At 48.4% G+C, this 68,715-nt stretch overlaps 6 protein-coding genes across 12 annotated transcripts; 4 read left to right on the top strand and 2 right to left on the bottom strand.

Annotated features, from left to right (window-relative positions):
* The first annotated feature begins 13,718 nt into the window (after positions 1-13,718).
* METTL17 (methyltransferase like 17) lies at positions 13,719-20,347 on the top strand. Its single transcript, XM_079905727.1, has 14 exons — positions 13,719-14,197; positions 14,350-14,503; positions 14,592-14,726; positions 15,610-15,688; positions 15,923-16,004; positions 16,297-16,370; positions 16,833-16,927; positions 17,291-17,361; positions 17,552-17,659; positions 17,930-17,998; positions 18,694-18,744; positions 19,001-19,093; positions 19,318-19,502; positions 19,578-20,347. The coding sequence occupies exons 1-14, from the start codon at positions 14,117-14,119 to the stop codon at positions 19,681-19,683; spliced, it is 1,383 nt and encodes a 460-aa protein (XP_079761853.1). The 5' UTR covers positions 13,719-14,116; the 3' UTR covers positions 19,684-20,347.
* A 174-nt stretch (positions 20,348-20,521) lies between these two features.
* Positions 20,522-23,689, top strand: SLC39A2 (solute carrier family 39 member 2). 2 transcript variants are annotated; one of them, XM_079905741.1, is made up of 4 exons: positions 20,522-21,702; positions 21,892-22,022; positions 22,277-22,324; positions 22,773-23,689. In XM_079905741.1, exons 1-4 carry the CDS (start codon positions 21,594-21,596, stop codon positions 23,403-23,405), a joined length of 921 nt encoding a protein of 306 aa, XP_079761867.1. In that variant the 5' UTR covers positions 20,522-21,593; the 3' UTR covers positions 23,406-23,689. The 2 variants fall into 2 exon arrangements, with proteins under 2 accessions (XP_079761867.1, XP_079761866.1); XM_079905740.1 differs by having other exon boundaries at positions 21,678-22,022; positions 22,773-22,899; positions 23,014-23,689.
* Positions 23,690-30,110: 6,421 nt separating this feature from the next.
* On the bottom strand, positions 30,111-38,872 carry NDRG2 (NDRG family member 2). 6 transcript variants are annotated; one of them, XM_079913493.1, is made up of 17 exons: positions 38,803-38,872; positions 37,091-37,157; positions 36,283-36,363; positions 35,900-35,941; positions 35,403-35,508; positions 35,053-35,173; positions 34,808-34,870; positions 33,793-33,853; positions 33,505-33,591; positions 33,255-33,311; positions 32,976-33,079; positions 32,469-32,513; positions 32,119-32,170; positions 31,831-31,878; positions 31,543-31,578; positions 31,338-31,389; positions 30,111-31,095 (listed from the first exon to the last, which is right to left on the bottom strand). In XM_079913493.1, exons 3-17 carry the CDS (start codon positions 36,355-36,357, stop codon positions 30,929-30,931), a joined length of 1,116 nt encoding a protein of 371 aa, XP_079769619.1. In that variant the 5' UTR covers positions 36,358-36,363; positions 37,091-37,157; positions 38,803-38,872; the 3' UTR covers positions 30,111-30,928. The 6 variants fall into 6 exon arrangements, with proteins under 6 accessions (XP_079769619.1, XP_079769618.1, XP_079769620.1 ...); XM_079913492.1 differs by lacking the exon at positions 38,803-38,872 and adding an exon at positions 38,162-38,214; XM_079913494.1 differs by lacking the exons at positions 31,543-31,578; positions 38,803-38,872 and adding an exon at positions 38,162-38,214.
* Positions 38,873-42,360: 3,488 nt separating this feature from the next.
* TPPP2 (tubulin polymerization promoting protein family member 2) lies at positions 42,361-45,241 on the top strand. Its single transcript, XM_079912772.1, has 4 exons — positions 42,361-42,823; positions 43,623-43,801; positions 44,004-44,157; positions 44,962-45,241. Exons 1-4 carry the CDS (start codon positions 42,803-42,805, stop codon positions 45,148-45,150), a joined length of 543 nt encoding a protein of 180 aa, XP_079768898.1. The 5' UTR covers positions 42,361-42,802; the 3' UTR covers positions 45,151-45,241.
* Positions 45,242-46,916: 1,675 nt separating this feature from the next.
* RNASE13 (ribonuclease A family member 13 (inactive)) lies at positions 46,917-47,378 on the bottom strand (the record flags this gene model as incomplete). Its single annotated transcript, XM_079914164.1, has 1 exon — positions 46,917-47,378. One exon carries the CDS (start codon positions 47,376-47,378, stop codon positions 46,917-46,919), a length of 462 nt encoding a protein of 153 aa, XP_079770290.1.
* A 10,916-nt stretch (positions 47,379-58,294) lies between these two features.
* On the top strand, positions 58,295-58,768 carry LOC307181876 (ribonuclease 7-like; the record flags this gene model as incomplete). Its single annotated transcript, XM_079912771.1, has 1 exon — positions 58,295-58,768. One exon carries the CDS (start codon positions 58,295-58,297, stop codon positions 58,766-58,768), a length of 474 nt encoding a protein of 157 aa, XP_079768897.1.
* Between the last annotated feature and the right edge of the window lie 9,947 nt (positions 58,769-68,715).

Raw genomic sequence — 68,715 nt, 5'->3', positions numbered from 1 at the left:
CCAATTAAGGCGCTGGGGCGCTGAGATCCTCAGAGGGCCCACGGAGGACCCGGGGACCCGGGAGTCCAGCCCTCCAGATGAACCTGCTGGTTCGGCACACAGGCCACTCGGATGTGCCAGGACCAGATCCTAAGACCTGTAAGGACAGTCAGAGCGCTAGGACCCCAGAGATACCACTTGGTGGTGAGTTTTCAGAGGCGGAAAACTCATTCATTCCGGCACCTGGTAGGTATGGCGCTGCACATCATTTATCCTTTGCAAGCTCTGGTGAAGGAAGGTGTTGAGGGACTTGCAGACCCTAGAGACCACTTCCCTGTGCTGCACCATCACGTGGCAGTACTGACTGGACCCACGCAGGGTCCTGGACCTGGGGTGGTCATGATGACGCTGTGGGAGTCCTGGGCCTGGGAGAAAAACAGTCTGATCTAGCAGCAGAAACTGGAGGAGGGTCCACGTCATAACTGTGTTTTCTGTGAAAGGCACGCAGTGAGAATGTCTCTTCCCCGAGACACAGTATCTTCCATCCTCCTATTCAGGAAATGTGGTACTGCAAGTTCTCGCCACGCTCTGCTGGAATTTTCTGACACTCCCTCTTCTGTACCAGTTCAGACACTCACTTGGCCACACCCTCTTCTACTTGGCCCATCTCCTTCTTTTTCTTCTCTAGGGCTTCCCCCTTCCTTTATTCCCGTCCCTCTGCACTGGCCCAGCACATTCCTAATCACAGTGTTGGGGTCTAGATTTCTTCAAGGAACTGAGGTAGAGGGAGCTGTCACACAAGAAGAGAGCCACATCCCACCTCCTTCTAAACGTGGCGCAGAGATCCCATCGTATCCCAAAGCATCTATGATCCTCACCTAATCGCTCCTCAGTAATTGCCATAACTTACATTTGTGAAGTGGTTTAGCGATTACAGAGCTTTTTTTTTTTTCTTTTTTTTCCCATCTGATCCTCACCACAACCTTATGAGTTAAGGCAAGCATTTTACAATCCCATTTTATTTTTTTTATTATTGTTATTTTTGCTGTACGCTTGCCTCTCACTGTTGTGGCCTCTTCTGTTGCGGAGCACAGGCTCCGGACGCGCAGGCTCAGCGGCCATGGCTCACGGGCCCAGCCGCTCTGCGGCATGTGGGATCTTCCCGGACCGGGGCACGAACTCGCGCCCCCTGCATCGGCAGGCGGACTCTCAACCACTGCGCCACCAGGGAAGCCCTACAATTTTATAAAGGGATAACTGACTCTCAGAAAGTTTCAGCGACCTGCCCGAAGTCAGACAGCTAAAAAGTGAGAGGCAGGCTAGAATAATGGAGAGCCCTTCAAATTCAATAAAAATAAAGTTCTCCACCATTAGAAACCTGCCTCATGCTGCAAACTAAGAAAGTCTCCCCAGCCTCCTCTTCCTCTCATGCTCACTTTGCCTTATTTATAACTACCTCACTCAGCCCCTTACCCACTCTTCTCCCCAGGACCACAGAAGGGTCACCACAGCTATTGCTACCCCTCCAGTGAGAAGCCTCACTTCCACAATCTTGATCTCATGTGTGCAGCCCCCTTTACTAGGCCCTGGGGCTGAGGATCTCGCAGAGTTAGAGTTGAGGATTCTGTGGCTGGAGAAGTGTTGAGGGTCTTTCCTCCCAAGGTGTATTGTTATATCGCCCAGGGAGGGAGGGACTGGACGTGGTGGGGCTGAGTAAGGAGTACTGTCCCATTATCTTCCAGGGATGAAAGTTGAGACTTTTCAGTCCTGACACTCAAATAGGACCTCAAGCAATACGTGACAGAGACTGCATAGCAGGATCCCAGTTGTCCTTGGGGGAAATCAGACCCAGGCATGGCCTGGAGGGTGAAAAGAAGCAAAGAGAAGGCAGCCCCGACTCCCGGACTCCCCAGATAATTGTCTCCTCTCCTTGAGCCTCTTTTTTGCCACAGGTTATAAGGGGAAGGCATCCAATTGTTCCATTTCATCTGGAAGAGCAGTGGTAAGGAAGAAGAGTCTAACTAGAAAGCATAAATCCTTTCAGCAAATGCAACCCAGTCTGAGCAACACGCCAGCCTCCACCCTGACTGTCCTCTCCCCTAAGTAGCCCTGGGGCTCTGTCATTTGAAGCCAGGAAATCCAAGGGCCTGGGGAAAAGAATATTCATAGATTCCCAGTGAAGAAGAGTCCCTCAGAGTCAGTTGGAAGGAAGGCAAGAGGGCCTGAGGATGGAAGGCAGCAAGAGCAGGAACTGAGATCCGAGGAGAAGAATTGGTGCTGACTGCATAAGTGACGCTGCTCCCTCCAATGCCCTCCCAGCTTCCATGAAGAAAACTCCTAACCCCCTAGTCCTCTGCTCCTTCCATCACGAGAGCCAGAACTTCGGTCTCAAGACGTTTTTGGTCACAGTCCGCACTTGGGGACAGCTCTCTAAATGCCTCATCAACCTCGTGCACTGCAGGCTGGGTCACCCTCGTGCTCAGCCAAGTCTTTGCTTTTCCATTAGTTGGTTCTTTCAGCCTGACCACTCAGCCCTGATGGGCCTTCTTCCTCCCGGATTCAGGGCTCCCCCTGTGACTCAGACCCTGTTCTGATCTGCCACAGGCCCTTAGACAAGAATCATTATCCCTCATCTGGTAAATTGAAGTAAAAGATAGATACACTTTCACTTATGATGCATGGTGCATAGCACTTGCTAAGCAGATCTTTACCGAATGAAAGGCGAAAGGAGAGTGCCTGAGTCCCTAAGCCCGGGCACCTCAGCCATCTAGCCATTCACAGCACGGTGGGGTGATAACAGGGCTTCTCCTATTCATAGAGCTCTCCAGGGTCTCCCAGGTTCCCTATGCTGGCATCTACATGACCACTGCTAGAGAGTGCTTTCTCATATGTCTAAATGCCTTTGGGACCAATGTACTGCAGTTGTGACCCCATTCAGCTTGTTCTTGTTTTGGAGGAGATGGAATATAAAAACAAACTACATGTTGACTCTTCTTAGTGTTGCAAAACTTTTTCTTCCCCAGGCACTCTCCTTTAACTTTTCCTTTAGGTTATAATTCTCAGGCTTTCAATCTTCCCATCTCACTCTTGGCAACGCTGGTGAGCAGGATTAAGTCCATTCTTCTCTGGAGACAGTTAGTGTGTGTTCCCATCACTTTCTCCTATACTGTGGCCTGACTCTCTGCTCTGCCAAGGCACCAGGGGCCCCATGCCAGATGGAGCTGCCATGGGAAAGGGAAAGGATCAGTAGGTCTGGCCTGTCTTGTGCCCTGTGGCTCCAGCTGCCAGTCTCTCCTACCCAAGAAGTCATCTCTGCTTCTTATTAGGGGCTCAGGGAACACTGAAGTCCTGCATTGTGTTAAAGAGACCCAGGGAATGCAGCTCATGCTTGCCAGCTGCTACTACAGGGGAGTTTGTAGCCAAGGTGGCATGATTTGCCTGTGTCTATCCCAGGCAAGTGAAGGGATGAATATGTACCTCTAGGCAGAAAATAAAAACCAGAGTCAAGGGAAAGACACTAAACGTGTAAAAAGTTTTTCTAATGTCAGCCTTGAGAATGGTTGAATAACTTTCTGAAATCACTTCCAGGCCTATCCTCTAGCCAAGCTGAACCATGGACAGCCACCTCCAGGTCTTATTCTGGCTCTGCCTGGAACATCCTTCCCCACGTGGTTTTCTAGGGTAATTATTTATCCTCCCAGATTCAGTGTGGTGTCATCTGCTGCAGGAAACCTTCCCTGTCCCCTGTCACACACTCACCAGACCTGCAGTTAGGCCCCCATCTTCCCCGTTCATCTTTGTATTATTATTATCTGATTATTGGTATGTTTTCCCCCAGCCGACCGTCAGTTCCTGAAGGGCACAGTATGCAACACCAATCTCTGATGTCTCTGCCTAGAATGTTGTCATTTGGAAGGGACTCTATAAATGTTTACAGAATAACAAAATTGGGATCAATGGATCAAAGAACACAAACAATTCTTTTGGCTCTTGATATATTGCAAACTGCCCTCCAAAACGTTAACACCTATTTATAATGCCTTCTGCTGTGGAATATAAGTTCCACTGCAACCTTGCTTTTTTAATAGGAGAAACTGTGCCCTAATGCTTTCTTTGGGGGCGGGGGTATTTTGGGCCGTGCCAGGCGGCATGTGGGGATCTTAGTTCCCTGACCAGGGATCAGACCCGTGCCCTCTGCAGTGGAAGTGCGGAGTCTTAACCACTGGCCCATCAGGGAAGTCCCCATCCTAATGTTTTAACATGCATTTCTTTACTAGTGAGATTAAATAGTTTCCCCAATGTTTATTTCACTACTCATAATCCTCTATTGTGAACTGTCTCTTTATGTCTTAGCAATCATTTTCTGACAGCTTGCCAAGGCTACAGCCGAATTTCTTTCTCCCCTTAAGCAAGGAGCCACAGGCCCAACCTTGCAGTTGAATGAAGGACTTGTTTCCTAAGCTCTGAGGATCCATATCAACATGGCCCAGAAGGGCAGCTTACAACCTAAGTTTGCTACAAGGCCCGAGACAGGTAAGATTCTCCACGTTACAGATTTTATTTTCTTGGTAGGAGCTACAGATAAGAATTACAGTCTGACAGTTTTCAGCAGATGCCTAAAATTTATGGAAATGCGCAAGTCTGTAAAAAAAAGATCCATCCCATCTATCCCTTGAAATTTGCCAAGTCTGTTCTCTAGAACTTCTTCCCTTAAACCTCTAGATAGAGAGGGAAAGCAGGAGTAGGCAGCAGGTGGTTTTGCCAGAGCACGGGTCAAGGACATGCCCACACTGAAAACTTCTTAGCCAGCTTTGCAGTCAGCGGGTTAAGTTGTTGCGATATAAATTTGAAAGGCAAAGTCTTTTTCTGCAAAAAATGTGGCCTGACATCCTATTCTATCCCTATACCTCTCTGGCATGAGGGAGGCCTCTCCCATTTCCTCTGAAACATAGTTATGTAAAGCACGTTGTCACCATGGTGACAATGACTTTTCACAGTACATGCTAACTAGAGAGCATTAGGGCAAATTTCTGGGGACTGTCTCAAGCCACACGATGTGCTTCGCACACTCTCAGCCACCATTCAGGCTGTGAAGCCTGCTGCAGTTCATTTCAAGGTTCACATGTACGGCTAGTCCCCATTTTAGGCCACAGCTCTTTATCCCTTGATCTCTAAAGAAACAGGGTTCTTTCCATCAGAACTCTGGGTCCAGCCTTCATGGCTCAAGTAGAAACTACCCTCCTTAGGTGCATACAAAGTCAACTTGAGAGCTCATCTGTATTCTGTTTAGAAAACATTTCTAAACTAGTCTCTTCCTGGCTGACAATTCTAACCTTTTCCTGCCCTGAAAACATTCTCTTCTTTTTTAAAAGTTCACCAACCATAGAGCATCCAGAGAGCCAGCAACACATCTCTTTCAGGAACTCATCCAATTCACTCAAAAAATTTTTTGATCAGATGCTTATTAGGAATCTGCTATGACTATATGCCTGGCTTTGCCTAAGTGCTGAAGATATAGCCAGAACTACCCTTAGGCCCAAGACAGGAGAGCCCCTTCCCTGGGCCTCACATTTGAGGAAGCCCCACAAGTAACTAATGTAGACATATAAATAATGAATTTACTAAACAACAGATGTGCCTCTGTTACTTGGGATCCAGTGCAACTTATCATCCTAAACTTCTGCTTTCGGGACTGACATGGCTCTAATCCAGGCGAAACACTTTTCCACATCTCTTACCCAGATCCTTAAAGGTGACTATGTCGGGTGACAAGACTCCTTATAGATTGTGCCTCTTCCAGGATAGGAGACAGGCACTGCTTCCAAATACAGGAAGGACTAGGCAGCAGAAGCATATAGGAAAAAAAAAAAAAGACAAATTTGTCAAATTCTTCCTCTCAGAGAGCATGACTGCAGTGCATTTTTATACTATGATGTAACATGGTACAAAGCACCTATTTCTTTTTTCCCTTCATGTTCCAATGCACAGTTCTGAAGGTACTCAAAAATTAGCACGATATCCCCAATAGTTGTACACGGCAGCTGAGGCACAGTTTGCAATAGCCAACAATGTCTTTACTCTTAAATTTGTATATGTAGGTTTGGACAATATGTGTGAACTTGATATGAATTCTTTATCTATGCATCTAGATAATGCTTTAAGAAATGGTAAAAATCACAATGTAAGTTATAGTACTTTATATAATAAAATAGTCCTTAATATTTAATGTGATCATGTTAATTTAACATATGCAAGCCCATTACAGTGTGAGAACACGGTATATAAAACTACCAATTCATTTCCAAATCTAAGTATTGCTTTAAGGACGGTATTAACAATACCAGTTGCTACGGACTTAACAGAGCAAAATATTTTCAAATTACATTAATTTTTAAAAACTAATAACTACAATGATTCAGGAACGACTGGCTCATTTGACATCAATTGCTGTCCAAAGAACATAAATTATGTAGAAATCTGGACTGTAACAACACAGTGATTTTGCTGAAATGAGGGCAAAAAAAATTTTTCAGCTGTGCCTTTAGAAGGTCGATCTGTCTGCCCTGCTTCCTTTAAACAGAAGACGTCCCACACACCATCGATTCTCTGCTGCTTTCAACTCCAGTGATCTTGCCCAGACTTTGGAAGGAGAAATTGGAAGGGACATGATTATATGGAAGTTAGAGAGCTATTTCTGGTACAGAGGGTTTGTATGACTATAGAGAGGAGGCTTGAGGAGAAGCACATTAGATTCCGAGGCTCTTCACATGTTTCTGGGTCACTGATGCTATCAGCATTTGAGGTCAGTGCGCAGAGGCTGGAGATTTCAAGCACGGGTGGGTCATGCATTTTTTGCCCCCTCCCATCCCAGGGGCCTGTAGATTCCCCTATAGCCTCCTCTGCTTTCAGCCATACTTTCAATGACCATTTCCTTTTCTTTTCCCAAGATCCTTACCAAACAGGACTGGAACCATCTTTAGCTTGAACCATATTGTATCGAGAGCTAGAACAGAGCTAGAGAATGCTTCATAGACAGAACATCAGGATCAGAAAAAGGAAAAATCTTGATCATTTTCGAAAGCTCTGAATCCCCAGCAAGGAGCCAGAGAGGGCTCTAAGGAAAGAGAAGATGAACAGAAGTGATTTCTGAATGAGCTGGAAATGAGGAAGAATGGAATAAGAACCATAGGACAGGAGGGAGAGCTGAGTTAGTTGGGGCGTGGTAACTAGAAACCAAATTCAGGATTGACTCAGGAAGGGACCTGGGAGCTGGGGAAAGTTAGGAAGAACCATGCCAACCACAGGGGGGCACTGAATCCCCATGGGCTAACCTGGAGTGTGCAGGACCAACAAAGTAGAGAGGTCAGTCAAGGACAGTAAAGCCCTTCTCCCTTGCTCCCAGCAGACAGCATCTCTCCCTCTACCTAACTCTTGGGTTTCTTATAGATGCAGAGGCATCTGTAGGAGAGAGACACACACAGTCACCACCCATTTCCCACACATCCTCCATGACAGATACACACACACACACACGCTCTCTCCTATGTACACACAACTGTAATTTACTCCCTCTTCCGAAGATTACCCTGCTAACAGTGTTATCTTTCTAGGCAAATGTACCGAGAGGACCTGCCTTCCCTTCCATAACGAGCAACAGCAGCTATTGCCGGTCAAGGCTGTGAGTTCTTTGCCTTTTCCTCATGTTTATCTAGGAGCTGTTTGGTCCACTGAGTCCAATGATGCTGTTTCTTTTCTTTAGTGTGGCATTTAAGCACTGCTTGCTGCCTGCCCTGTGTGTGGTTAGCCTCCCCGTTCCTGGCCATCATAGAGCCACCTGCTGTTGATCAAAGAAGTTTGATGATTTCTGGAAATTACTGGTAATCATGAGACAAACTCTCCTTTTTGTTATAAAAGCAACTTGCCCCTTCTACTCAGGGAGCTAGCACTTTTTTTCCCCATCTTCTCCCTTGTGCACAAGCTAGCTCTTTTTTTTTAATATAAATTTATTTATTTATTTAATTTATTTTAGGCTGTGTGGGGTCTTTGTTGCTGCACTCGGGCTTTCTCTAGCTGTGGTGAGCGGAGGCTACTGCCGTGGCTTCTCTTGTTGCAGAGCACGGGCTCTAGGCACACTGGCTTTGGTAGTTGCGGCACGTGGGCTCAGTAGTTGTGGCTCACCAGCTCTGAAGCGCAGGCTCACTAGTTGTGGTGCACGGGCTTAGCTGTTCTGCAGCATGTGGGATCTTCCCGGACCAGGGCTCGAGCCTGTGTCCCCTGCGTTGGCAGGTGGATTCTTAACCACTGCGCCACCAGGGAAGCCCCTGACATTTCTGAGTGTCTTTGATGTGACAAGCGCTATTCTAAGTGCTGTGCGTATAGTGAGCAAACAGACAGGTGCCTGCATTTTAGAAATTTTGTCCCCATGATGCCAAAACTCAACGTCTCTGTACGCCAGTGCCGAATCAAATCTTGGAGACAGAGTATTGGGTGAAGTAGAGAAGGATAGCTTTATCACTTTGCCAGGCAAAGGGGGACACAGTGGGCTCCTGTCCTTGAAAACTATGTGTCCCAACCCGGGAGGATTGGAGGAGAAGTTTTATAGCAACGGTTCAAGGGTGGGGTCTCTGACAAGGTCAGGGGTGAGCAGGGCCTGCGTTCCCTTCATCTTGTCTCAGGTGGTCGGTCCCCTAATCTGGATGAGCTTCTCTGGTCTTTTAATCTGGCCTCAGGTGGTTTCTTGGCTGCCATTCCCTTGATTAGCAACTGTTTGAATCTGCCCTTTGGAACTCAGGGAAGGTCCTGGAGGCTGGAGTCTTGCCTACAAGAAACAGGGGACGAAAAAGGCCTCCGTGCTCAGGAGCCCCACAGTGCATCGCTTGGTTTCACCCACATACCTTGGATATTTCTCAAAGTAGTTCAGTGGGGTATATTTGAACTAAGAAGAGAAAATCCTTCTGTTGCAGCAACTAAATACCCGCAGTGAGAGCCCACTTTCATTACCATCATAACCTGGACACTGCAAGGGGAAGAATGACCTTGCCTTTGGCATCAAGACTATTGCTTGGGGCCTGCTATGTGGCCTGCATCAGTGAATCAGGTGAGGATAAATTATTTATCCAATCTGAAAAAGACAGAAGTCAAATATCATAAGACGAAAAGGTAGTGCAGTCATCACCAGGCGGCTCTGCTGGCTTGATAAGTAAAATCAAAGATACAGAGGGCTATAACCAAGGAGAATTAGCTAAACTACCACATTCTATTTAATCACAGTTCATAAGAGCTCCCCTAACTTCTGCTGAAGTTACTTCAACAATATCACTTACCTCTAGAGGAATGTAAGGGACTAATGGGAAGAGTTCATTGGTATTTACTTCAAAACAAAAGAGAAAGTGAAGGTCACTCCAGGTCCAAAAAAGATAGATAGATAGATAGATAGATAGATAGATAGATAAGAAAAAAGGAGGAAGGGAAGAAGGGAGAGGAAGAAAAGGGGAAGGAAGGGAAAGGAAGGGGAGGAGACGGGAGGGTAACAGGCTGGCTTTCTAAAGGCACAGCTGAAGCAACAGTTTGGAGGCAACATTCTGAAAGGATGGGGTATGGTCCTTCAGGATGCAGTGTATTTATTGAACCAGAAACCTCTAAATGACACTGTGTCCCCAAAAGGAAGAATACACAGGTCTGGTAATCAAGAAGTAGAAGCAGGAATGGCTTCACTTACCATCACTCCCACTGACCCACAGAAATTTCATGCTTTCATCTCTGTAACTCTGGGCTCTGCAGTGTCAAAAGTCCAGGTCCCCACAGAGGATGCACCCTTGCCAGGGGATATATCAAGGGTCTCACTGAACTACAAGCTACAGCTGCTGCCACGACACTTCGGATTTCTTGGGTCTAGGGAGCAGCAGATGAGAAGAGGAGTTACCATACTATCAGGGCTAAGTAACCCTAGTTAGCAGGAAGAGGTAGGGCTGTTTTTACACAACGGGAGTAGAGAAGAATTCAGATGGAACCCAAGTGTTCTACTTGGGTGCTTCCCAGCATTCCCATGCTCCATTGTAGCTGTGAGTGTGTATGTGCAGCAACGTCAGCCAGAGAAAGATATGACTATCAAGAGTTTGGACCACTCAGGAACAAGGGTTTGGGCCATAACACCAGACAAGCCACTAAGACATAATAGTTGGGGGAGAGGGGAAATGAGAATGGATAGTAAAGGAGGGAGAGGATGGGTGCCAGTTGCAGCCCCGAGATCAACTGCAGTAACAGTGACTATAATTTTCCCCACTAACCTCCATCTTCTAAGTTTCTCTTCAAAAACAGAGTCCCATACAAAGCTTGAAGGAATTGTCTCTTGAACCTATCTGGAGAAGTCGATCTGTGTGGCTCTAGGGCAGCTGTGGAAATGAACTACTCAGCTCTCCCGCTGTGGGGATCATAATTAACTGATGGCCCCAACTGCCACCCTCTGAATCTGCTACGCTTCCCATGGGCTGTCTCAGACAATGACTGAGTGTAGCAGGGATACTAAGTCAGATCCATTTCTCAGGATGCAAGACTCCTCTGATGGCCACCTTAACCTCCATTAACCCGGCTGAAACTTTTAGACCTGTGCCTATCCAACCTGTTTTCCTTCCCTCCCTATTTCACAGAGGTCAGACCTGCATCACAGTCTGACAGCTCATCCTGCCTCTTCTGGCTTCCTCTCTCTTTCCCCCTCACAGGCATTCTCCCAATAAATCTCATATAAATCTAATTCCATCCTAATGTCTGCTTCCTTAAGAACATAAACCAACATAGACCTGTCCACAAAACAGATTAAAACTGTAATCCATGATTTCAAAACAAGCTAAGAAAATAATACAAGACATGAAAGAACATGTATCAAAATTAATAAAAAATTCAGAAAAAAGGGTGACATATTCAGGAAAGTTAAAAATAAAAGTGAAAATTGTTTAAAAGATAAAGACTAATCTAGAAGACACACAAATGCAAATAAACACAACAAATAATGCCTTAAGAGAAGATTTTAAAAAGGAAAACAACAAGAAGAAAGCGACAAAAAGGGCACTACTTGGGATCTTTGATGGTAGAATTTCTTTATTCCCAAGATATTATTCCAGTTGCTTCACATCTTCATTACCGAGACTTTCTCTAGATCTAATTATTAGCTCTTTCCATTGCTCATTATCCATCTCTAACCAACTTATCCAAACCTTCCTCAAAGAATCTTTCTTATTTTCCTTTACTTAATTGGGGGGGTATTTCTCTTTAATATTGTCTAGTTTCTCCATACTTTTATCTGTTTTTTAAATGTAGAGCCACTAATTGGAAATATGACCCAGGTCAAAGTATGATCAGTGTTAAGTTGGTAGAATTCATGGATTAGGTATGAAATGGGCTCATCTATGCTTTATGGGATTGTGACCTGGTTAAATGACTAGACTCAGCTCCTCAACCTAGTCTATCCTGCTGAGATTTTCCAAGCATGGAAACAAATATATCACTTTATTAACATCATCAACAAATATTGATTAAGCATCATCAATGCACAAAAAATTATGTGCACTGTTTTCGATCAAGGACATCCTTGATCCCTGAGGAGGCTGACGTGGAGGTTTTTGTTTTATTTTGTTTTTATGAACAACACTTTGGCTTAAGAACAAAGACACATAAATTCAGAACTATGTCAGCTTTTGAGATGTTGTATTATTGAAGGAAGGGAACAATCCTAATTAGGCCAGTGTCAAAATAAATGAAGCCACATCTATGTTGGTAGTTCTAAAGGAAAAGCAGGAGGGACATTCAGAGGCACCACCAAGCTCTCCTGCTCATTACTTCTCAGTCTCCAGTGCCTTGTCTTGCTTGGTCCCAAATATCCCCATTTTCAAGTTTGTCTTGGAAATAAGACATGAATTCATAATAAAAATTAAAATGTGATCATGTCCCTTTAAGTTCCCCAAATACATATGATAATAATAATAGCATAAACACATTGAGCATTTACTTTGGGCCAGACATTATCTTATTCAATCCTCACTCCAATAACCCTGTGAGATAGCAACTATTATTGTCTTGCTGCTCTAGAATTCAAATTCAGACTGCCAGACTCCAGATGCCAAGCACTTTATCCCTATGTTCTGCTACCTCCCTATGTCAAAAAATAATATAGCCAATCTTATGCTATAGCTAACCTACAGTGATATAGTTTATCTTGCTAACACTTGAGCCAGCAATATAAAGTAAAACAAAGTGTCACAAGAAATGAGACTAAGTGTGGCAGCATGAATCAAAGCGGTGGGGTGGTGGGGAGAGAAGGCGAACCTGAAAGGGAGGAGAGCAGTGAGTGGGGCATTTACAACAGCGGTCTTAAGTGCCCCTTAAGTCTCCTTCCAGAGCACTCAGATTATGGAAAGGCCTCCTTTACTAGAAGCAAAGTTTAATAACCCAAATGCAAACCAGACATTTAACTCTCCAACTGATATAGTTCCCCATACTTTATCACATAATTTTCATATTTGGACGCTTGCAGTTACACCAAAGACAATACTGCTACCCATCCAGCCACCAGATTTCTATCCCAAAAGGTTAAAATACACCATAGTTAACTAATGTGTTTGCTATAGGAATCAAGAGGTTAGACTGGGTAAGTTCTTTTTAATGCTACATGTTAATTTAATACTTCAGAACATTTAGCTTATTGTTCTTAGTTAACTTGTGTTGACTGAAAAAAAAGCACAATGTGAGCGTTGTGAATTAAGTTTTATTTGGGGGCAAAATGAGGAGTATAGCCCGGGAGACAGCATTTCAGATAGCTCTGTTCCAAAGAGGCAGGGGGTTAGGTCAGTATATATGTGATTTTGGTGAGAGGTGCGGGGGATACCTGCGATCAAGCACACGTTCTAAATTATTTATTTGGCCAAGCCACACGGCATGTGGGATCTTAGTTCCCCAACCAGGGATCGAACCCGTGTCACCTGCAGTGGAAGCACAGAGTCTTAACCACTGGACCGCCAGGAGGTCCCAAGCACACATTTTTGCAGAAGGTTGCTGCTACTCTCGTGAAGGTCACTGCTAGTCATGAGAAGCAGACTTCACCAAGAAATATTTTAGTGCTTTTCTAGATATGCGGAGATGCAAGAATTGGGCTCATAAAAATCATCTCCTGAAAGTATCTAACTCTCTGAAGGTCTTCTCTGCCAGTTCTTTCCAGAGCACAGAGTGCCTCATTCTTGATCTCCACCCTGAACTCCTTTCAGAGTGTTAAAGTTCAGCAGCTGCAGCAGCTCATGATTTAATCCTTGTAGAGGTAGATGGCAAGTGCCAATCTGTAGTTGGTACTTGGTAACTTGCAGGCAGTAGAGCATATATTTAAAGGTAACGATCAGACTTAGACTGCCGAGGTTTAAATCTTGTTTTCACCTAACAAGCTCTGTGATCTTGGGCGTAAGAGCCACCTGAACACTCACTTTCACTGGGTGCAAAATGGGGTTAAAGTAATCTACCCTATAGAATTGTGGGGACTAAATGAGGTAGTACCATATAAAAGTGCTTGCCACACTACCTGGAACATAATGTTCTCATGGTGGCTATTTATCTAAGAGTACTGGTTTAATATTAAGAGAATCTAACATGCAAAAAACATTATATCTAGTATTACCTATTATCCTGTTAAATTCGGACGCCTAAATCTGGCTTTCCTTATTTCACCTTTCCGATACTGCATTCTCTCCGTTTCACACAGAAGGTAAAAATCCCAAGACTTCAGCGTTCCCCAGAAGAGAAAAAAAAACACCACAGATAGTTAATACAAACACAAACTCCGCGGGTCTCTGACGCGTTTCTAGAGACCGCAGCAAAGGGCCCGCCCCTTCCCCCTCCCGCCCTCTAGATTCCTGGAGGAGGAGACAAATCCCAACACAGAGTCGAGGCCACCTCGCTTCCGGCTCGCTACGTCCGAACTGAGGCGCACGTACGCTCTTCAAGGAGCTTTACATATCGATTGCTTATTGGCTACTAGCAAGCACTCGTTCTCCTCATTGGCTGATTCTGTCCCTCGCCGACGTTCCGCGGAGGATGTTCGCCGCGGCGAGAGAGAGGGTCACTGCACCTAAATTTCCGGTTCCGGTTCACCTCTGGCTCCATGGCGACCGCTAGAGGACCGGCGTATCTGCTGACATTAGGCAGATGGCGCCGCGGCCTCGGAATAGCTACCCAGTCCCGAGTGAGTGCTTACTTTCCCTGCTGTCGAAGAGGCTGTGGGTCTCAGAAACAGCTCCGCTCCGAGGAGGACCGCTCTCGGCCGCCCCTCCCTTAACCAGCGTCCGCAGCCATGCTTTCTGCCCCCCCAATCAGCTTTTCTTTCCCGGCCTGCAGGCGCTCGCTGCCCTCGTGCCCGGCGTATCCCAGGTGGATAACAAGTCTGATTTCCTGGGGAAGAGGTCCCATCGCCGACACCCCGGCATCCTGCAGCTGTCGCACGTGAGGCTGCCTCAAGTATTGGTTGACGCCGCGCAGTTACTGCTGCTGGGTGAGTAACGGGGGGAAATGGAGGCTCGAGAAGAAGCGGAAAGTGGGCCTGCGTGCAAGTGATTCCACTTTTCATCTTTGGTCCTTAGAGAGCTCGATGCCCAATATGGAGAAGCAGGTGCAAGCACTGACCAATTATCTCTGGAGTCGGCATTTACCTGTAGAGCCAGAGGATTTGCAAAGACGGGCTGTCCATCTTGAGAAAAAATTCCTGGAAAACGCAGGTAGGACTTAAGAATAAAGAGTAGGCCAAATTGAAAAGGCAGAGGGAAATGAAGAGCAAGAAATAATTTCGCAGCCCCTTAAATAGATACTGCAATTTCTTATGTGACTTTCTGGCGAGAGCAGTTATTACAATGATGCCTTACTAAGAGAAGACGTTATTTCAGAGATTGTGCGTGGGGCTTGAGTAAAAGTCAGTGAGTGCTTCAGTATCCTGTCGAAACTTAGATCTTTGGCTTTGTCCTCTCAGTCCACTGGATTAAGACCATCTAAGTTTTTGTTCAAGTAAAATAAAGTTCATGTCCAGTACTAAAACCCACTGCAGGGAAAGGAGAATAATTTATCAGGTTATTTTTATGGTTATGAGTTGTCTCTTATTAAGAGACCTGCCTTTTATTCATCTTGTATTCTCCGAACTTCTCATAGGATCTGGTTCATAGTAGGTGCTCGGTAGATAAGATAGTACTGAACAAAACACAATCATGAGATTTTAGTTTTTCAAGCCCCTTTCCTCCCTATAGGAGGATTGGAGACGTCACAATATTAAGTTTTGGGGAGGTGAAGAAATCCACAAAATACTGTGTTTATCCTATCCTTTAAATTTTTGTTACACCTCCTTTTAATATAGAACAAACCTGTGGGATAGAGTTGGTTGAGTTGAGTAAACTGCTGTTAGAGGAAATATACTATCTGATACACTTTGGTGGTGGTGGTGGTCATTGTTATTCTTACCTGAAACTTTTCTCTAGGTTTGACTTCTCTCTTAAGCTTTGAGGCTTTTCCCAGGTGGGAATTGGGGATGAATGGGCAGGCAGTCTATTCAAATATTGGATCTGAGCCCTGTTCTTCCTAGGTCCTCACTTCCAGTCCTTGTTCTCACCCCAGACTCATGTCAGATGGAAAAACTTTGTGGAGAAGTGCTGCATGCTCTGCGTAGAACTACCTATCATTGGCAAGAGTTGAGGTAAGGGAGACTAGAAGGGCTGCAGAAGAAGGAGACTTGGGGAAGTACAGTTACACAATTTTGTGTTTGAAAAAAGTGACCTGGCTTGTAAGCCTCCCTAGGACTCTTCTGTGTTGAGAAGTGAAAGTGTTGAGCTGGAAGAGCCCTTTCCAAAGATTTCATTTCCTAAAAGTCAGAGGGTAGCTACGGGATAGAGGTTGTTTCCCAGTGGTGTGACTCTGGCTTTTCTGGCAGCTACAGTGAGGGACTGAGCCTGGTGTATATGGCAGCAAGACTGGATGGTGGCTTTGCAGCAGTCTCCAGGGCATTCCATGAGGTGAAATTCGCTCAATTTCCTACCGTCAGTTCTTTTATTCATAAAGTAGTCTTCTGGGGTAGGATACTTGGGACGTTGCATGTGCATTTTTTTTTTTTTTTAAGGAGGTTCTCTATCCTCTGAAAGGAATTTTTGACCCAAGAAAGGTTTAGAAGCACTGTTTTAAGAGCTTTCTATTCTATAAAGCATTTACATTGAATCTTAAAAGGCATTCATATCTCATTTTCTCTGTTGTGGCCCCCTAATTCATGTTTACCAAGCGTCTACTGTGGGGTGTTGTATATTTCTTTAGATCCAAGCTCGACTTCCAGAGTTCCAGCCGCAAACCTTGATGGACTTTGGCTCAGGTACTGGCTCTGTCACCTGGTGAGTCTCTTTCTCTTTCTCTGTCACTTCTAGTTCTAGAGAGCCATGCTTATACCACGTCAATATCAAGAGACTGGAGAACCAGAGGGAGAATAGGGAAGTTGGGGACTGGAATGTTTCTTCCCTCAGATGAGACAAGGCATGAGAAGGTATATGGATTAGGGTCAGAACATAAAGAAATGTCAAGTGAAAACAAGATCCATGATTAGAAGGATAAAAAAGGAAAGGAATTTAGTCTAGGGTGGAGGTTTTACATATCATCAAGATTTTTTTGTGCACAAATAATTTTTGAGTCTGCCTTTTTTTAAGGAGTTGTAAATGAAATAAGAAAATAACACTGTTAGTTTTTCCAACTATTTTAACATAGCACTGTGTTTCTCCAGGGGTGGGTTGGGAACAGAGGGGTCTCTCGCAAGGGTGATTCTGTCATGAGGGCTGGCGATTTATTTTTTGCCATTTTAGGGCTGCTCATAGTACTTGGGGCCAGAGCCTACGGGAATATATGTGCGTGGACAGCTCAGCAGCCATGTTGGAATTGGCAGAAAAGCTACTGAAAGGTGAGGACAAAGTATAAGGAAGGGCTTTTCCAGAGTTGAAGGAATTTAAAAAGCAAAGGAGTACAAGAGAGGGTCTTTTATTGGGGAGTAGTGGAGAGGGCTAAAAGTTAAAAATGAGTCTATCTTCCAATGCGATAGTCCAGCAGAAGGTGCTGGAGGCCTTTGTTGGACTGTGAATGGGTAGGACAAGAATAACAGGACAGGTGACCCAGTATTCTTCCGGCCCTTTTTTATAGTTGCTTACTCTATTGCATCTCACCCTCAGCTAGCGTTTTTCTTTGTTCTCGGGGCCATGTTTCTTATCGGAATGTCACTTCAGTTTACACCTGTACACTTATAGTTGCCACATCTCTACTTCTACAGGTGGTTCAGGATCTGGGATGCCTTATGTGCCAGGTGTCTTTTTCAGACAGTTTCTACCTGTATCACCCAAGGCAAGTGGCGATGTTTAAAGTATGCTAAATGTGGAGTATGCACATGGAAAACTGTGGCCTTGGCTTTGCAACCTAGCATTAAGTGTTAGAAAATAAAAGAAAGCAGAAGAAATTTAGTGGGATAGACCTTTGTTGTACTCTTAGAAGAGGGAGATGTCAGGTCTGTCATGTTCCTTGTCCTGTGCACCAGGTACAATTTGATGTGGTGGTATCAGCCTTTTCTCTCAGTGAACTGCCCAGCAAGGCCAACCGCACTGACGTAGTCCAAACCTTGTGGCGCAAGACAGGTCATTTTCTGGTGAGTAGAAACCCCTTTTTCCCTTCAAGTTTTAAAACAGCTTCATGGGTTTCATGGCTTTCCTTCTCCCCATTGGAGCTTGTCTTCGTTCTTGACCATTTTTCTCTTATATAGATCCCTTTGTCCCTCTTGTAGGGTCCCCATCCACATCTTGTATATAATGCCCATTTCTTTAGGATCCCTATTCCATCTGGGAATGTGCTTACAGAGCTACTGACATTTATGTTTTCATGTAATTTGGGGCTTCTTATTTTCCGCTTTTGTAATCAGATATTGGTGGAGAATGGAACAAAAGCTGGGCACTCCCTTCTCATGGACGCCAGGGACCTGGTCCTTAACGTAAGGTTCTTTCTCCTTTTTTCACCTTACCCTCCATACCCTACCTATTCTCACCAGTTACTGGCACGCCTGTGAAAACTGAAGGGACTCTGTCATACAATGGTGAGGATAATTCTCAAGATAGTAGGCATATGAAGTCATTATGATATAGGGTAGTGGTTGGCAAACTTGGGCCTGTGGGTCAGATCCAGCCCGCCACCTGTTTTTATATGAGCCGTGTTTGTTTGTATGTCTGTGGCTGTATGCCTGTTGTCTATGGCTGTTTTCACAGTACAAACAGCAGTTGAATAGTTAGAAAAGAAACAGATTTTGCCTACTCTCCGGGCCTTTTAAAAAAAAACATGTTTGCCAACTCCTGATCCAGGGCATTTCTGAGCCGAGAACCTTATCTCTTTGGGACAGTATGAGCCAGTGTATAATCATAAATTTAATTGTTTTATTTAGAGTGGGATCTTTTTGAGAGTGGAGGTTGCTGACAAGGGAGAGCACCATACTATGTGCCAAGTTTCTGCCTTTCTCCTGCTGCAAAGAGAAAGTTCTTTGTCTGGAGTATTAAAGAAGCAGCCAGCTTAATTCAAAGAACATAGTTAATAATTACCAGAATTGAATGTTAGAGGAGTCCTCAATTTACTGAGTGCAGAGATTGAGTTATGAGAATAGACCCCTCAGGCCCAACCTAATTTTTTTGATTTCAGGGAAAAGAGAAGTCACCTTTGGACCCTCGACCTGGTTTTGTCTTTGCCCCGGTGAGTATTACTTCTCCCTTTCCCAGCATGCAAAGATCTGAACTCAGCTGTGGCCAGGAAAAGTAAGAGAGTAAAGCTAAGCCACCTCCACTACTTTGTGTCCCTGTCCAGTTTCTTTCTTAGTGATTCCTCTGGCTTTCCTACCCTCTGCTCCTGTGCTCCCTTATCCCTAGCCCTTCTTGACTCTCACTCTTAGTTTTTCGGTTTTATGATCTGTTCTTTTGTCTTATGTCATGTCTTTTGTTTGTGTTCACAGTGTCCCCATGAACTTCCCTGTCCCCAGTTGACAGCCTCTAAGCCCCTGGCCTGTAGCTTTTCCCAGGCCTACCATCCCATCCCCTTCAGCTGGGTATGTACTCTGGGAATACTGTGGTAGGGAGAAAGTAGCCTGGGAGGGCACAATGAAAAAGACTCAGAGGTGGGAGGATTTGGAAAATTCAGAGAATAGCTTGGAGATTTTAGGCCCTGAATGTGCATGACTTACAGAATATGAAAAGCGCTGTATGAGTGGGGTTCAAAAATTTTTTTTCCCTTGTCTTTTACCTCTAAGCCATCTCTATATCCTTATCTTAGAACAAGAAGCCAAAGGAGGAAAAGTTCTCGATGGTAATCCTTGCTCGAGGGTCTCCGGAGGAGGCTAATCGCTGGCCCCGAATCACTCAGCCTGTTCTTAAACGGCCACGCCATGTGCATTGTCACCTGTGCTGTCCAGATGGGCATATGCAGCATGCTGTGATCACAGCCCGCAGACATGGCAGGTATAGAGGGTGTGACCAAAATTAGTGGAAGGTAGCAAGAACCTGCAGCCCACATTGACCCTCTGTTTTATATAGGGATTTGTATCGCTGTGCCCGTGTCAGCTCCTGGGGAGATCGTTTACCTGTGATCACGCCATCTGAGCTTCCTCCATCACCTGCTCAAGATCCCCCTGAGAGTTGACAAGGATGTGTAACATGTGTTTTCTTCTATCATGACTGCCAAGGCTGAAGCTACCTGGTATCCAGGATGGGAGTGCTGGTACTTTTACAGCAAAAAACTAGTTAAAATAGCCTCCATTATAGTAGGCCTTATTCTTTTAGCTCACTCGGCCATCCTTTCACAGATGCTTTTCTTTCTTGTTTAATTGCACTTTGCAAATGATTGCCTTCTAGCTAGAATTGTACTATGCACCTGGTGTTTACTCCTCCAAGGAAACACTCCCTAACACTCCCTTCCCTTGTGAGCATTGTTCATTCCAGAAAGAAGGTCACCGTGCAATAATCTCAAGGACCACCAGAACCAGTCTGGAGAGGAGAGCACCTAACACGAGCTTTGAAATTTTCCAGAAGTGAAGAATGCAAGCTTGCATCTACCCTGATCCTTATCTATGGCCCTATTTTCCACTTCCAAACTATAAGACCCCTTGCTGTTCTCTCTTAAGGGAGGGCACGGTCTTTAGGGCATTAGCCTGCTGTGGCCTCCTTTGCCTGGCAAAGCAATAAAAGCTACTCTTTTATACTTCACCGAAAACTCTGTCTCTGTGTCTCTGTTCAGCACTGGTGAACAGAGGCTGAGTTTCAGCAACAGTACCCCTATATAGCTGTGTTTGCTTGGGTTTTAATAATAATTAAAAGTTTTCAAAGAATGGAAGTGGATCTTGTGATTCTTAAAAGGTGTAGAAGTCTGTTGTCATGGCCTATCCTATAATGAAGAGAATCCTCAGATTTTCAGTGTTTCCCACACACATCTCCAGCTCACCCTGTCCTGGAAGAATCCTGCTGCTGCCACCAGATTCCAGGACTTCCCACGGAGTCCTGGAGATAATCTGGAGTAGTGGGGGAAGCCATCCCCAGCTCCCTGAGAACTGGCTCAACAGGTCTCAGGGTTGTTAGGGAGGCCACCTGAATAGGGGAATCAGCAGCTGCTTGGCTTCTGTTTTTTTCTCCTTTCCTTTCAACTTTCTCAGCTCCCTCAGAGTTCACTTCATAAATTTCTCTCAAGAGTTGATTCCCCTCAGGCCTGAATCTATCTCCACCTTCATATATCCAGGCAGGAGCCTTCAGTTTTCCCTTAGGCCTTGCTGTTTCAGAGCTAGAGCAACTTTCTTTGTCCTAAAACTCTCAGTCCCTCTCCTATAATTTATATCAGGAAACAGGCATAGTCAAAAGTTATAACAGTATTGATGTTGTAATACTAGAAATCTTCCTTCTAGACATTTCCATGCCTGGAGCTATTTTTCTGGGGTTACGGGAGAGGGGAGTCCCCCTCCTCCGCTAGTTCCCACAGAGTGCTGGCAGCTCCACTTCCCAGGCCCTCCTCCTCACCCCAAGTGGCCCCAAATCCCCTCTGAAAGGGTGCAGTTCAGGTATCAGCATAGCAACCTATAAGACTTGAGGTGGGGTAGAGAGGGTATGGAAGACTTAGATCAAATGTCCTGAGTGAGGCAGGACCAGATTGTCCCCAACACAAAACAGCCGGGGAGAGCTACCATAGACTCCCTTTTTGGATTAGAACAGCCCCAGATGAGAACTAAGACTCCACAGCCCTTGGGTTAGAGCATTCAAAAGGAGGAGAAGACACAGCACCAGGCTGTGCCTGGCAGGGAGTCCGGAGTTTCTGATTTCTAATTTCAGGAAGGCGTCAGCCAGGGGAGGGGCCTCCATGTAGGGGAAGGGCGGGAAGCTGGGGCTGAGCAAGTTTTCTATGCAAGTCTGCGCAAGAAGAGGCCACACAGACCAGAAGACCCAATAGCCTTCTGAAACGGAGAAGAGTGGAGGCTCTGGCTTTGACCACCTGAGACCCCACTCCTGCTGCGAAGATTGTCACTCCATTTGTTATCCTGAGGCCTCTACTTACCCTGTACCATAAGGATGGAGCCACTACTAGGAGTAAAAGTTGGCTGCCTGTTTTCCCTGCTGGTTCTCACTCTGGTCTGTGGCCTTTTCCCCATCTGCTTCAAATGGTTCCAGACTGCCACAGGTACAGCCCGACCATGTCTTTGTCCCCATAACCTAAGTCTTGACTCAGCCTTGTCACCCTGTCCTGATATCTTGCTCTGATTCTCTCATCATCCCCAAGCTTGGGACATGGGGTGCTGCCTGTGGCTCTTTAGTCATTGTTGTCTGTCTCCTCTTTGCCAGCTGGATTGTAACTCCTGCTGTTTACTAGGTCGTCACCGCCGGGTCCTCAGCCTCCTGAGCTGCACTTCTGCTGGCGTTTTCCTGGGAGCGGGGTTCATGCACATGACTGCTGAAGCCTTGGAGGGAATTGAATCAGAGATCCAGAAGTTGGTGATACAGGTGAGCAACAGAGTTGCTGAGCTGCAGGGCTGTGAGGCCAGAATGATGAACAGAACCAGGGAGAGTAATGAAGAAAGGGGGAAAGTAATGAAGCCAAGGACACGGGAGGAACAACAGGGAAGATGACAGCTCTTGCGCGGAATGATGGAAACAGGTCAGATTGGCCTTTAAGGAAAGTGATGGAGCCGAAGGCACAGGACAGGAAGCTGAGCTGCTCTTTCCCTTGTCTAATTTGTGCTTTTTTTTCTCCCTAGAACAGCACAAACAGTGAGGGGAATTCTGATGATGCTGATTCAGCTTATGTAAGTATCTTCCACCAGCCCCTACCTGGAGAGTAAGGAGAACCAGAGATGCCTTTAATGCCCAGACCTTTTTGAGAGGATTTATGTGTGGAATTCCAGGAATTCCTTCTGCTCCTCAGCGCGGCATTGTGGGGGAGAAGAGGAGCCACCCAATCCTTTTGGGCTTATGAAACGCCAGAAAGAACTCTTGTTTAGCCTTCCATTCTTTCTCTGGACCCTTTGACATGCTTCATATCATTTTCCCATATTTTTAAACCTACTGATATTGTTTCCCTTAGTCCCTGTGGTATTCTTGTTGTCGAATGTCCGTGTCTACTCCTGGCTTCATTTCCCTTTTTTTCGTTCTATTACCACACTTCCCATTCTCTTCAGTCTCCCAATCCCATGTCCATCCAATGCAATTTCTTCCCTTTCTTTCCCATCTCACAACCCCTCTTTCTGTTCCTAGATGGAGTATCCCTATGGAGAGCTCATCATCTCCCTGGGCTTCTTCTTTGTCTTCCTTTTGGAGTCACTGGCATTGCAGTGCTGTCCTGGGGCTGCTGGAAGATCAAAAGTGCAGGAGCAAGAATGGGGTATGGCTAATGTCCTTGAACCCCATAGCCACGGACCTCTACCCTCACCATCACGAGGTCCCCTGCGAGCCCTCGTCCTCTTGCTCTCACTCTCCTTTCACTCCGTGTTTGAAGGTCTAGCTGTGGGACTGCAGCCAACAGTCGCAGCTACCGTGCAGCTCTGTCTTGCCATCCTGGCTCACAAGGGGCTCGTAGTGTTTGGTGTAGGACTGCGGCTGGTGCAGGTAGGCACTGGATCACGTTGGGCCGTGCTCTCCATACTGTCGTTAGCTCTCATGTCCCCCCTGGGCCTAGCCCTAGGGCTGGCTGTGCCTCAGGGAGTCTCTGAAGGGGGGCAAGGCTTGGCCCAGGCTGTGTTAGAAGGCATGGCAGCTGGCACCTTCCTATATGTCACCTTCCTGGAAATTCTGCCCCGGGAGCTCGCAGGTCCTGAAGCCCCTCTGGCCAAGTGGGGCTGTGTAGCTGCCGGTTTTGCTTTCATGGCCTTTATTGCCTTGTGGGCCTGAGAGATTCCTGACTTTTCTGATGGATCTAAGATGACCTCCCTACCCCCAAGAGATGCCTCCCAAATGACCTTAGCCCTCTGACATTTCTTCACTGAGACAAAGTGACATTCACGAGGCATCATTCCGTAACCTGGACCCCAGCTTTTCGCTACGCGAGATGCCATTTCTCATGCAGGACTGAGAAAAGGATGTTTCAGTTGAGTGCCTGTAAATTGGAGGACTGATAAAAAGACCATCACTCCAGATTTGACTCTTGTCCCGTTTATCCTACTGTATGTAATAAAATGTCCATTTTATCCTTCCCCTTCAGCCATGCTATACTTCATTTCTCCGGGTTGCCTAGGAGGTACCTGGTACAGGAGGTGGTGGAGTGGAGAGCAGGAAGGGTGAGTGTGGGATGCAGTCTTCTTTTCTGGAATTGGGCCCCCAGCCATTCTGTCAGTTGCAGGTCATGCCTCTCAAGACATGGGAGCGTTGCTGAAATTCCAACAACCTACTACCACCTTATGTACAGGTGTTGAGAAACTGAGCCAGAGTTCCCAGCATTTAGAGAGAAGAGGTTAAAAAACAGAAACCACAGGAATCTAGATTTTTTTCCTATGCTAACCACACCCACCCCACTCCCAGTCTCCCACAAAGTGTCCAACAGACTCTTGAGATAAGGCTAAATGGAGCCTATTTCCATCTGGTTCCTACGTTTCACGCTGAGCCCTGTGTGGCTTCAGGGCCACTCTTGCTCTCCCTCCAGCTGCCTTGTGCTGAGGGATTAAGAAGCAGTGTGCTTGGAGAGGGAGAAAGGCAGCAGAGAAATGCCTGGGGTGATCGCTTGGCTCTGCCACGACTTAGCGCTTTTCCTTCTGCATGCCTGACCTGCCGCTAGGGCTCCAGCCCCTCCCTGCTGGACAGTTTGCCTTTCAGTTGAGTAACTCCCACAATGTGTTGCTTCTCTTAAAAGCTGCTAAGGACATATACATTATGTGCAACTGAGGAGGAGCAGGGTGGCTGTTGCCCAGCCCCTGACCCACGAGATGGAGGAATATATCAGACTTAGTGGAGAAATTGGGAAAGAGAAGGTGTGCCCTGTGAGCTCAACAGCTTACCACTTTGCCTCTTCTCATATTTTCGGTGTGGAAGCCCAAGTGGCCTTAACATGGACAAGGTCTCCTGAGTTTCATTCTTGTCTCAGTCTGTCCTCTGTCCATCCCATTCCCCTCCCCATAAATTAAGATACACAAACCTCCTCACCAGCCCAGCGTACACACACAGGGATCAGTGAGAAGGCAAGCTTCAGGCAAAGCTAAATAAAAATGTCTGACATGGGAAATAATTTCCCGGAAGCACCATCCTATTCCATTTTCCCTTCAGTATTAAATGCTCTCACATGGAATACACTCACAGGTAGTAATAATAGAATTTCTACATTGAGCACCTGGCACTGCGCTATTGCTTTCACATACATTATCTCCCCTTCCCAACCCTGCCAGGTAGATCTTATCCCTGTTAAGTCTAGGGAAGTGCATTTAGAAAAGTGAAATGACTTGATAGCTAGCTGGGGTTCAAACCCGTGTTTCTGTGATTCTAAGAAAAGCTCAAGATGTAGATTCCCTTCTTCCTTACCTTTCCCTCCCCATCTTCTTCGTTTCTTCGTTAGGGTCTCATAAGAAAGCAGAGAACACATTGGATAAGTGAGGCAAGTTTAATAAAGGGAGTATATAGAAAGGTGCGGGCAGGGCTTAGAGCAACAAGGGATGGTGTAATTCCCTGGGGCTGCATAATAATGCTGTTACCTAGGCTGAACAGAGGGAGCAGTTACCAGAAACTAGAGGGCCATCCAGTAAGAGGTGTGGCCTTGGTGCAGGGATGCAAGCCACCTGCAGGGACTTGACCAGGAGGAAGCCAGAGGAATACCCTCACTCTCCTTCTACTCTCTGACCTACTGCCAACGTCTCCTGTCGGCCATACCCAAACCAAGAATGAAAGAAGCCAAACCAAAGAAGCTAAGGACGAAAATGTCTGTTGGTGCACTGCAGACAGGTTAGCCTTGTGAGGTGCAGATCCTAAAGAAGTCTGGGGAGGCAAACAGAAGACGTCCCACACACCATCGATTCTCTGCTGCTTTCAACTCCAGTGATCTTGCCCAGACTTTGGAAGGAGAAATTGGGAAGGACATGATTATATGGAAGTTAGAGAGCTATTTCTGGTACAGAGGGTTTGTATGACTATAGAGAGGAGGCTTGAGGAGAAGCACATTAGATTCCGAGGCTCGGGCTTCCCTGGTGGCGCAGTGGTTGAGAGTCCGCCTGCCGACGCAGGGGACACGGGTTCGTGACCCAGTCCGGGAGGATCCCACATGCCGCGGAGCGGCTGGGCCCGTGAGCCATGGCCGCTGAGCCTACGCGTCCGGAGCCTGTGCTCCGCAACGGGAGAGGCCACAACAGTGAGAGGCTCGCGTAACGCAAAAAAAAAAAAACCAGATTCTGAGGCTTTTCACATGTTTCTGGGTCACTGATGCTATCAGCATTTGAGGTCAGTGAGCAGAGGCTGGAGATTTCAAGCATGGGTGGGTCATGCATTTTTTTGCCCCCTCCCATCCCAGGGGCCTGTAGATTCCCCTGTAGCCTCTGCTTTCAGCCATCCTTCCAATGACCATTTCCTTTTCCTTTCCCACGATCCTTACCAACCAGGACTGGAACCATCTTTAGTTTGAACTATATTGTATCGAGAGCTAGAATAGAGCTAGGGAATGCTGCAGAGAGAGAACATCAGGATCAGAAAAAGGAACAATCTTGATCATTTTCAAAAGCTCTGAATCTCCAGCAAGGAGCCAGAGAGGGCTCTAAGGGAGCGGAAGATGAACGTGATTTCTGAATGAGCTGGAAGTGAGGAAGAATGGAATAAGAACAGGCATGAGAACCATAGGACAGGAGGGACAGCTGAGTCAGCTGGGGCATGGTGACTAGAAGCCAGATTCAGGAGTGAACCTTGATTGTCTCATCCTTGAGAGATAGGTTGTAACTGAAGGAAATTAGAATCATGAGAGTTGAAAGATAAAAATAGGAGCGAAGATATACAGGTTAGGAAAGCAGATAAGAGGGGAAGCTAGTTGGAATAGTCACAAGAGAGTTTATGTGAATCAGTTTTCAAGTCTTCTCAACTCCTGTGTCCGTTCCCCACCCCTCGTTCTCCACCCCATCTATTTTTTTTATATTTAAACAGAAACAAAAACAAAAGAATGAGACCTCCAATTGCCCTCCTGCTTTGAGCCAGCTTTCCATTTCTGCACCAATAAATGATTTTCTGAAGCAACCGCCTGGAGCTTTCCACCTTTCCTTTGCTTACAAGTTGAGGATTGGGTTTGGATATTGCAGTTGTAAGATAAGAATTTGTGAAGAAGGGGAGACGGGGAACAGCATCAAAGGGAAACCAGAGTTTTGTGAATACCCCAGAGCCAGGCAGGAGGCCAGTTAGAGAACACACGTCAACAAGATACACCCAGGAACAAAAACCAAAGAGCTCCAGACTAATTCTTAGGAGACAATTCATGCCACTTCGCCCTCCCCTGAACGACAGCTTTCCAGTGTCTTGTCTCCCTCACCAGAGGAAACGGTCCCTGGCTCTGGGTGACAGGGTACAAGAAACAGCTGCCAGATTTGGAGTGGGCTGGTACGTGTGAGTGTGCCGACCGGCCAGATACCCTCACATTCCCCCCGCTGACCTGAGGAGGAGCCCATGGTTACTAGCAAAGGTGAAGCCAAAGGGGTGCAGACAGGGGTTATGCCCACCCCCAGTCTGTGGGGATGCTTAAGGACTAAATCTAAAGACGCCAGTTGTCAATGCTTTCCTTTTTATTTCAGTTTTATTCTGAGTTACTGTCTTTAGACTCACTGAATGTCAAAAACAGAAAGCATTCTACTTTTACTGTATATTTATCCAACTGGCCGAAAATTCTGATGTTGGTGAGGAGAAAGTGTGCAAACGACTACATTGTTCTGGGCATGGTTTACCCTGACCACACCCCTGGCCTCTGGTCAGAATAGACTCTCACTTTCCAGTTAGTCCTAAAATCTCTCTAGAAAGGTCATGTCTCCCACTTTGGCTTTTCCCTATTAGAGGAGTACTCATTAAAGCTTAACATCTATCCCTCCTGCTGTAGTTTCACTGCTTTGTGTGTTCCTTTAGAGAATCACCCTTTAATATCTCTTTATGGTTCCAGAATTTTCAAGCTGACAACCCAAGGCTCTCATGACCGTGTTCTTCTAGTTTTAATCTCCTTCCCGTAGCACCGTTGCTTAGCTATCTTGGGCTTCTGTTCCTAAAGTCAGGGAAACATTCCTTGAAAATGAGAGGAAGGGAGAAACAGAGTCCTAAGCCTGAAGCCGAGACAAAAGGGCGGTAGTTTGCGGTTCAACGTCTGTGAAGTCGCCCCACCTCTCCTCTGAGCCTCTGAGCTCCGATCTTGAGAATGGGCAGGAGCCACAGACCACTGCTGACCATGGTATCAGGCCCTCCCGCCATAGCTACTGCTAGAATCACAAAGAACAGTGGGGGACTCAGGAAGGGACCTGGGAGCTGGGGAAAGTTAGGAAGAACCATGCCAACCACAGGGGGGCACTGAATTCCCATGGGCTAGCCTGGAGTGTGCAGGACCAACAAAGTAGAGAGGTCAGTCAAGGACAGCAAAGCCCTTCTCCCTTGCTCCCAGCAGACAGCATCTCTCCCTCTACCTAACTCTTGGGTTTCTTATAGATGCAGAGGCATCTGTAGGAGAGAGACACACACAGTCACCACCCATTTCACACACATCCTCCATGACAGATACACACACACACACACACGCTCTCTCCTATGTACGCACAACTGTAATTTACTCCCTCTTGCAGAGCTTACCTTAACAGGGCTTCCCTGGTGGCGCAGTGGTTGAGAGTCCGCCTATCGATGCAGGGTATGCGGGTTCGTGCCCGGTCCGGGAGGGTCCCACATGCCGCGGAACTGCTGGGCCCGTGAGTCATGGCCGCTGAGCCTGTGCATCTGGAGCCTGTGCTCCGCAACGGGAGAGGCCACAACGGTGAGAGGCCCGTGTACCTCAAAAAAAAAAAAAATTGGAAAAAAAAAAAAGATTACCCTAAGAGTGTTATCTTTTTAGGCAAATGTACCGAGAGGACCTGCCTTCCCTTCCATAACGAGCAACAGCAGCTATTGCCGGTCAAGGCTGTGAGTTCTTTGCCTTTTCCTCATGTTTATCTAGGAGCTGTTTGGTCCACTGAGTCCAATGATGCTGTTTCTTTTCTTTAGTGTGGCATTTAAGCACTGCTTGCTGTCTGCCCTGTGTGTGGTTAGCCAACACCCTCACCATCAATAACTAGCTCTATAACTTGTATAACTCTGCTGGTCACCTAATACTGCCCCCTTCTGCTCCTGGCCTACTGTATTTAAAATAGACTTGGTCCTGGGAGAGAGAGTGAGGAAAAGCTCAAGGTTCAAGAACATATTCCGTGCTCCACTTTTATGCCAGTGTGTTGGCACCAGACACCAAGCTGCATTAGTCCTCAGCTCAGTTCCACTGACGAAACTGCCTGTGGGGTTTCTATAAGGCAGTCTGGCAAATGACCTTGTAATAGTCTACCCACAATCCTCTTGCCAATAATGCTATATGGTTCCGTCTCATTTTTACTTCATTATTATTTTTTTAAGTGTTGGGTGTTCGTTGCTGTGCACGGGCTTTCTCTAGTTGCAGTGAGCGGGGGCTACTCTTCATTGTGGTGCGCAGGCTTCTCATTGCAGTGGCTTCTCTTGTTGCGGAGCACAGGCCCTAGGCATGTAAGCTTCAGTAGTTGTGGCACGTGGACTCAGTAGTCGTGGTTCACGGGCTCTAGAGCGCAGTCTCAGTAGTTGTGGCACACAGGCTTAGTTGCTCCGCGGCACGTGGGATCATCTCAGACCAAGGCTCGAACCCGTGTCCCCTGCATTGGCAGGCGGATTCTTAGCCACTGCTCCACAAGGGAAGCCCTCATTTATACTTCTTGTGCCCCAAGAGCCCAAGAATCAGCCTGCATCAGCCACAAAATATCTGAAGTCCTCTTGATGATTGTTCATACTTGAAAAGCTTCTCAGAGAATCACAAACATAGTCTAATTAACTCCCTGATTCAAAGGAGAGATTTCTGAGAGGAAGTCTTTTTTTTTTGGCTGTGACTCTCCTGAAAGAGTCTTCCTATTGGGATCAACTGTGAGCAACCCAACGCCTCTAGCAACTGCATGAGGCCTGGTCTACTGATTGTATCGAACCGTCTAAAATGGAATCTGGTGACCCTAGGGAGGATCCTGCCGGAAAATGAGTCACGAGATGTCCTTGAACACTTAGTCAGCTTTCTACACTTCCTTCTTTAAGATCACGATGTTGGTGACGTCTCTGAAATCCTGTGGCATTTCTCAATGGTCCATTCCACAGATATGAAGTATCCTAAGATCTGAGTAGCTCCTCCCACCCCAAACTTGAAAATACTATCAATATCGAGGACAATACCATCCTATTGGAATAGGGACCAGTAACTATGAGGTCACATTTTGTGGTGTGTCTATGCTATATATGCCCTCTCCCATGGTTTTTGTCACTTTGAGAAGAGAATGTGAGAGCTGGGCAGGGAGAGGGCAGGAAAGGGGCATGAGGCAGGCATACTCAGACAAAGAAGAAGAATGGAACTCGGATTCCTCTACAGTTTATTGTTACAGCAGAAGTTGTGGGAGACAGGAGGGCGCCCCCCACACATAACGCACGGTGGTCAGAGCCCCAAGGCAGCCCTTCCCACCGCGATGCCAAACCCCAAGCAGCCCTGCCCAGCTTGGCTCCCTCCCCGCCTCCCACTCTAGACACACACTGTCTAGACAGCTACCAAAGTTAGAGCAGCCAATGGCCCCAGCCCCCTTCCTATTGCCCAGCTCCAATCCTTCTGTCACACTTGTTCACTGCCCACCACTTCCCATTCCAGCTTCCATTTCCACACTGAATGTTTCTGTCACATCCTGAGGACCACGAACCCATAAGCAGTTCTCCCGACACACATTCATTTAGGCCCATGCCCTTCAGCAGTCTGAAGGGTTCATGAGAAGCCATATCAGCTTTGGTGAGTGGTACCCCGGCCGCGAGCCCCCGACTCTTGCAATATGGCAAAAGGAGGCAGAGTCTGGAGGAGACGCCACGGACAACTACAACAACCTCTCATCCCTTAGCTACAGACACCCAGAGTGGGGAGAGGGGATACGTGCCTTCTCTGCCTTAACACCATGATGGAGGGGGGTCATTTAGGGGTCTGGGTCCCTAAGAGATATTAGGACATCTCTCCCAGGAGCTGAGGGGAATCACAGGTTAGAGGTCAAGGTTAGGGTAGCAATCAAAGATCAAGTTCCTCTCCACACACGATCTGCCCCGCTTCCCTTGCTCACTCTGGCCCAGTGCCCTACGCACCTCCCAGGTTAGTGCTGGGGGAGATGAGGGCTGGGTCCTACACCCAGGGCAACAAGGGTCATTCAACAGGAGACCTCCATGGTGTGCCCTGGGGGCCCTGAAGGGAGAGGCCCAGACTCGCTGCTCTGGGACAGGGTGCGAGAACGGGATCGGTTGCCATCCAGGGATGCAGCACTGGTCAGGGAGGCTGTGCGAGACCGGGACAGGCGAGTCATGCATGACGAGGCCACTGTGGAGACAGGAGGAGAAGCAGGCAGTCAGAGAGGAGAGGGGAAGAGAGGCTGGGAACTCAGAGTGGGGTGCCTGGCTGGAGATGAGAGTTATAGATGGGGCCGGGGGTCAATGAGCTTGATTTTGCAGATGGTTGTAAATCCAGGAATAAGCCTAAATGGGTTGCTCCCCTCAGCGCCCCTCCCTCCTCCTGTGCCAACACCCCTTGTCCTCATGACAGCCTCTGACCCACATACTCACTATAGCCCATGCCTTGCAGGAAGTACTTGAAGGCCTCGGTCAGCTTGCCTGGCTGTAAAAGTAAAACGAGGAGAGGGAGACAGCGAGGGGAGGTTAGAAGCTGAGCTAGAGCTCACGGCCGTGGCACGTTAGAGATGGGGTGTGTGGCAAAGGCTATCGTTCAGGGCCACTAATATCCCACCCCACAGATGGCAGGGGTACTCACCTGAGTCAGCTGGGGCTGACCTCCGGAGTCAGCCATCTGTTCAGGAGACAGCCATCCAGAAAAAGTGACACACACATAAACAAAAAGCCACGCCGAGAGGTAGAAGAGGGTCTCTCTTCCCCAGGTTCCCCACTCCAGGCCTTTAGGGTGTTTTTTATTTTTTTTTACTCCACCCACCCACTTGCTCCCATGTAGGACCCTGGAAGCCTAGCAGCTGGATGTAGAGAGGATCTATGGCTCTGGACAGGGGGCCAGGAGTCAGGCTGGGCGTGGAGTACGGTTACTGACCTTGAGGAAAGAAGTCTGGGTGGGGTCCAGTTTTGAGTTACATTCCACCTGAAGTAAGGAAGAGGCTGAATGAATGAGGCCACACTCCCTGTGGCCCCTCTCAAACAAGGAACCCAGGGACCCAGACCCAGTTTCTTTCTTATCAGCCCCCTACCCATCTCCTTCTTAACAGGAATCAAACTCTTATGCCCCAAAGTTGCTCTCCCTGTCCCAAACAGAGCTTGCCTCTTGGCAAGACAGCCCTCTGACTGCCACCCTCCCTCACCCACCCCAAGATTCCCTACTGACCACTGCATCTTCATGGGGTGCTTGGTCTCCTACCACCAGCATCACAGGGCACCTAGAGGCATAGTGTCGAGGAGTCGGCGGTGAGCCCCTGGCACTCCCTCCCCCGTCTTCTCCCAGAAGAGCAGCTGGAAGATGTTGGCTCCAAAGAGGCAACAGCCTTTTGAACCTCACTGACCCCACTAACAGGGTTCAAAGTGGTAAGACCTAGAGGGTCGTGATTTGCTAAATAGGATGGAGCGGGGGGGCAGGTGACAAGAAAATTCCCTGGCAAAAGACTCTCCTTCTAAAGGATGGAAGCACCTAGGGAAGATCCAGGGAGAGAGGCAAAGCTTTATCCCTTAAAGTCTTACTTGAGGGTGATATCGCTTCCACGCTCAAAGTTCAGGTCTCGGCGACTAAAGAGGGTGCAAAGAAGAGTAGGAATTTTAGGCAAGTAGTGCTATCCATCCAGACAGAAGCCAGGTCCCCCGTGAGGAAGTTATCTTCCTCCCCAAAATTAGAGTCAAATATTGGTGATTACAGGTGGGAACTGAAGGAGAAAGTGGCAGACAGGCCTCAAGCATGAGCCCTATGGTCATTTGTGCCCAAGGTCCCTGGTCAGAGGGCAGTGAAGGGGATGAAGGGCACAAAGACACGAGATCATCTAACTTCTGCGAATCCAGAAATCTAAGGAAGTAACAGGAGCAAGGGGACCGGCTCCTCATAATTCTCCCCCCTGGGTCTGTCCTGCAGCTGCCCCAGCTCCCCACCGAATCCTGCCCGCCTTGCACGGCCTACTTCCCAGCCTCCCCTCCCCTTCTCTGTGCCTCCCATGACCCCCGTTACTGCTTCTACATTTCTCTTACATGCCCACTCACTTGTTGTAGCTGTTCCAGTACAGTTCAATGTTCTCCAGGTTGGGGGCATGTGTAATGATATTTCTATACTTCTGTATCAACTCAGAATTTCCAGACAGCTCTTCCTGAAGGAAAGAAGAGGGAGAATAATTAGGGCTGGGAAGGGAAGTCAACAGTTACTGGATGCGAAGAGGCAAGCCCTCTTCCCTCCCCAGATCCTATCCCAAGTAAGGAAGTCACCCCAAGCATTCCAGTCCCTGCTGGTCCCCTCTACTTCTTCCATCTTCCACAACCACTTACCTGGCTGAAAAGATGTCCAAGGATCATCTCCGGAATGGAAGAGGTGAGGCCTGTTAGCTACGTGGAAAGGGCAGGTAAGAAAGCTCAGGACATTAGGTGGAGAAAAGACCTAGGCAAAGTGACATGGCTTCTTTCCTGCTCCATCCTCCCTCCTTGAAGCTCACAGGCCAATCAGTTATGTTGTTAGAGCCTGAATGGACCCATACGGGGGAAGCCCGCCCTAGATCTCAGCGCACAGGCCCCTCCAAACCTTGTGGGCTGCCCAGTCCATCCAGCCCTTGGCATTGGGATCGATGTTGATGAGGACAAGACCCTCGACAGTATCCGGGTGGGTAAGCTGAGGGGCAGTAGAAGGAATGGAAATCAGAGGCATACATGGCCTTACCCCTCCCCGGTGAGCTCCATCCACCCCAGGCTGCACGGGGCCTGTCTCCCCACCCTCTTACGCACGTCCCCCCCCTAAACACACACTAGTAAACAATACTCTGCCTGGGCCTTGGACCTGCCTTTCCCTCGTCTGGGGTTTTTTATTTCTTACAGCATATCGCGACAGGACGTAGGCCCCAGCTCCAACACCGACTCCAATTATTGTGAAGAAACTGTGAAAGGGAAATGTAGGTCTAATGGGTCCTGGTGTCCAAAACTTTGACTCTCCAAACTCCTCACCCTCCTTCCCAAGGCCACGGGCACAAAGGACAGAAAGGGACCTTCCTTTGGGGGATGCTGTAAAAGAAGGTGCCAAGGAGCTAAAAATGGACACTGGTGGTCAGCGTCAGTCCCTGAAGTCTTCCCCCAGCTCCCTCTGGGAGAGTGAGTGTCTTGAAAAGAAACACCTGTTTGCCAACCAACCAGACACTGTTTCTTATGTAGCTGTTTGTCCATCCTCAACTTTCAGGAGCTAGTTCAACTTGTTCTGTTTTAGTTCCTGGTTCCTCTAGAGGAACTGGGAAGAAGGGAACTTGAAGCAAGATGTTAAATAAAAGATACAACTTTAGTGAACAACAGGAAGAATGGGGAGAAAGAGAGCCAAAGGGTGAACCAGAGCTGCCCAGGGCCCTGGTGCCCAGGAAAAGCCAAGCCAAGGACAGAGCCCAGCATCATCAGCACTACATGCGCAGCAAGGAGGCCTTGCCTGGTTTCTTTCTTTTCCTTCTCCCACTCCCACAGGGTGCCGAGGGCACCAGGTGTGTGTCTGGAGGAGGCAGAGGGGGTGGGAGGGAAAGACAGGTCTGTCTGGTTCCTCGGGGGTTGTGCCACCCCCTCCTCTTTCTTCTCTAGCTTCCAGATCAGAGAAGCCCCTCCTCAGCCTGAGGCAGGGCCAGGCACACAGCTTCCTTTTCTTCTCCTCTATCCCTTAGGGCTACTCTGCTGACTCAAGTCAGTTTTCCACACCCACCCACTTCCTCTCAACAATCAGATTGGAGCGTGGAGAAGGGAGGGTACTTCTAGTCCACACAGAACTCGCCCAGGAGCCATGGTGGGCACAGGAGCTCTAAGGGCCACCTTGTGCTGGAAAGAGAACTCTGGCTTGGAGGGGTCCCCAGGCCTCTCACTTTAAGTACTGCAGGATGCAAGGGATCATGTCCGCAAGCTGGTCCAGAGATGGGTACTGATATCTGGGGAAGAAAGGAATGTTGAGGAAAATAGTAACCTGCCCTTACGGCCCCCACCTCAAGTATCCTACTCTTCCTCTCCCAGAATTACCACTCGCCCTCCCTTCCTTCTTCCCCGGTCCGATCTTCTCCATGCCTGCCATGTGCCTCACAGTCTGATGAGGAGGGAAGGAGCTAATTCTCACCCCAAAGGGAACACGGGAGCCCCCTCTTCCATTCCAGGGGCATCCACGTGAACCCGCACGAAGTTCTGAATGATTTCCTGCATATCCGCAAATTGAAACAGCGGCTGGAAGCAGGATTTATCTAAAGAGAATCCCCATCGCCCCAACAGTAGAATTAGACAGGGAAAATGTCCCCAAGTCAGAACCCACCCTCTTTCTTTCATGCCACAGTCAGGCTAGGAGAGAACTTTTCCTTGACGTGCCACATGGCTCCCTTCCCATACTGACCCTTCCCCTCACACCGACCACCGTTTTACCCTTCCCCGCAGCCTCTTCCCAGAAAGAAATGGGAGGGAAGTGAAGGTCCTTACAGTTGAGCCCCACATCGTGGTAGGTGAGTATCGCTGGGCGTTTGGGTTTGGGGGTGCCATAGACAGTAAAAGTGATGGGGCCATAAGGTGTCTCCACAGAGTGAGTCTGCAGGAAAACAGGTCACACCATCAGGTAGGAGTTAGGCTAAGAGGAAAAGAGGCAGGGGAGGAACCTCCACAAAAGTCAGGGAGTTGAGGGGAGGCGGGGAAAGAGAGGAGACGGGAACCAAAAAATAGAAACAGGATCGGCAAGAATTCAGTTTAGGTAAAAATGACACTGGAAGATGATTTTGAGGGTGGAAAAGAATAATGAAAGATCGCAGAGCATCAGGGAACTCTGAGAAGGGAGGAGAAGGAATGAAAGGGAGAGATGGGGACAGAAAAGGACTGGAATAGAAGGAGAGGAAGCAGAGAGGTGAGAGAGCCACGTAGCGGCCCTTTCCTTCCTGGGGAGAGGACAGCCCCTCCTCCCACCTGCGGCTGCCCCAAGCTGTTACCTGTCCCTGGTCCAGGAGGATTCGGGCAGCTAACTCAGCCTCCTGGAGAAAGACACACACGGACAGATACACACAGAAACACACAGCCACGCAGAGTCAGATGGAGAGACAGATACAGATAAAGAAAGGTAGGTAAAGAGAACAACAGAGACCAAAGACAGAAAGAGATTGACAAAAAGAGACACGGAGAGGATGAAGGTTAGCGTAGTTACAGGACAGAAGCCTGGACTCTCAATTGTGGTGTATGCGGAGAGAAACGCAGGTAGACGTGGAGAAAGCAGGGGTGTGGTTAGACGGAGATCATGAATTTGGGAAGGTAAGGAGTGAGGGGGATGCCTGAAGGTCTGGAATTCGGCCCTGGGAGTCAGAGGGTCTCTGATAACCTTGGCCACCTCAGGTGTCTGCCCCGGCAACAGCGGCTTCTCCTCCGTGATCTGCACCTCCTGCAGCTCCGCCATGGTGGCCTGGCAGGGTGAGGAAACACGGAGACTGGGGAGGCTGGCTCCATACCCCCGCACCTCCTCGAACAGCTGGCTTCCTCTCTCAGCCCTGGACAATAGGGCGCAGAGGGCCCCAGGAGCTGAGGACTACTCCCGGACACAGAGAGAGCCTTTCCTGCCCCCAACTCCAGATCCAGGCAGCTGGGGAGGAGGGCTTGTGCAGGAGGGCTCAGGACACCACTTCCTTTTAGCCTGGCCATCCCCAACCCCCCTCAACACCCACACCTCCGGACCTCTCTCCCCTGTCCTGGATGGAAATACCAGAGTGGGGCAGCAGTGCAGCTCGGGTGTCCCAGGCTATATTTAGGGGCCACCCCACACTCCTAGTTAGTTAGGTAGGGGGTGAAACTCGTGGCTCAGTGACTGGGTACTCTAAAGATACTAAGGATGGGTAATGAGAGTTCACCATGGACTGTGACCTTCAACTAAAGCCCCAAAGTCAGCAGCGCAAAGGGAAAGGGGCTAAAAATGACCTGAGTAACATGACCAAGAGGGGGAGGGGGAAACAAGAAAAGAAGGACAAGGGACATCTGTGTCCAACTGACTCAGTGCCTCCCTTCCTCTCAAGACTCTTCTTCCTGACTGTGAATAAATTAGCATATATTCAATCTTTGGGACCAGGGCGAGGAGCAGAGCACCTGTGCAGACCAGCACAGTAAAGGGCCAGCAGCCTGGGGGTGGGGTCACTTACTGGGCTCCTATTGGCTGTATGCAGTGGGGTTAAGGGTCAGGGTTCTCACTCCTCCTGGCTCTGGGGTCTGAGAAAACAAGGCAATGAGGTGAATGACATGGGAGACAGACCCTGGGTCTTTTAGGGACAGAAAGCCTAAGCCAAGACCTGGACTACCTGGGTCACCAACCCTTGCCAGGTCACTAACCCTCCCCAATTTGTACCCCCAAGTCCAGTGAACAAGTCTTCCCTAGGCTTCAGCTAGAATCAGTACAGGCTGGAGGGGTCTTCGGAGCAACACAGAGAGCAGGTATCAGTCCAGGCGGGGAGCGGGGGGGGGGGGGGGGGGGGGCGGCTGGGAGAGGAGAGAAGGAAGTGCTGATGTGGAGGAAAGAGCATGGCTTGTGTCAGAACCTCTGGATTCTAGTCCGAGGTTCTGCTGCTACCAGTGTGACCTTGGCTCAGCCTGTCACTACTCTTGCCCTCAATTTCTCATTTGCAAACTACAAGTGGGGACTAGGGGATCCCCAAGATTTTTGACAGCTCTCGAGTGAGATGGGGTAGCAGAGCACGGCTGTTTCTCTCCACTATTTAAAAAAAAATTTTTTTTAAGCCTCGTGCCTTCGCTTCTCTCCTCCACCCAGTCTCGATGTGGGTCCGCGAGTGGAGAAGGGGTGAGGCAGCGGAGAGTGAGGGGCGGTCCCACAATCTCTTCCCAGCCTGCCCCGACGACCTGCAAAGGCCGAGCGCCGGCTGGGAAGGGATGAGTAGGACAGAAGGGACTGACTGGGCCCAGCCCCTGGGACCTGTCCCTACGAGTCCCTCCGCTGCGCGTCCGCGTGGGGACTGACACGCTCGCGCGGCTGGCGCGGAGCGCCCTGGACCCCGAACACAACCTCGCGCACGCCCCAAACACGCCCTGCAGCCCGCGGAGCCTCCGCCTTTGTGCGCGGCGGCCCAGCGGCCCTCCCAGCGGGCCCCTTCCCGCGAGCCGTCATCTCCGAGGGATCGGGATCAAACCGCCCTCCACCCGCCACCGGCCCCTTCGGCGCCAGCCAGGCCCCGCGGCCCCTCGCCCGCCCTTCCCCCTACCTGCTGCCGCCACGGCCGCTTCCACCTTCACTTGCCTTTGACTCCCCGGCCCGCCCCGGCTCGGGCTCCCCACAGACCCGCCCCCGGCCCGCCCTCGCCCGCCCACGGGCCGCCGGATCCCAGCAGATCCGCCCCAGACCCCTTGTAAACACGCCCCCCTTCCCCCCGCCCCAGGCTGCCTGCCGCTCTGGGAGGGCCTGTGCTGGGGGCCCGAAGGGAGCTCTAAGGAAAGCAAACTGCTGGGTGCTTCCAGGCTCTGGTCCCGGCTACCCGCAACGGGGCGGCTGTGGGGTACGCGGGGATCCCTTAATCCCGCGGGGGATCCCCACGCCCGCCCGCAGCACTGCCCCCGCCCGTGACCTGGCTCTGCCTGTCGCACTCAGGCTCCTTACTTCGCCCCCAGACTCCGAGGTGGGGACGGGTAAAAGGGAGGCGAATCCAGGGCGCTGGCATCCCACGGATTTGACTCCACCCGCCCGGAAACAGAGTACTAGGTTAAGGGAGGATCGCTGCTGAGGAGGCGGGGGTCTCGCCCGCTGGGAGGGGAAGGTGTGCCTGCGCGGACTGGGCGGTGGGGGCTGGAGGTGGGAGCGTCGAGGGCGCAGGAGTTCCAGCTCGGGGGCTCCCAGGGCCCTTGGTACCTCCTCTCTCTCCGCAGTGTCCCGACGCCTTCTCTCCGGCCGCTCCCTGAGGAGTTGGAAAACAAGGCGGGGAGGGGGGTACGGGGAGTGCGGGGGGCTGCTATAAATAGAGGGAGATCGCGGGAGCGGGGGGGGGGCGGGGAGAGGATGGCCAACGGGGACTCCCGGGTCAAGGCCCCAAGGGGGGGGCGGAGGAGGGGCCAGGGACCCCCAGGGGTTCTGACTCTTGGGTAAACAGGCGCAGGGGTGGAGTTAACTCTGTGGAGGTGGAGTGGGGGCTTGGGGAGGACGCAGTGTCCTGGGCTGGGACCCAAGAGACCCTGTGGCTTCCGAGCTAACCCCTTCTAGTCTGGCCCAGAGGACGGTGAGGCCAGCTCGGCCCGGCGGAATCGCATCGCCCAGGCGCTGGTTTCTCAGGCACTGCTGCGTCTCTCAGGGCCTGAGTGGGTTTGACGTCCTGGACCCCTCACTCGCCCTGCCCTCCCCCCACTTATATGCACCCTCCCTGTGCCCCTAAGAGGAAATCCACCCAGAAGGGGATCGTTATGTGGCTAAAGGGATTCAAAGTTGTCTTAGACAAAAGGACACCAGACTGAATTTCTCCCCACCTGCACCCTTTCCAGGCCCCCTCCCCCCCTGAGGTCCCCACCCTATCCTCCTTCAGCCTGGCTCCCGAGTTGCCATTTCGGGGGCTGGGCCCCAGGCCAGTTGGGAACAATGGCCAATGGAACTGGAGCTGCCAACTGCAACACCAGCTCAGACTGCCCCCACCAAGACCCCCAAATTGCCTGCCCCCTCCTGCCTGGGAACTGCCCACCACCACCACCCTCACCACTCACGACCCAATCCCATCCAAGGAACATCAATGCCCCTTTCATCCCCACTTGGCAGGGTCTATTGGAAAGGAGGGCCCAAGAGGGAGGAGGTGACCCAGAGTAGAACCGGTCAGGATCAAGCCCAGCTTTCAGCAGCCCCACATCTAAAGGATCTCCCCTAGATCCCCCAATTTGGAGCATCCAAGTTTTCCTCCATTCCTTTCCCCCACTCCCTTCATAACTATTTACCCAGAAACTGGCACAGAAGCTGGGTACTCTGGCTCCTCTCCTAGTCCCCTCTCCCCTCTGGATGTCATATTAACACTCTCCCGGACAAGGAAAAGCCTGCTGGAATTGGGACTGTAGATAAAGATGCATAAGACAGAAGAGAGATTTCTCCAGCCCGACTGCAACTGGGGGAGAAAGAGAGCCTAGGGTGAGAGCTTCTGCCGGCAGCCTCCTCTGATGTGTCTAAAGTAGTGTTACTTGGAGTGGGGGAGGGAAGGACCTGGAGGTTCCAGCATCTAAATTCGTCTCTGGGTCAGGATGACTCAGGGGGAACCTGATAAGGGGCCAACGCAGGGGCGTAGGGCAGACAGGAGTTGGGAAATTTCCACTGGGATCTGTTTGCGTCCTAGGCTTGGGGTCTCAGCCTGCCACAGGCAGTAATGAGGCTGCTTCTGATCTAAGATGGGGTTCCTCCTTGTCAGGGCAGGTCTCAGCCTGGCCCAGTGTCAGTGGCCCAACAAGAATACTTCTGTCTCTAATTTCCTTCTCTTGGGCCAGAAGCAGCTTCAAACTATACCTTCCAGTAAGCCACAGTTTTAAGTACCTGCTCCATACAAGCCACTGTATAGATGGAATTCAAAGAAGTGTGATGTCTAGTCATACCCTCTCTAGAGCATAGGATCCAGTAGTTGAGTGAAGGTATAAAGATAGAAAAAATTAAGAAGTGATGTAAATATAAATTAATTGTTTAGACAATAAGTCCTATAGCAATAGTTTCCCACCCTTTTCAAGTGGGAGATCAGAGATTTCCATTTCCAAATGAAGGTTTTAGAATCCCCTGATGGGGACAAACCGTGAATTCAGCAATACTTTCAAATAAATTTGTTCAGTCTTCTGATAATCTCAACATCTATGCATCTATGCACCTACATGTGCAAAGCTTATTATTTACTCAACAACCAGTCTTCTGTGTACATACAGATTGCAGAGGTCCTTGCAATAACTCAGAAACCCTTGCCTCAGGAGGCTGCAGCCCACAGGCTAGGCACCATTATCTTAGTATAATTCAGAGGAGGAAAAGGGTTGTTTTCTTTTAAAGCAACCAGTGCTCAAGCTGTTTCATTTTGGGCTTTTTAAATGAATTTATTTTTTACTTATTTACTTTTGGCTGCGTTGGGTCTTTGTTGCTGCGCACGGGCTTTCTCTAGTTGTGGCGAGTGGGGGCTGCTCTTTGTTGCGGTGCACGGGCTTCTCATTGTGGTGGCTTCTCTTGTTGCAGAGCACGGGCTCTAGGCGCGCGGGCTTCAGTAGTTGTGGCTCGCGAGCTCAGTAGTTGTGGCTCACGGGCACCAGAGCGCAGTCTCGGTAGTTGTGGTGCAAGGGCTTAGCTGCTCTGTGGCATGTGGGATTTTCCCAGACCAGGGTTCGAACCTGTGTCCCCTGCAATGGCAAGTGGATTCTTAACCACTGTGCCACCAGGGAAGTCCCAGGAAAAGGGTTTTGTTCCTAGGGTAAACCCTATGAAGAGTACAACAATGGAGTACTTGAGTGGTAAGGAGGGGCATTCTATCCAGGCAGAGAGAGATCATGAAGGAAAGTTTTGGGACAGAAATACACAAGTTACTAGGATGAATTGAATAGTAGCTACTATGTGCAAGGTAATTCCCATATATTATCCCCTAATACTATATAAAGTAAGTACTATTGTCCTCACTATACAGATGAAGAAATTAAAGCTGAGAGATGTTTAGTGACTTGCCCAAGGCCACTCAGCTAGTAGATGACTTACCTAAGACTGAAATCCCCAGATTCATTCCACTCCAAGGTTATTCCCTCTCCACTAGGCTTCAGGTAGCTTCTGAAGCATATAATGATTAGGTCATTATGGCCCCAGATGAAGAGTAATGTTGACGAAAGGTGGGTGATGTTTGGTAAGGTAGAGTGGAGCCAAGTGTGAAGGTCCTTGAATGACAGGTAAAAAGGTTTGGCATTTCAGAAAGGTTTGAAGATCCATAGAGTGTTCTTGAGTAGGAGCAATGGATAAATAATTGTTCTGTGAAAATTAATCTGATGGGGGGTTTAAAAGAGATGGATTATGGGGTGGATAGGGGTGAAGCATTTGACTTAGGAAAGAGGTCATTTAGAAGCCAGGATAATCAACTAGATATGAGATGACAGGGACTTGAATAAAGTGTGGGAGGAATAGCAATGGAAAGAAAGGAGTGGATTTGTAAGACAAGGGAGATTATAGGAATCGGTGACTGATTAGATGGGAAGGAGAGGAAAGTCACCAACCTAGTTCCTCTCTTTTAGGGGCCCTGAAGTTCGTTCATCTGTATGGTTTCCAGCCAGAGAAAAGGCCAAAGAGAAACCCCTTCTGAAAGAAGAAACAACACATTTAGAAAAAACTGAATAAAATTATAGCATTACTTTAAAAGAAAAGTCGGGGGGTGGAATTCCCTGGCGGTCCAGTGGTTACTCAGTGCCTTCACTGCCGGGGCCAGGTTCAATTCCTGGTCGGGGAACTAAGTTCCCACAAGCCATGCGACGCAGCCCAAAACAAACAAAAAAGGAACATCCTTGACCTGCACAGAAAATTATCTAGAGTCTGAGGCTCAACCTCACCCTGACCCACCCAGATGTGTGACCCTCCAAGGCCCGTGCTCTTTCCACGTGGGGCCCAACTTTGGAAGCCACTTAAGCTCCTATTACACCTGGTCTGCCAAACCCAGCGGGATTCTCCATGTTGGTCACGAACCTGGGCCTGGAGACTAGAAAACAGGACAATGTTGGACTGATGTCAACCTGTTTCCATTAACTCCTTCCCTGAGCTCTCCTCAGCTTTTGTTGAGGGACAGAGCATAAGGCAATTTGATCAAGACCCAGAGGACTGGGTCAAGCGGGGCTGAAACCATGAGGGAAGCTTGATCACCTGCAGAGATCAGGAGGTTGGCAACATGCTCAATGCAGCATGCAAGGTAGGAACCTAAGAACCCCACCCCCAAAGATTAGGGCTGTAGCAAGGGCTGAAAATTATGTCACAGAAACACTGCTGAGGTCATAGAACTTCCCTCTTCTCCCCAGTCTTCCCACTGCCACATAGTCTCCCCAGCCAGCCGGCTCTCACAGATCTGCACACACTTACTTACAAAGGCTGGGAAGGGTCAGACACCATCTGGGTACTCTCAGGTACACAGAAGTGATGGGGCAGTGGGTGGTGGTGGTGATTGTTCAGTATGTAGGATCCACACTAGTATCCCTTGTACTGGGAACAGTAGGTCAGATGGGAATCAGAGGGAAGGGGGGAGGGAGGGAGAGGGAAAAGGGGGTTTGTTCCTGTTGCTGATTCTGATTTTACTTTTTTGTTTTTATAGGATTTACTCTTTTTTTTTCTTAATTAATTAATTAATTTAGGGCTGTGTTGGGTCTTCGTTTCTGTGCGAGGGCTTTCTCTAGTTGTGGCAAGCGGGGTCCACTCTTCATCGCAGTGTGCGGGCCTCTCACTGTCGTGGCCTCTCTTGTTGCAGAGCACAGGCTCCAGATGCGCAGGCTCAGTAGTTGAGGCTCACGGGCCTAGTTGCTCCGTGGCATGTGGGATCCTCCCAGACTAGGGCTCGAACCCGTGTTCCCTGCATTAGCAGGCAGATTCTCAACCACTGCGCCACCAGGGAAGCCCCTGATTTTACTTGAACCTTCATCATTATTACTCCTCAATCCTCCCTTCCCCTCCTCCCTCACCCCCGAGTCTCCCCCCATACTGTTCTCGCCCACCTCCAGTTGACCATGGCATCAGAAGCAGAAAGAACATTCCAGCGGTTTGCTGTCTTTGGAGGATCGTCAAGCAGTGGCACTGAAATGAACAACAAGAACTTCTCCAAGCTGTGCAAAGACTGTGGCATCATGGATGACAAGAAGGTCACCTCCACTGACGTGGACATCGTGTTCAGCAAAGTCAAGTAAGGGACCAGAGACGGGAGCCGGGGGTGGTGAGTAGAACTAACGAGGTGGTGGGATGCGGGAGGGCTTCTGGCACTGTGCTAGCCCCTGTCCTCAAGGCACTCAGTGTGTAGAGGCCCTGTCTGAGTAAGGGGAGGGTTGGACCTTGGAAGGTGATGAGTTCATGTTCCTGAGTTCCTGAATTTCTGTCTGACTGATCAGGGCCAAGAATGCCCGAACCATCACTTTCCAACAGTTCCAGGAAGCAATGAAAGAACTGGGCCAGAAGCAGTTCAAGGGGAAAAGCCCGGATGAAGCCCTGGAGAACATTTATAAACTCATGGAGGGCAAGGAGCCAGCTACCACCGGTGTTACTGTGAGTGAGTCTTCATTCCTGACCCCTGACCCTACTTCCCTGAGTCCCTGCTGCTCCTGTGTCCCTTCCTCCATGCCGATGTCCCTAACCCCTGCCAACAGCAGCACTGCAGGGAGATAGGGCAGAAGGCCTCTGGGCACTGTTGGTATTGAAACAGGCTTTAGAGATCATCGAGTCATTTCAGAGGTGAGGAAACTGTGAGAGGAAATGACTTACCCAAGGTCCACAGCTATTTTAATAGTAAAACTTAGACTCATTCCCAAGCGTCCAGGATCTGGGCCAGGCAACTAGGGCCTGGCGGCTTTGGGGGGACACTGAGTGCAGACGACTTGGTACCTGATCCCCACTCCTCTTCTTGCTCTTATGTAAGGTGAAATATCTGACTTCCTCCCTGTCACCCGCCCTCTGCTCCCTACTTGTCCCCTCTCTACTAAAAGCTCTTCCTATTCTAGGTTTCAAACAGGGCCTTCCCAACAGGACAGACTTTGTGTTTTAGGTCTGGGGTTGAAGTCCTCTGGCTGCAGCCTAGTCAAACTAGCTCCTCTGGAAGCAGAAAAATACACACACACACACACACCTCCCCCCACTTATTCCCATAAACCAGATTTCTTCCTCGCAAGTGGATGGTTCTTATTATAGTTCCTGCCTCCAGCTGCACCTGGGCCCTAAGCAAACAGCACCATGCCAAGGGTTGAACAAGAGCTCTGAGAACTAGTCGAACTGCTAGAAGTTCATCTCTAGAGAAGGGGCGTGACAGTGGAGGGGAAGGGAGAGGGCTCAGACGCCTCATCCTCTGGCTTGCAGAAAGCAGTGACGGTGGGAGGGGTGAGCCACCTGACGGACACCAGCAAGTACACGGGCACCCACAAGGAGCGCTTTGACCAGAGCGGCAAGGGCAAAGGCATCGTGGGACGGGAGGACGTGACTGACAACTCAGGCTACGTGAGTGGCTACAAGGGTGCTGGCACCTATGATAAGAAGGGCAGCAACTAGGGAGTAGCGTCATCTTAGCCTGCCGGCCCTCGACCCTGCATCTTTAACACCGGGAAGCTTGGGGGACAATAAACATCTGTGTGTGCAGCAGCTCATGGGCTCTGTTTTCCACCAGGGTGAGGGAAGAGGGGCCCCTTGGTGCAGAGGCAGAGAGAGGAGCGGAGAAACCCAAGGATGGGGGTTCTCAGCACCACAACCTTTACTCTACTTGGCCTCCCCGCCATTAGGTAGCATCCCCTTCAAAAGCAGCTTCTAAGAACACGGCTGAGGAATATATTTGGAGATAAGAGAGAAGCTAGATGTGGAGGCAAAAGTATTTGCTACTTGTGTTCACATAATACTGATATCCATCCCCTTCGACCTGCCAAAGGGGAGTAGAAATTCCTGATTGGAGCTAGTAGGACCCAGGTATTAGCAACTAGACCCTTCCCGGTCCCTCCACCTTCCTAATCTGTTGCAATCCATGTTTTGTTTGGGGAGAAATAGAAACCAGAGAGGGTGGGCCAAAGATCTACTTAGCCTAACTCCTGTTATGAGTTTATTCTAGAGCTGATGGGGAGGGAGAATCCATTTTCAACACCCAGCCTGGAAGTGAGTCTTACCCCACCCCACCTCCATCATAGTAGACATGGAATGGAAGATCCTACTGACTGCCAAGGGTAGCCCAGGAAGATGGCCAGAGGTGGGTGGCCTCCAGGACTCTGAGAGTAGGAGTTCTGGTGCACTGAGGAAAAAGGAATGAAATCAGAACTAATTCAGATGTGTTTTTTTATCTTTTTATTTTGCAGTGATTCACAGGCAGATGCAAAAAGTACAGACAGGTCCCATGTTCCCTTCACCCAGTTTCATCCAATGGTTATATCTTACATAATTCAGATATGGTTTTAAATCCTTCTGTGACTACAGCTGGGCCCACTTCACCCCTGCCTTGTCAGAGGCAGATTCTGGAGTTTGGGGGATGTTAGGAGGAGGTTGGGAAATAAAAGGATGCAGGAATCTGGGGGGAATAGGTCAGAGAAGATAATTTGGAAATCCAGTGAACCAAGCTGAGACGGATGGAAGGAAAAGAGGTCAGAGAAGAATAAAGGGTGACTAAAGAGGTTGGGTGTGTAGGGAAGAGACTGCACTGGGCTCCGTGGTGGAAGGAGGACAGAAAGGACAGGTTACATGAAGAGGAAATCAGTGATTCCATAGAGAGGAACAGACTGAGAGCTCGGGGGAGGGAGCTTGGCCTGGAGAAATGAAGCTAATATGACTCTAAGACGCTCAGGGAGGTTCCTATAGCTGGAGATACCTACCATGTGGGTGAGGGAGTAGAGGGAATCATAAGGGAAATGGGGAAGACTGAGAAGGGAAGGGTGGCAGGGAAGGGGATTTGAGACTCGGAACTGGTACCATGGTGTGAGCTGAGGCTCTGGGCCTCCAGCCACGATACAGGATCTGGCCCAGTAGATGGACTGTCACTGCCAACTGGACACAGTCAGCTTCTTGGGTGGGTGAAACTGTCTGTGAGAGAGGGAGGGTGGTGGCAGGAGTGATGGGGGGAGATAAACAAGTTAGAAAGAGCCTAGCAGACAGTACAACTTTGCATGGTGACCAAAGCTCTGGACATATTTCCTATCTCCCTGGTCTCTTGGGAGGGGATCCTGCCTACATCTGAAGCCAGGAAGGAAGCCTTGTACCAGGGATCAGAACTTCAGGAGTGGGGACAGGCTGGTCTGTAGCGGCAGTAGGGGGGGCTAGTTCAGACTTAACACGTCCCATCCCTAGTAGAGGCCCATGATATCTATCGGTTCAGCATCATACTTTTGGGAGCAGAGCAGATAGAGCCTTTGGTCGGTTAGGGTGCTGGTGTAGTGGCAGCTGGTGGGCGGCTGCTTGGAGCTCAGGGAGCAGATTGTGAGGGGGAAGGAGTCCTGGGTGACTGTACAATATTCATTGTAATTCTCACAGAAGCTCTCGCTGTACTTGCAGAACTTCTTGATGGCTGTCCACGGGGCATGTAAGACATAACGGATCTTTGGGCAATACCAGCTTTGTTGTCTGCCCCGTACATAGGACATCAGACCACTACAGTAGCCCCGGAAACGCTTTGCGTAGTTAACCTTGGGATAGTCGATACGTAAGGTACGGAAGTTCTTGATAGCGAGCTGTAGCTGGATGTTTTCGACCAAAGCTGGCTCTAGAACAAGCCGGAGGAACAGGAGCTGGACCACACGGGGTGCCATTCTTCCTGCTGGCAGAGTTAAGGTGGTTGGAAGCAGAGGTGGGTCTCGAGTGGCTCTCCGCCCCTTCCCAGAGCTTCCAGTGTGCCCCCAGTCTCCCCCATGTGCCTTCCCCTATGCCCTCAAAGCCGGCCTGTCCTTCAGAGATCATCCGGCCCAAGTCTTCATGCCTCAGAGAGAGGAGACATTTGCCCAAGGTCACCCATCTGGTCAGCCACCTCTAGCTTGGTCTACTTTAGGGTCTCAGCCTCACCCAGTCAGGGAGCTGTAACACTTACGAAATACGAGGTCCAACTGGTCCTTGGGTGAGAGACGCTTCCCGTTTATCCCTGGCCCAGTTAATCCTTCTGGTAAAAATGCAGAAATTCCAGAAGGGACAGGCTCAGCTACACTTCTCTGACTGAAGTGGAAGGACAGGAGCTGGAGGACAGCAGGGCAGGGGTGGGATTCTTCCTTCCTGAGGCCAAGGACAGCCCAAAGGTAAGAAGAGGCTAGAAAGGTTTCTGGATGAAGACCAGTCTGAGACGAAGGAGTGTCCCCTGGGTTTGAGGAGCCCCTGTGCTGACGGGGGTGGATGGGGGGGAGGAAAGAGACATTGCTTTCTGGTCTCCTCCTCTCTGGTGTCATCAGAACACTTAGTTCCAGCCTCCTTGCAAGAAGTCCCGAAGTTCTTGGGTTTCCTTTGATGTCTTCTCTGGTTCACAGGCCATGATCCTGTGGAAAGGCGACAAGGAAAGCACCGTCATGTTCCTGAGGAACAAAGTGCTGCTTATTCCTGACCCTCAGAGAACAGAGGGTCTTCCGCTCTCTCATCCCCCTCACTAGATCCCCGGAGGCCAGGTACGCAAGGGCCTCCCGCCTGAGTGCTGGGCTGAGAATCAAAGACCTCGGTGTGGACCCCCCCACACCATCAACTTCACTCCAATCGTGATCACACTGACACTCTCACCTGTAACCTCAGGCCCTCTCAGAGTCACAGCACTCCTGGAAACCTATGCATGCCGACCCCAAAGCCTCAAACTTGTCAGGTGGGATTAGACAACACAGCCTGGACTTGAGGGGGTGTGGACCGCCTGTGTCCAGCAGATCTTGCTGTAGTTTGTCATGTTGGAAAAAAGGGCCAGGCTCCTAACTCTTTTTCATCAACACCTGCCCCTTCATCAGAACCAAAGAGCTGGCTCCCCAGAGCCTGCCAGCCACAGTCCTTGATGCCCACAGGCGTCTCAGCCTTGCCTCCACGCACCTGTTGTCCAGGTTGTGGGCTTAGGACAGCTTACCACTCTCTCCCTGGAGAGCGGGAGAAGAGAGTCAAAACAGAGAACACTGAGTGTCCCAAGGCCAGTGTGTAGTTCAGGAAGGGTGGGGGGCGCGTGAGAGAGTCGCGTGGGTGTTCCTCGTTCACAGCCCCCTTAAACTTGCTCTTTCTGACATCACAAAGCAGAGTCCAAAACTGAACCCATCCTTCCCCAACTCGCTTTCCCTCCCGCCTTGTCCCTTTCCTCAGTTACTTAGGCAAGAAATCTGAGAGTGGTCCTCGACCCCGCCCTCTCCTTAATCCCACCTGTTTGGAGGCGGTACCGCATGGTGGCTCAGAGCAAAGCTTTTGAGTAAAACAGACCAGGAATTGCATCCTGGCTCTACTGCTTCCAGGCTGTACGCCATCAGTCTAAGTTCACTAAACCGGTATAAGCTTCAGTTTCTTCATCAGTTAATGAAGATAATATTCTGTACCTCGTGGCAGTCTTAGGATTCGTTAAGATGGATATCGAGAGCTCTTAGCCCAGGGCCTGGCACACGGTGAGTACTCAATCCGAGCATGAGTCCATCAGTCACGCAGCTCTGACGATCTTTTTATTTTTTAAATTAATTCTTTAAAAATATTTATTTATTTGTTTAGCTGCTCCAGGTCTTAGTTGCGGCGTAGGCGATCTTCGTTGTGGCATGCGGCTCTTAGTTGTGGCTTGCGGGATCTAGTTCCCTGACCAGGGATTGAACCCAGGCCCGCTGCATTGGGAGCGTGGAGTCTTAACCACTGGACCACCAGCGAAGTCCCAGCCCTGACAATCTTAACTAAAACTTTTCCCGAACCAGTCTCTTCCATTCCTATTTCTTCCCCTGCTCAGGCTTGCCCCTCTCCTGGACACCACACACTCTCCAACTCCAGGAGGACTCTACACCTCATAGGACAGAAGACCTCCATGACCTGGCCGCCACCATGTCTCCAATTGCATCTCCATCTCTGCCTGCTTCCCCCAGTGGTGCCCACCCCACCTCCCGCTCACGTTATCTCCTCTACCCAGCATGCTGCTCTCTCCTCCCGCTCTCACCCCCGTCAGTTCCGCTGGGCCAGCTCATGTGACGATCAGCCCGGACGTCCTGTTTAAGAAGCGTCTGCTCGGAGCACCTCCCCAGGGAAGTGTGCACAGCCAAGTAAGTGAGGATAAAGCCCACACAGGCAGGTGGCTCATCTGTGTCCTTCAGGCTGGTGTATCAGCCAACACCCAGTGGGAATCCATGCAGGGTGTTGCCAGAGCCCGGCTGACTCAAGTCTTTGGTGTGAGGAAGCTGCTAGCACTTTGTGGCCCCAGACTCAGAGTGTGCCACCTCTTCCTTATTTGCTCAAGGCTGCAGCTTCCCTTGGAAGAGAAACGGGCTTTTCATGCCTCTTGGTCTTCTTCTTTCTTCATTCCTACCCACCCACCACCGCTCACCTCTGCACACAGTGTTACAGACATGGAACAGCACATAGTAGAGGAAAGAGTTTAGGACTTGATCTCAGATAACCTCCTGAGCTTCCGTTTCCTCTTCTATAAAATGGAAGCCTTCCTTACCTCATGAGGCTGCAAGAATAAAATGAGATGGTCAATATGGAGGTGACTTTTAGCCGTTAAACAATATATAAATGGAAAACTGGATATGGTCTCCTAGGTCTTATAACAACTCACTTTTTTCTCCAACTCACTTAACATCTGCAAATGCCTTCTTTTTTTTTAAATTTATTTTATTTATTTATTTTTGGCTGCGTTGGGTCTTTGTTGCTGTGCATGGGCTTTCTCTAGTTGTGGCGAGTGTGGACTAGCCTTCCTTGCAGTGTGCAGGCTTCTCATTGCAGTGGCTTCTTTTATTGCAGAGCACGGGCTCTAGGCGTGCGGGCTTCAGTAGTTGTGGCACGTGGGCTCAATAGTTGTGGCTCGTGGGCTCTAGAGCACAGGCTCAGTAGTTGTGGTTCACGGGCTTAGTTGCTCCGCGACATGTGGGATCTTCCCAGACCAGGGCTCAAACCCGTGTCCCCTGCATTGGCAGGCGGATTCTTAACCACTGTGCCACGAGGGAAGCCCTGTAAAGTCTTATATTCCCCAAATGAGCCAAGTGACCTCCCCACATCCCCACTCTGCCAATCTAGAGCCCTCTTTAACACCTGACTTAAATTCATCTTCACCAAGCTTTCTATTAGTCATGCCCCATGTTGATTACTTTTAAATACTTTAAATTGTTGAATACTATCTGAAAACACTATGACGAATGTTGGGGAAAATAGAAGGGTAAATAAGACAGTTCCAGTCCAGATTAAATACAATTCAGTAGGAACAACACACGTATGAACGTATGTTACAAAGGCATGAGCACGGGACCAGGAAAAGTGCTGAGTGTGCGATGGCCTTCAGGTTCCCACCTACAGTCCTACTGGTCTGGTCTTTAAAATCCTATCCCAGAGGAGCTGATCCATAGGATTGCTTCATCCATTCTGACAAAGGCTGAGATTTGTGGAACTGTTACCCCATTATACTGGACTTTACATATGCAAGAATCATCCTAGAGATGAAGAAACTAAGTTTTAGAGAGGGATGGTAGCTTGCTTGAGGTCATATGTCTAATTCAGTGGTTCTCAACGGGGAGCAATTGGATCACGTCTGGAGACGTTTTTTTTTGGTTGTCACAACTGGGAGGTGCTACTGGCATCTAGTGGGTAGAGGCCAGAGATGCTGCTAAACATCCTACATTGCACAAGACGGCTCCCGCAGCAAAGAAGTATCCAGACAAAAATGTCGATTGTGCTGAGGTTGAGAAATTCTGGTCTAATGAGAGAATCAGATTTCCTAGCAAAAGCAGACTTATTTATACTTTATATATTGAAAAGAATTGGTAAATATCCAAGACTTAGAAGTATTTTTGTTAGACTTTGCTTGTGATGGTGCTGGTTCTTCTACCAGCAAAAGGATTATTGATAGTTCATCACTGAAACAACTTTTTGTTATTTTTCCCGTAGAAGTGACTTTCTGCGTATAGCCATCTACACACTCTTTCCCTCCTCCCCTCCCCAATGGTAGGATTTCTAGAACCACTGGCTAGAGTGACAAGTGCAGGGATGATTCCCTATGATTGAGGGGGTGCCCCAAGATTTTGCCCCAAGTGAGCTCACTACAATCTCAGTGGCATCACTTTTGCCCTGTCCAACTCATATTGTTCAAATAGCAAACTGTGTCCTGGGTTGTCCTTGAACCCAAAGGATTGCTTCAGCCATTTCAACCTTCTTGTCATAGGTTCACCTCCACCCCAGGGTTAAATTTCAGGAGGTGCCTTGTTAGTTCCTCAACTGGGACTGGGATCATTCAAGGGCAGAATGAATGCCTTCTAACGTAGAATTTGAATCATTTAGGGTCCCTTATATGCAAGGCACTATGCTACATCCTGTGGGAGGTACAGAAGTAGTATAACAGATAGTCCTTGTCTTCTGGGAATTGACAGTCTAAACGGGAGGAAAGCAATACATATATATGAAGAAATAACCAATGATTCAAGGCAGAAAATTATACATCTTGAAGACAGTAAATGTTGTAGGAATTTAGAGGTGAGAGAGATCCCTCTGAATTAGGAGGGTCAGAGAAAGTTTTCTGGGGAGAGAGGGAGTCACCTGGGACCTCGGGATACATCTCAAGGAACAGTTGAGTTAAGTGGAGATAAAGAGAATTATGAAAGGTATGTTTGAGGAAAGAGAGAAAACCAGCCTGGCTGGGGTTGAGGCAATCAGTGGGAGAAAAGTCAGAGATAAAGTTAGAAAGACGGGTTTGCCAGATTACGGCAGACCTTGAATATCAGGCTAAGGAATTTATATTTTATTCTAGAGATAAATGAGGAACTGGCAATGGCTTATGAGACAGAGTGACCTGGTAAGGCCTCTCAACCCCAGACCAGGTCCCCCACTGCTACATCCTGGCTTGTCTAAAGGCATTGGTCTGGGAGCCAAAGATTCCAGCTTTCTGTCCCTGCTGCTTCCTCCAGATCCACAGCTGTTCCAGGAAAGGTCATGAGAATTCAAAGACCCAAAGTGAATCCCACATCTGACCCCAACTTGCTGTTTTTTTCACTTTCCCCGTCTACAAAAATGAGTCCACTACCTTTATTTATCCTGGGAGCAACACAATCAGGATAACAGAACTTGGATCTGCTCCTGCTTGGAGGGAAACTCTCACGGGCTTTCCATCGGTATCCAGAGGCTGTGTGGAACTCCGGAAGAGAGAGAGGCTGGGCTCTGAAGGGTGGGCACCAATCCAGGCTTGGCCCTCGTCTCTTCCAGCCCCCCTCACCCCCTCCCAATGCAGGCTAGAGGAAGTAGCAGCTGTGGTCCTGTGGGGAAGACAGGCAGAGGTCCACCTGGCACTATTGGCATTTTCACAACACCCACCCGAACAACTTTAAACACACACACACACACACACACACACACACACACACACACACAGCAGCAGCAGCAGCAGCCTGGGGAGAGGTTAGGCCAAGAGCAGTGACTATGCCGCTAGAAGGAGAAGGAGGCTGGGGAGCTACCTCACATCCCTGGATAGAGGCTGCTATGTGAGGGGCTTTCTTCCCTCCCATCTTCTCTCCCACCATTTTTTTTTTTTTTTTTTTTTTTTGCGGTACGCGGGCCTCTCACTGTTGTGGCCTCTCCTGTTGCGGAGCACAGGCTCCGGACGCACAGGCCCAGCGGCCATGGCTCACGGGCCCAGCCACTCCGCGGCATGTGGAAACTTCCCGGACCGGGGCACGAACCCGTGTCCCCTGCATCGGCAACCGCTGCGCCACCAGGGAAGCCTGTCTCCCACCATTTTGTCTTCTGCTCTCCCTTCTTTAATTTTTCTCTTCTCTCTTCTGGCAGACTCCCTGCCCAGTCCTTGGCCTGATGCCTGACTCCTTTTGTTCTCCCTAACCCTGTTCCCCTTCCTCCATCCTTTCCTCTCGCCCTATGAATGTAGCGAAGGAAACATGGCAAAATTATCCTACCGAGTGCAAAGTGAAGTGGATCTTGGAAGCTGGCTAGTTTCAGCGAAAAAATAAACAAAATCACCTGCCTTATCCAAATAATGGAGGTGAAATAAGGGTTTCAGCTTGAACTGTGCAAAGAGTAGGTTCGACTTTTCAGTTTTCACACGCAAACCTAACCCTTTACTCCCTCTTCCCTTTGAACTGGGACAGCATGGCTGTGTTGACTTTCACAGAGCACTAAGGAAGCCTTCTGGAGAACCCCGCATGATGAAGTTAAAGGGCAAACTGGGATAATTATAATGACAGGAAAATACAAGAGCAGAGGGCAGTTCAAGCCATGATTTGGAAACATCTCACCCTAGAATAATGAGAAGTGAGGAGGAGTCCGGGCAGGCGAGGAATCCAAATGAGGTCCTGGCCTCCCACCCACTCCTCTCACCCCAGCCTCCAGTCCAGGGCTGGCCTGATCCACATTCTGTCCACAGTCTGCTTTAAACCATGGATTTTATCTCCAAACATTTGCATTTCTACAGCAGCAGAGGCATAATTCTCTACCCAGAAGTTCCAACTACAAAGATTCAGGCACCTGAACAAAGCAGTGAATGCGCTCCCGAGCCAAGGCCTCACAGAGCGGGAACCAGAGGAGCAAGAGGCCTGTGTGCACTGGCTCCTGCTTCTCTGTTGCCACCTAGTGGTGCTTCTCCCTCCAACACCATTTTTTATTCCAAAGATACTTCATCCTGACCCACAGCTATGCTCTCTATCTGCTAAAATGATGTCCCCTGACCTCAAAACAAACACGCATCTTCCTGACTCAAAATCCTAACTTCTGGACAGGAACACAAACTGTATGACCCATATGGTTTGCGTGGGCCTCTCTGCAGTCACATCCATGCAACAGCCAGGAGATTTTTTTTTTTTTTTTTTTTTGGCTGCGTTGGGTCTTCGTGGCTGCGCGTGGGCTTTCTCTAGTTGGGGAGAGCGGGCTCTAGGCGTGCGGGCTTCAGTAGTTGTGGCACGTGGGCTCAGTAGTTGTGGCTCGTGGGCTGTAGAGCGCAGACTCAGTAGTTGTGGTTCACGGGCTTAGTTGCTCTGCGGCATGTGGGATCTTCCCAGACCAGGGCTCAAACCCATGTCCCCTGCATTGGCAGGCGGACTCTCAACCACTGCGCCACCAGGGAAGTCCCACAGCCAGGGTATTTTTAAACAGATAAAGCTTTTACTCCTCCTCTTTTTTTTTGGGGGGGGGGGCCATGCCGCATGGCTTGTGGGATCTTGCAGGATCCCAGTTCCCCAACCAGGGATTGAACCTGGGCCATGGCAGTGAAAACCGGGAATCTTAACCACTAGACCACCAGGGAACTCCCTTTATTCCTCTGCTTAGAACCCTCCTAGGGCTCCCCACTGTGTGCACGGCAAAACTCCTAATGGTCTCTGAGGCTTCCCATGATCTGGCCTCTGGTCCCTCTCCGACCCCATCACTCATCCGCTCCAGCCACACTGGACTCCTTACTGTCCCTCCAACTCCCCAGGCATCCATCTGCTTTAGGGCCTTTACAGTGCTGTCCTCTATGCTTGGAGCATTCTTCCCCAGACAAGCGTAAGTTCACTCTCACCTTGAAATCTTTGTCCCAGAGTCACCTACTTTAATGACCCTATTTAAAAATCACTGCCTGAACACTCTTTGACATCAATCGCAGCAAGATCTTTTTTACCACCTCCTAGAGTAATGAAAATAAAAACAAAAATAAACAAATGGGGCCTAATGAAACTTAAAAGCTTTTGCACAGCAAAGGAAACCATAAACAAGATGAAAAAATCCTCAGAATGGGAGAAAATATTTGCAAATGAAGCAACTGACAAGGGACTAATCTCCAAAATATACAAACAGCTCATGCAGCTCAATATCAAAATAACAAACAACCCAATCAAAAACTGGGAGGAAGACCTAAATAGACATTTCTCCAAAGAAGACATACAGATGGCCAACAAACACATGAAAAGATGCTCAACATCACTAATTATTAGAGAGATGCAAATCAAAACTACAATGAGGTATCACCTCACACTGGTCAGAATGGCCATCATCAAAAAATCACAAACAGTAAATTCTGGAGAAGGTGTGGAGAAAAGGGAACCCTCTTACGCTGTTGGTGGGAATGTAAATTGATATAGCCACCATGGAGAACAGTATGGAGGTTCCTTAAAAAACTAAAAATAGAATTACCGTATGATCCAACAATCCCACTCCTGGGCATATACCCGGAGAAAACCATAATTCAAAAAGATACATGCACCCTAATGTTCATTGCAGCACTATTTACAATAGCCAGGACATGGAAGCAACCTAAATGTCCATCAACAGAGGAATGGATAAAGATGATGTGGTACACGTGTACAATAGAATATTACCCAGCCATAAAAAGGAACAAAATTGTGCCACTTGCAAAGACATGGATGGATCTAGAGACTGTCATACAGAATGAAGTAAGTCAGAAAGAGAAAAACAAATATTGTATATGAATGCATATATGTGGAATCTAGAAAAATGATATAGATGAACCTATCTGCAAAGCAGAAATAGAGACACAGATGTAGAGAACAAATGTATGGATACCAAGGGAGGAAGGGAGGGGTGGGATGAATTGGAGACTGGGATTGACATATATACCCTACTATGTATAACATAGATGACTAATGAGAACCGACTGTATAGCACAGGGAACTCTACTCACTGCTCTGTGGTGACCTAAATGGGAAGGAAATCCAAAAAAGAGGGGTTATATGTATAAGTATAGCTGGTTCACTTTGCTGTACAGTAGAAACGAACACAATACCATAAAGCAACTATACTCCAATGAAAAATAAATAAAAATAAAAATCACTGCCTACCAATCTCCATTTGTTCTTTTTTCCTTAGCAATGGTGTATTTTTTACTGCCTTTCCTCCAATGAAATGTAAGGATTCCAAAGGTAGGGATTTTTGTATCTTTTATTCACTGATATATCCCAAGCACCTTGGCCCATAGTAGATGCTCAATAAATATTGACTACGTGAATGAACCTGAAACCACTATTCTGAGACCACCTACTACTTACAGGTGAAACCTGAAAACAAGAACACTGTTCATCTCAGTTTTCCAGGCCTTCCCATCCACAGATAGTGATGCTTCTCTTCCTCAGTGTCTCAGTTCTTCTGAGTCTCCCATGCCAAGCTCACTGGAGCCGCCGGAGCAGCACGGACCCAAGCTCTCCACACAACTGTAACTGCCACAAGGAACGGGGAATACACAGTAGAGGAAGGTCTAGGCTGGCTGTACAGCACACCACCACCAAGAGCATTTTCAAATTAGGACACTAAGCGTTGCAAATTTTAATAAAGTAGTAAGGGAAAGAGTGAAGGGTGACAGGTGTTGGGCGCCATCTCCAGGTAAAGCCGGATGACCTTGCTTGACCCTGGAATGGGAGGGACCCAGAGGGATGAATCATTGTAGAATAGCTGAGGTGGGATTGTGCTGCGCCTTGTGACTCTGGTGATTGGTCCACTTCCCTGTCTCCTCCATCTCCTCCAAAAGCTCAGCAGTAGTCCTGATGACAGGAAGTAACTTTCTAGGCTATTCCATCTTTATCTCGGATCAGAAAAAGCAATCCTTACCACCACAGTGATTGGCTCTTCCCAGAATCAGAACCAGAGGTGTATATAGGAGATGATAAATGACAGCTCTCATTCGGGGTTGACACCTGAGTCAGGTGCATTGCTAGTCATTAGAACCATGTGGCTAGGGACCAGGTCTAGCCTTTGAGTGTGAGGATTCAGGCTTCAGGCATCCTCACTGCTGAAGATGTTTAGGCAGATGTACCAGCTCCACAGATATCCACTTACGTGGGACACGTAAGTGAAGAGGCATGAACCTGATTCATTTCCTGATCCACGGCTACTCCCCAGCCTGCCCCCAAACAGAAGCACCACAAGCCAGGCCAGCTCTTAAGGAGTTCGGTGGTGAGAAGAGGCCCTCAGAGATCTGAGGCCCAGCGGAAGGCAGGTGCGTCCCGGTGAGCAGAAGCCACAACACGAGGATTTGGGGAGGAGGTAAGGCCTGTGGCGGGACGTGAGTGAGGAGAGAGGACAGGGAAGGGATGGGTTCTGGCCAGAGAACAGTATACTCAGGTGAGTGACAAGGTGGACAAAGGAGGGACTCAATGTGGAGGGGGTGAGTATACACACAGGGGAGAGAGGAGAGAGGAGAGAGATGCTGAGGGTTGGAGGCACAAAATGGGGCTATGGAGGAGATGGGGATGGGGTCATGGAGGGCGTGAGACACAGAGAAAGGAATAAGGACATAGGGACATGGGGACACAGAGGGATGGACATGAGGGAGAGGAGATAGAGCAAGGAGTGGGAGGCATGAGGGACAGAATGAGGGAGGATAGGGATTCAGGGTGAGGGGGATGGAGCCCTAGGGTTAGGGGGTGGGGTCTTAGTGGTTTGGGGCACAGGGAGGGGAAGGGAGAGGAAAGACACAGGGTGAGGGAGGAAGGAGACAGCAGGGGAGGGAGATGGTGATTAGCTAGAAGGAGCAGGTTTAGCAAGGCTAATTTCCACCTCCTCTGTGCGCAGAGACCCCAGCCCTCCCTTCTGACTGTTCCCCCTAAGAGAGATGGTACCAGCCAGAGCAGGATTCTGCCCTCTGCTGCTGTTCCTGCTGCTGCTGGGCCTGTGGATGGCCGACGACCCAGTCGGTGCCAAGCCCAGAAACATGACCTCAGCTCGGTGGTTTGAAACTCAGCACGTGCAGCCCAGGCCTCAGAGATGCAACACGACAATGCAAAACATCAACAAGTACTCCAATCGCTGCAAAGACCTCAACACCTTCGTGCATGAATCCTTCTCCGGTGTGGCCGCCACTTGTCAGACGCCCAACATAACCTGCAAGAGAGGCCGTAAAAACTGCCACCGGAGCCAGAAGCCTGTAACCCTGACCATGTGTAACCTCACCTCAGGGAGGTACCCAGACTGCAGGTACAAGGAGAAGCGACTGAATGCTACTTACATCGTGGCCTGTGACCCTCCCCAGGAAGGGGACTCTAGCAAATTCAAGCTGGTTCCTGTCCACCTGGACGATGTCCTTTAGGTTTCCAGCCAGCCGCGTGCTTGGGCCACTCCTTAAATCCCTCTGCAGGCCTCTGGACCACTCCTCGTCAGCCCAGAAGGTTCTCTTCTGACATCTCTTGGGGCCCTTCCTAGCTCAGGCTCCTCTGAGAGGGTGGGACTGTGGGGAGTTGAGGTGATACATGAGTAGGCTAAACTCCAGAAGAGATGGCGATCTCTCAACTTTTCATTGCTGTTTTTTCATTAGCTTAGGGGTGTGGGTTCCTTGGTCTGTGCCTCCTACATCTTTCCCCTACCCCATCTTCTCACGGCAGCATGACGAGAGGAGGAAAGAAATGGAAAAGGAGTGTAGGGGATTGATGGCGAGAGCCACTCCTATTCCTAAATTAGGCCTCTTCCCCAGCTCTGATTGGCAGTGACGTGGCTTGTGGGCAGGGAGGTGGCCTGAAGGGAAGAAGACAAAGCAGCACCACTTCATATTTACATAGCATTTCACGCTTTTCACAGTGTGTCCACGTGACTCCCTTGTGAGATAGACATGACTAGGATTACTCATCTTCTTTAGGGATGAGGACGTTGAGATTGCAGAAAGAGTTGTTAATTAAAGAGCTTGTCAGCTTGGTTAGTAGCAGCAGCTGGACTTTAAAGAAGAAAGCGCACTTTCTACTTTACCGCTGGGTGGAAAAGGAGAGTCCTCTGCAGGGACCACAGGGGAACCAGGTAAGATCTCCCCCGTGAAACAATGTCCCGAGAGCTCTGAAGAGCCAGTTGCCCCATGTTGGCTGCAGTAAAGGTCATTACCGCTCTAGCCAAGGGACTGTTTATGAGCTGCTCCAAGGATCCTAATTCTCTCTCTCTCTCTGCCCCACCCCACCTCTCTGCCGTCCCCCTTCTCTAGTCCACTGCTCTTTCTTCCGGGGCCCTGGGCCTGGCTCTAGCTTGATTGCCTATAGCCCTGAAGGCACAGTGTCAGGGGAGTGTCCCAACTTCATCCCCCTGCTCCGGGATCACATTTCCCTTGACCTCAAGGGACTTCGTGGCCCAGTGCCCGCTTGTCACAAACAAGCTGGTGGGAGCTACCAGAGCTTCCTTCCTCCCGATAAATGATCTCTCCTGCCTTGGTGCTTCCCTGGCTCTCTGCTCTGGCAATCCGCCCAGGCCAGAGGGGTTGAGATGTGGAAATGCCATCTCCCCGTCCTCCCCCCCACCCCTCCAAACCCCGGCTGCAGACACCACTTCTCCCTTCCTGGTGAGCAGAACTGGAGAAGCTATGGCTTTATGTAGACTCGGTCCTGATAGCTTCCCACTCCTAGCCCACACCCAGCATTGCCTGCAGCCTTGACCATCTCCAGCCCTTTCTCTCTTCCTTAATCTCAGTCCCAGACAAACTGCACTAAGCCCCATGCCCGCCCCACGCCCACCCTACTTGAGCACCCAAATACTACCTTGTTAGACCTTCCCTTCCCAGCTGTGGAGTCTACTCTCTACCTATCCCTCTCCCACACTCCAGCGCTCCCTTATGCCTTACCAGAGTCAGAGTAAGCTTTGGAGCCAGATACCATTGGGTGTAAATCTTGGCTCAGTCCTTTGTGGCTACATGACCTCAAGAAAACTGCACCTCTTTGCAACTATGTTTCCATGTATGGGAGTAATACTACCTACCCAACAGGATTTCAGGAAGATTTAGAAATGACATTTATGAGGCCTTAGTCAAGCCCAGGCACTGATAAGCATTCAGTAATGATAGTTAGCTGTAGGTAACAGTAGCAATAGCCCTGTCCAGTCATATTCACCTTTGGCAAACACGCAGATACCCCTTTGGCAAATACCCCATTCAATTCTCCTTGAGGTCTTTCTTCTGCTAGAATGATGTTTATGAGTAGGCTGGAGAATAAGTCTGCAGGCAGAGTCCTGCTAGGTGGGCTGGGTGGTTTGAGATGGTGAGGAGAGAAGGTAGGGAAGGGATGATGAAAAGAAAGGGGAGCAGAGCATTGAACAATTCAATTCAAGCAGAGTGAGGGGCCAATACGTTGATGAGTCTTGAAAGTAGAGGGACAATAAATATACTTTATAGTCAAATGCCAAATGACTGAATGTAAAATCTATATATCCTGTGGTCACTGTACTGGGCATTTATCATTCTAAATACATGATTTTCAACTGAGGTGCATAGAAAACCAAGTCTCTTAGGGGTAGCTGATTTTTCTTTTCACTTTATTCTTTCTTCACAACTCTTTTTTTAATTCTTTATTGATGATATTTCTTATGGGTGTTATGGTTTTGGAGACATCCTCCTCACAAACTTTTTAAGTGGCTAAAATTATGCTTTTTTTTTTTTTTTGCGGTACACGGGCCTCTCACTCTTGTGGCCTCTCCCGTTGCGGAGCACAGGCTCTGGACACGCAGGCTCAGTGGCCATGGTTCACGGGCCTAGCCGCTCCGCGGCATGTGGGATCCTCCCGGACCGGGGCACGAACCCGTGTCCCCTGCATCGGCAGGCGGACTCTCAACCACTGCGCCACCAGGGAAGCCCTAAAATTATGCTTTTAATGTATCCTCTCGAAATAAGAAGAATTTCCAAATATGGCTTTTTCTTGAAATACTCATGATCTAAATAGTATTAAATAACTTAACATTAAACATAATTCTAAAGCAATCTATGGTGTGGTGATAGCGGTCAGAATAGGGGTAACCTTGGGAAGCGCTAACTGGCAAGGTGTAGGAGGTAAGCTGGAGATGTTCTATTCTTGCTCTAGATATGTTTACTTTGTGAAAACTCATTGAGCTGTACACTTAAGATTTGTGTACTTTACTGTAAGCAAATTATACCTCAATTTAAAAATCTTCCTAAAAAAGTACAGTTTTTAAGGATTAGTTTGTTTAACATGAGAAATGCTAATATATCAATTCACAAAGATTATAATATAATGAAATCATGGACTCATGATCTAATCTAATTTCTATTGTTCTGCTTTGTACTATTTGTTAAATTAAATAGTAGTTGTGCTAATTATTAAATTGTTGTAAATATTTTTGGTTCAAAAAGTATATAAGGTTTTTTTCCTAAAGTTATGCAGCTAATCCATGTTCTTCTATTAGTTGTATAACTGTCTACTAATTTTCCTATTTAACTATGTGAAAATTCTTCATAAAATTTATATGTAATATAAGCTTTTACAACCATTAATTATTACAACATTTTTCTTAAAATAATAAATATGCATTTATATTTCCCCTGACTGATAGGATTTCAACATTTTTAAAGTTCATAAGGAGAATTTCACTTCCAGTCACATTCAGAGTACTCACCAATATCTGAAAGAGATTATTATTCAGATATTAACAATGAACCCAAATGACCTGCCTTGTTTTCATACAGATGCTTTAACAGATTAGATTTGACAGTCACCCATTCCTTCACATGATCCTGATCACAGCCAAGTTCAGGGATGCCAGGAATTATGTTGAAATCAGCATTTGGCTATTCGGCCTTTCAAAGGCTGAAGCTGAGGTTCAAAACGAGTAACAGGTTTGCGCCAGTTACCAAGGCTGCGTCTTGATACATTCCTACTTAAAGGCTGAAAAATGGGAAAAGGAGACTGATTAGTTATGAGATTTCTGTTGCTGGGGGTGGGAGCTTGGAGTGGGGGAGGAGGGTGTCTAGGGGAGTATTGCCCAGCCTTGTGTAGATGGCTCTAAAGAGAATTGTTTCGACCTGGATCTAAGGAGCAGAAACAGAGTCCTGTACAGAATGTAACCCAAGAACTGGAGCTAGTGTGGACTAGCTTTCTAGGAGTGAGATTATCTGAGATAGCCTAGGTAGGATACCTTTCTACATGACCCGAGTTCCCCAAAGTCTCCAGACTCTGAAGAAAATGACCCATAGACACTATGAAGAGGACCAGCTGAGTCAACAGAGAGAGAAGGGTCCTGATCTCAAGGGCAACGTGTAGGAAGAGGAAGTGCCCTTGAGTCTGGAACCCTTTTGCTCACATTGATTCAGACAGCCCTCTTCATAGTGTCTCTGGCCCTAGGGGATGACCTTAGAACTACAGCAGCAGAAAACAGACCAACGCAGCAACAGCGTCCAGGGAGACTTCTCTGTGAGAATCCTGGCCCATTTCACCACATTCCTCCTACGCTCCTGCACAACTGGGCCTCCAAAAGGGCTTCGAAGACTCCAGATCCTCATTTTAAAGTCCTCCTCCTACACCACCCGCCCACCCCCACCCCCGCATTCTACCATGGAGAGATAGAAAGAGCAGTCAGAGCTCTTACCAGGATGTGTTCCTGTGCAGGACTCCAAAGCCAGTAAGCTTGGGCGCATCCATGAAGCCATGGGGGCATGAGAAAACATTGCTAGTGAGGTCTTGTAGGAAGTTCACAAGAGGTGAGATAAGGAAAGATGTCTACCCATAATGGAAATACAACCATGATGAAAAGTCCTCTTGATTTAGAGAGATTGGAATTTCCTCATCTATGCAAAGGTCACCTACTTCATAGAGTATTATGCAGATTAATGTGACAACATATATAAAGGGCTTAGTACAGTGGCTGGTGTGTAGGAAAAGTTTGAGAGATGTAATCATTTATATTTATTACTGTGATGTCAAACGTTGAGAAGCCAAACCTGTGATGGATGGAGCAGGCCTGACTTCCATGACAGAAGAACGAAGGACCTAAACTAAGGAGGCCAAACTCCTCCTCAGCCTCCTCTTGCCAAAAAGAACTTCCCAGCCAAGAGTATATAAGGTAGGGTTCAAGGTCAGCCAAAAAGGACAATATGTATTAATTTCTCTAGGTAAGGTAATTTGGAGTGGGGTGGGTAGGGGCAATGCTTTCAATTAGAGGGGGAAACAAAGGCTACTGAGTATTTGTATTAAGACTACTTAAGGGGGTTTTTCTCATCTCTTCCTTCCATGAATCCACAGATATGGAAAGAAGGCAGAGGATTTAGGGCCACTAACTTTTGAGGGTGTCCTCCTTACCAGCTCCTCTCCAAAGGGTTCAACTGTCACAGCAGCTGATGGAGAGAAAGCTCTAGTGACATTTCCAACTTCCCCTCCTGAGTCATTTAAACTAGTCCTTAGGTAAGCTTACTGTCCCTTCACCTCCCTGTGGAAGATCACTTGTATTTTTCCCACCCTCTGATTCAGCTCCATTTCCTAGTTTGTCTTCCATTACACAAGACTACCACCAATGGTGGTCCACTGCTTTCCAATAGATTGGTTACAGTGGGAAAACATCACACTTGTTACTTTCTTCACATAGAAACTTAGTTGAAGTTACACACTTAAAACATAAACTGTACACCTGAAATTAACACAACATTGTAAATCAACACAACATTATAAATCAACTATATTTCCATTATAAACAAACAAACAAACTGACCTAGTGAGAATCAATACAAATTCCTGCTTGGGCCATGGCATTTAGCACAAGACAGAACTTCACATCTGCATAGCTTTAGGCTCTTTCAGTAGATATTCATAAAATCAGGTCTTAAGAGATTGTATCCAGTGACCTCAGAGATCATCTGGTCCTCCCCTCCGCATTTTGCAAATGAGAAAAATAAGACCGAGGGGACCCAAGATCACATGATTAGTTTAAGTGAGAATTCAGGTTTCTTGAACCAGTCCAGTGATGTTCCCAAAGTGTCATTCTAGTTAATGGTCCCAAATGGATCTCAGACATCTTCCAAGGTCAAACTCATTATACCTGGACTGGCAAATCAATCAGCAAATGGGCAGGTTCCCAGATTGAGACAAAAGCATGTTCATTCAAGAAAGAGTGTTCAGTGCCCATGATCCTGAGGTGTTTACATTTCTGCCTCTCACTTGTGGACCACATCCCCTTCACCTGAATGCTCACATTGTATCAGTGAGATGGAAAAAAAAGTAGCACCCAAGAACTTGATGGTAAACTAGTCAAGCATGTCCCCGGACGATGCCATTGGCTGTTGGAGACATAAATAAGGGCATGCAGCAAGAACAAAAGTCTTCACTTCCCATCTGCTATTTGGGGCCAGGGTGAAAACATTGCAGAGATCCCATTTGGTGGACCTCCAGATGGGCCTGAAACATCCAAAATATTTTATCTTTGGTAAGTATCATCATTCTTTTTTTTTTTTTGAATTTTATTTTATTAATTTTTTATACAGCAGGTTCTTATTAGTTATCCATTTAATACATGTTAGTGTATATATGTCAATCCCAAACTCCCAATTCATCACACCACCACCACCAACCCCCGGCCACTTTTCCCGCTTGGTGTCCATACGTTTGTTCTCTACATCTGTGTCTCTATTTCTGCCCTGCAAACCGGTTCGTCTGTACCATTTTTCTAGGTAGGATCAACATTCTTTACCCTCAAAGTTGGCACATCCAGGACTGGGTTTTCATGGTCAACTAGAGCCCACAGAGCAATGTTTCTCAGACTTTTCCCTGAAGTGCTAGTAATGGCCGAGGGGAATTAAGCACCTAAAGTCATGCCCAGCAGGAATGAGCTTTCTCTGAAGCCTCTTTCTTTTGCTTAACTAATATTTATAAAATAACCAAATGCACAGATTTTTTTCCCCCACATACTGCGAGGCTTGTGGGATTTTTAGTTCCCCAGCCAGGGATCAAACCCGGGCCCTCGGTAGGGAGAGTGCCGAGTCCTAACAACTGTACCACCAGGGAATTCCCCCAAAGATGTTTTATATGTTATCTTCAAACATCATTTGTGGTAATAATGGATCAACATTAATCTCCTGGTTTTGATGACTGTACTGTAGCTATGTAGGCAAGACTACTTGTAATTAAGAAATACTCATTTCTGTATAAAGGGGTAATGGAGCATTTTGTCTGTAACTTAGTCTCATATAGTTCAGAAATGTTAATAATTAGGGAATTTGGGTGAAGTAGATAGGGGAGCTCTGTGTACTATTTCTGAAACATATATAAATTTGAAATTATTTCAAATCAGAACCATTTAAAATTATTTTTTTAAAGTAGTTGGTTTGAATTTTTCAATATACTCCATCAAAGTCTTATTTTATATAAAAACAATGTTTTAAATTACTTCCTTTCCCCCAAAAAATAGTTTTGGTAAAATTGGGATAGAAGACATTTATCTTGTGGCTTCGTGTGTACCTTGTGCATATCTGCGTTCAACCTAGGATAGGAGTGTACTGGCCTTAATGAGGTTTTCCTTAACTTGCTCGCTATGGGCTATGCCTCTGATCAGTATTTCTCTTTAGGAACTGAATGAGGAAGATAAGGTAGCCATGGAGCCAGGGCAATAGGAAGGTTCCTCATATGCTAAAAAATGAGAAAATAGACATCGAGCACTTACAACAGTGACTGGGACCTAGAAACCCCTCAGCAAGTGTTTGCTCTGCTTTTATCATTGTCCTCATCGTCCCTGGGAGGTCCAGACACTGAACACAGGCTTGAAATAAGTCAAAGGCAACAAGACACATGTGAGGGGAGCCACATGCCTCCACTCTGGCTGGACTGAAGACTACATCCTCTCCTTCTTGAGGACAGATCCTATAGTCAGGAACTAAGGGAGGCATTCCACTCACTGAAGCAAGATCATGGTGGCACTGGTCTCCCTGAGCAGGCCCCAAAGAGCTACACAGTAAAGTAAAATGGACCTGGTAGGAGAGAGGGTCAGCCACTGGGTATGGAAGGAGGCTTCCCAGTAGGAGTGCAGCAACCAGATTTCCTGTGATCGTGCTCTGAGCCTCGGAGTTTAGAAACCAGGATCCAGGACATCTCATGGCCATGGGCCTTCAGAGTCAGGGACACCTCTTGGAGGAGACTCCTTGGAGAGATTCCCTGTGAAAGCTTCTGGCAATCTGAGACCAGCCCAACTCCTCTGGCCTGGCTGTTGACTCATTGCCAAGACCACAGGTCTCAGCAAGGAGAGCAAGGAGGACATTCAGAGAAGTGGGGCAAGGGAGCCCTGCTGTCCTCCTGAGCTGCTCCGGAGCAGGACACTGCCCTGCAGGCTGCCCGTCCTTTTCGTTTCCCTCTGGGTTTTTCCAGCCAGAGCTTGCCTCTACCCAGTTTCCTGGACTGTCGTTCTACTTGCATTTTTCTCTTTTTTTCCCTCTTCCCTCTCTCCTGGGGATATCCTTATACATACTCACAAAGTAATCGAGGAGCTGAGTATTCACAGTCTCAGTCTCCCTTCTGAATTAGCATCGCAACCGTGTTTCACAACAGAGCTAGTCAAATGCCAGGGCGGCTGGGCATCCATCATTAGGAGTAAGTGCTGCTTCCGGTCAGCTGTCCTAGCCCTAGGTGGTCCTCATGGATGTGTGAGCTGTTCGGCAGAAAGCTAGCTGAAAATCTTCTGTGCTGTGCTCAAAGAAACAGAAGACTATTAGCAGCCACCTGCCTCCTGAACCTAAAGTTACACCTTCATTCAGCTTGTCTCTCCGGTGAATTTCACTTCAGGGTATCTGCACCCCAGCCCGTCTCAGCCTTGGCACCTACGGAAAGCGGAAAGAGGCGTCAGCAACAGCTCTTCTCACAGGCTGTCAGGACTAACCTAGCGGAGCAGCGAAGCTTCCAGCTAGTTACTCACAGTGGAACCTGTCCTCAGACACAACCTCTATGAAAAGATCCCACCAGTGCCCTCTACTGAGGGGCCAGGAATCAGTTCTGGACAATCTCACACAGGACCCAAGCAGAGGATCAGAAAATGCACAGCCCGTTCTCTCCTTAGCCACTGCTGGTCCTTTGTAGTGGCCCCGGCCCCTCCTACACCAGCCCCGCTCTTCCAGAACCCGCTTCTTCCTGAAGAAGCTACCTCTCATCTCCAGGGGGAAGCCTGACAGCCATACTGGAGGTGGCGTTTGGAGTTCAAAGACTACCTCGGGCCAGCAACCCAGACAGACTTTTCTGGCTCCCTCACCCATATGCCTCTAGGCTATCCTGAAAAAACTAGTCTCTACAGGATCATTGCGTATTCTCTACTCCCCCTCTTCTGAGCTACCTTTGGGGTCTTCCTGAAGGGCCTCTCCTCACATTCTAGTCTGGCTACTAGCACTTTGATGTTTCATCTTGTCTCATAGAGTCTTAGAAGCGGGTGGGGGGGTGCTTTTTAGAAATTATTCAGCTGAAACTCTTTGGGTTACAAATGATGAGGAAACTAAGAGGACCAGAGTGGCGATTCAGTTCAACACACAGTTACTGAGTATCCCTCTGAGCTATCCATATGCCTGACACTATGGAGATACAGAAGCAAGAAAGGGCCTGATTTCTTTCCCACGAGTTTACCATCTAGTTGGGAAGACCTGATACACACCTAAGAGTCAAATAACAAAACAAGGTAGTACATGATGGAGCACCCAAATGAGTGGTACCGGGAGTTAATGCCGAAGGAGGTTACGTTCAGGAAGGGTTCACCAGAGGTAGAGTTGTACAGGAAGGTTCACGCAGGTGGTGATGCACAAGCTCATAGGACCAAGAGGAGATCTGAAGGATGGTAATAGTTGAGGGAGAGCCCTTAGGGAAGAGAAAGAAAAACAGAAGTAAAGTTGAAGAGAGCAAAACCTGTCCAGGAGACGAAAAGGAGCCCTGTCTATTAGAATAGTCACAGAGTGACTGTCAGCCCATAAGGTAACTATCAGTAAACAGGGAAGCAGTGTGGCAGGAAGAGAACAATAGATTTGGAGGCAGACCTCCCTCATTTTCAATCCTGGGCCTGTCACTTAACACATCTGTGACCTTAGCCTCTCCAAGCTTCAGTTTCCTTTTCTATAAATGGAGATAATAACATGGAACACACAATATTGTTTTGCATATAGCATTACACATAAAGCACAAGGCCTTGGCACACGGAAGGCACTTTTTAAATGAAAGCTCATATCTGTAACCAAGTACCTAGCACCGTGCCAAGCGCATATTACATGTTCACTAAATGGTGGTTAGCAGTATTCCTTTCTTCCTGCAGCTGTGGTACAGCCCCGTG

The sequence above is a fragment of the Stenella coeruleoalba genome (genome assembly GCF_951394435.1).
Source record: "Stenella coeruleoalba genome assembly, chromosome: 2".
NCBI lineage: Eukaryota > Metazoa > Chordata > Mammalia > Artiodactyla > Delphinidae > Stenella > Stenella coeruleoalba.
This window is presented reverse-complemented; position numbering and strand designations above follow the sequence as displayed.

Coding starts and splice junctions, on each gene's coding strand:
- TPPP2 (XM_079912772.1), top strand. CDS start 42,803: ATGCTCAATGCAGCATGCAAG. Junction 43,802..44,003: donor ATCGTGTTCAGCAAAGTCAA/GTAAGGGACCAG, acceptor CTGACTGATCAG/GGCCAAGAATGCCCGAACCA. Junction 44,158..44,961: donor CAGCTACCACCGGTGTTACT/GTGAGTGAGTCT, acceptor TCTGGCTTGCAG/AAAGCAGTGACGGTGGGAGG.
- SLC39A2 (XM_079905741.1), top strand. CDS start 21,594: ATGGAGCCACTACTAGGAGTAAAAGTTGGCTGCCTGTTTTCCCTGCTG. Junction 22,023..22,276: donor TCCAGAAGTTGGTGATACAG/GTGAGCAACAGA, acceptor TTTTCTCCCTAG/AACAGCACAAACAGTGAGGG. Junction 22,325..22,772: donor ATGATGCTGATTCAGCTTAT/GTAAGTATCTTC, acceptor TTCTGTTCCTAG/ATGGAGTATCCCTATGGAGA.
- NDRG2 (XM_079913493.1), bottom strand. CDS start 36,357: ATGGCGGAGCTGCAGGAGGTGCAGATCACGGAGGAGAAGCCGCTGTTG. Junction 33,592..33,792: donor ACGTCCTGTCGCGATATGCT/GTAAGAAATAAA, acceptor ACTGCCCCTCAG/CTTACCCACCCGGATACTGT. Junction 32,514..32,975: donor TACTGGAACAGCTACAACAA/GTGAGTGGGCAT, acceptor CACCCTCTTTAG/TCGCCGAGACCTGAACTTTG.
- METTL17 (XM_079905727.1), top strand. CDS start 14,117: ATGGCGACCGCTAGAGGACCGGCGTATCTGCTGACATTAGGCAGATGG. Junction 16,005..16,296: donor TCTCCAGGGCATTCCATGAG/GTGAAATTCGCT, acceptor ATATTTCTTTAG/ATCCAAGCTCGACTTCCAGA. Junction 18,745..19,000: donor CTGGTTTTGTCTTTGCCCCG/GTGAGTATTACT, acceptor TTGTGTTCACAG/TGTCCCCATGAACTTCCCTG.